The sequence below is a fragment of the Marmota flaviventris genome, chromosome 12, assembly GCF_047511675.1.
Source record: "Marmota flaviventris isolate mMarFla1 chromosome 12, mMarFla1.hap1, whole genome shotgun sequence".
Taxonomy (NCBI): Eukaryota; Metazoa; Chordata; class Mammalia; order Rodentia; family Sciuridae; genus Marmota; species Marmota flaviventris.
The window spans coordinates 91,496,203-91,568,291 of record NC_092509.1 but is presented as its reverse complement, the minus strand read 5'-3'; positions in this window follow the sequence as shown (position 1 = coordinate 91,568,291).

The following is a 72,089-nucleotide window of genomic DNA, read 5'->3' as shown; positions in this document are numbered from 1 at the left end:
CATCTGTACAAAGCCAGATAATATCTGAATACAGACTGTCATAGTTTCCCAACAGTCCTTGTTAATATCTATGTTTCCAAATTAAAAGACTCAGATTCATTCAAAGGAAATTAACCTGTGACAAATATCAGCAAAAGGACATATAGGAGTTAAGATCCTAGTGGAAATTCCAATATCCTTGGTGCCCTCCATGTACATAACAATGGGTGCAATGCAGAGAATCTTTTCAGTTCTGCTTTCTCAAGGTGTGAAACTGGGGCCAGTTTCTTCAAAGAATTTAGATTCTTCAATTTTATTTGTAACGTCTCCTATTAAATTACGACATGATCATATCCTAAAATATCAATTGTTGTGCAGATTTAATTTTTAATTTCTAAAACTAACTAGAGACACCGAGGACTGGTGAAAAGAGAAGGAAAGTATCATAGTGACAGCAGAATGTGATGGAGAAACTGCAATTCCCACGGGTCCCTTGTCAGAGCCATCTGGAGACCAAACTGTGGTACTCAGTGGCCTTTCTCCTGTCATCTAGTGAGGGTGGTGAGGCAAACTGCCCAAACTGTTCAGTCTGATGCTTGATTTGTTCAAGATTTTACTCACCCTTCTGATCTACCTTTTTAAAATGGCTTAGTATATTCCATGCGCGCGCGCACACATACACACACATTTTGTGTTAATTACATTCTAATTGTATATACCTTCAGGGTAAAGTATGGTATTTCCATCCATGTATTTACTATATTATGGTCAGATCAGGGTAATTGGCATATGTATCATTCTTTTATATTAGGAATATTCAAATCCTTGTCTACCTGCAGTTTTGAAATATACGATTAACTGTTGTCAGCCATAGTAATCCTACTGTTACATAGGACATTAAAAGTTATTCCTTATATTGAATTGCACCTCTGTACCCACTAACCACCTCATCTCCATACTTCCCCCACCCTTCCCAGTCTCTGTTAACCACTATTCTACTCTCCTATGAGATGAAATCTTTAAGCTATTTTTTGAAGAGCTCTGAGTGTGTTGGGTTTCTCAGGGACAGGAAAACACTCCATATCTATAAGGTAAAACAGCTGCAATGAATCAATGTGAAACTAATGAAATCAACTCAAATTCTGCCAAGGCAAGATGGAGGAGGAGAGGCAGCCCCTGTGACCCTCATTTTCATGCCAAGCCACATTATATAGATAACTATACTTTAAGCCAAGCCAACTGCTGTCAGCCTCATTTTAAGGATATTTTCACTGTTTGCTACATAGTTACATATTTTCAGTCCTTGTTTTTGGCAATATTGACTTTCACAGGACACTTTTCTTGTCTAAAACTGAATGACAACCTTCTTGAATAATTTGAAAGAACAATGATGCGGATACCATCTTCAGAATGACAACTGCATAGATTACACAATGTATTCTTTGAAATGTATGCTATAATAATTTCTGAATATCAGAAGTGTAACCACATAACAAAAAATGCAAACAACCATAAGGGGTAAAAAGTAAAAATCAGGTTCCATGGAAATACTTTCAAGAAACATGGCAAAGATTATATACTATTAACATTTAATGAACTCATATACATCAATAAGAAAAATAGTAACATCTTAAAACAAAATATAAATACACAAAATATAAATAATACATATTGCTTTAAACTGCATATACATATGCACATAGAAGATAACTACACACTTTCAGGATAATTGGCATATCCATCACCTCAAATACAATAGAGTATGCAAGTACCTATTTGGTGTGATTGGAACCCCCATACTTTCTCTGTGTCTCTATGTGAATGTATACAGGCAGGACCCCATTCCATACACATCTGTGTATAACTACACAACTACCTTTCCTTAATTTCTTTTAAAATTCTCAATATGTCATGAATGTCCCTCTATATCACATAGATTTAAACCATTCTTTTGGTATCTATAACATGGGATAGCACTACAAGCTATCACAGGATGTTCCAAGGATACCTGGTTGTCAAGTTTGCAAGTGGTAAAAAATAGAAACAACATGAACTTCCACCAGTGAGGAGATGATGGTTCAATGAATTATGGTGCATCTGTATGGTAATATAAAAGGATATGCATATTAAATAAAATACCATTGAATCCTCACAGCAATCATGAGAAAGGGAAATTTTTGTCTCCATGTAATATTGAGAAGAGTGAGGTTCAAACAAGTGGCATTATACCCTTAATAAGTGGCATGGCCTGGATTCAAATTTAGTGCTATGGATCTTCCAAAGAAACATGTACTAAGGCTTGGTCACTAGCCTTTTGCATTCCTGGGAAGAGTAGAACTTTTGAGAGGTGGGGCCTGGTGGGAGTAAATTAAATCACTAGAGGTGTGCCTTGAAGGGGTCATTGGGATGCTTCCTATCTCTTTTCTTGCCTGCCCCCTTGAGGTGAAAAGGTCTGTTCTGTCATGCTTTTCCACCATGTCATACAGTGTTAATACAGGCCCAAAGCAACAGGAACCAGCAACCATGCACTGAAACCTCTGTATATGTGTGTGTGTGTGTGTGTATAATTAATATTCTGATAATGTAATATTTACAATACATTTTATCCTATATTTTGCACCATATATATATATATATATATAAAATTTACAAGTATGCTATAATTTTATCTAGAAAATTTGGTGGCAATGAAAAAATACTAGTTTGGTAGAATTGATAGAGTATACTAAAAGAATTAATTCACAAAATTATGATGTGGCATTGCTTTTGAGTTGATTGCAATATTGTGATTTTTTACACTATTATGTTTCTTGTTTTGTCAGTAAATATTATTTTTATAATAAAGATACTATTTAGTCAATAATATGACCAATTCTATTGCAAAAGGTTAATTATGCTTAAGCAAATATTTAAAGTCATTTTTGTGCACTAAAAGAGAATAGATAAGTATAAAAAGGAACAAAATCATTATATTATCATAGTTATATCACATTCACTGATTTAAATAATGAGACACATGTATTATTATGATCACATACATAGTAGTTTTGATTCTTTGCTCTTGTATTAGTAAACATTTTTTACTATTTTAATATTTAACTTCGAGCTTCTTTTCTAGAATATAGGGATTGATTTTGCTTCTGCCTTTGTATAAGATAAATTTCTCTCTCTGGCTTTTAATTTCTATCCTCACACTTATTCAACACCATATGGCGGAAATGTTTTTTTTTTTTTTTTGTATTTGCACTTTATAAACTGCAAGGATGAAATCTGCATAGCTGAATTTAGCAATACAAGTCCAAATTGTGCCATCAAATGATTAGATTTGAAATCTCCAAAATGACTAGGAATAACCTTAGAAATAAAAGTAAACAAAAAGTGAGACCTATCTGTACTGTCTCATTTCATCCACTCTATTATGTTCTCCCTGGGTCACTAAAGGTTGTTACAGCTATTTTTCTTAAACTAATGGTGTTATTGTTTAGATGTGAAGTGTCCCCAGAAAAGCTCATATGTTAATGCAGGAATGCTCAGAGGTGAAATGATTAGATTATGAAAGTTGTAACCTCATCAGTCTATTAATTCCTTTTATGGACTAATCATTTGAATGGACTAGTAGGTGGTAACCAGAGACAAATGGGGCATTGCTGAAGGAGGTGAGTCACCGGAGCATGCCCTTGGGGGTTATAATCTATCCTGGCTCCTCATCCTTCCAATCTTTCTGCTTTCTGGCTGCCATAAGCAAGATCCTTCAGGTTGTATACATGTGTGGGCATTTCCTTGAGTTTTGATTGTTTACTGAATGTCTTTTTTTTCTCTAATTTTCTCCTATATGTATACTATTTTAGCTAAGATTAAAATATTCAAAGTATTGACAAAGTAACTTTTGCTTTAGCTAAATTGAAACTCAGAATATTCTTTATTGTACTTGTACAGCAGTAGTACACTTTTTGACACTTTAACCAAAATTTCTGTTAAGAACAAATTCGAGGAGGAAAAGTTTATTTGGGGCCCACCATTTCAGAAATTCAGTCCATAGTTGGATAACTCTTTTGCTCTGGGTCCAAGATAAGGCAGGACATCAAGATAGAAGGGTAAGGTGGAAAGAAGTTGCTCGGTTTCCGGCAGCTGGGAAGCAGGCAAAGAGAGTGCATGGGAAACCAGGGGGAAGGTATTGCTGAAAGCCATGCCCCAGCTGCCTACAGTTACCATCCAGTGGTCCATTCAAATGATTCGTCCATGGTGAGGCCACAGCCCCTTGTTCTAATCATGTCCTGAAAATTCCAGCTCTGAACCTTGCTGTTTGGGGGAACCATATTTTCAAAACATGAGCTTTTCAGGAATCATTGAAGGTTCAAACAATAACAAATTACTACAAGGATATGTATTTGAATGAATTAATAGATTAGACTTATAAATAATTTCTCTTTATTAAAAGGACTAAAATCTAGCAAAAAAATATGTGCTTCAACCTGTAAGAATTTATTCATGAGTTGAAGTTATAATAATTGCCCTTTAAAGCATCAGGAATTTTAGTTCTTTCATGCATAGTGCTTTATTGGGAGAGAAAATGTTTGGCTTATACTGTTCCTGGAAGTAATTTATAATTTTTGCCCCACAACATGAACACACACTTCCAGAAGTTTCAGCAAGGATTTATGCAATGCTTCCATGCCCTAGACACTGGGTTCTACCACACATAAACTTGGTTTCGACCTAGAGAAGTTTGGGCAGGTAATTTCAGCAGAGATGTTCTAGTATAGAATGTATATATATGTATGTTCAGTGAACTTTGAGAGACCAGCCAGCCAACTGAGAATCACTTTACACAACCCAGCACTATACTTGAGGACAGTAAGGGACTGTCAGCCTAAAGGATAGGCAGTATCAAAATATGCTCCTCTAACTTTGTGTAGACCTAATTCCAGAACTGATTGAAATACCTTTCTTTTGTGCCTACTTCCTGATTAAAGGCTTTATTCTGGGCGATATGATATGGTGCAACCTGGGCTTCTTATCTTCTTTAGAGACTCTTTATCTTTTAGAGAGATTGAGAGTTGTCATGTCACTGTCACTGTAAGCATCTGAAGGGATTTCAAAATTCTTGTTATCTGTGAAAGTGTAACTGATAGTCTGGAGTATGTGCATTGGATTGAAGATTTCTCTTTCTCTCTCTTGCTCATTTTATCAAGGATACAAAGTTTATCTGAGGTGTCTAATTATTGTTGATACAACATGCATATTGTTGTCACTTCATAGGACATATTTTCTAACCTTTCAAATAATGGTAATACCTTATTGTTCCCAATAGAGCTAGATGTTTCTACTTCAATGTTGTTATCCCCATTGCATTTTAAAGTCAATCCTGAAAATAATATTTACCACAATGATCTGTTGTTCCATGCCACTTAGAAATATCATCTTGCTTAGTCCTTTTCTTTTTAATCAATTGAAATTTTACTCTGAGGAAGGGAAGAGATTTTTCAATGCATACAAAGCATGTGCAGCAAAACAAAAATGCTTTTAGACAAGACTCAAAGGGTTATTTCTCATTATTTTTGGCATCCCTCTTTTCAGGGAGACAGGTCACAAGCATATCTACAGTTGATCAGTTGACAGATCAGCAATTCTATTAAGATGAAAACTAACCTTGGAAATGCTTAGAAGGAAAAGGGTGTCCTTTGATTTATTATGCCATTTTATGCCTGCACCATTATTTCCCTTTCAGCTATTCAGACTATGTTAAGTGGAAACATCTAGCATTTTTAATAAAGTGCTTCATTCAAACCAAATATTAACCAGAAGCATTTTAGAAGTCTTCTGATTAAAGTAAATGAAATAAAGATCATCCAGTTCTGTTCAATATAGAGAGTAAGGTGTAATGAAGAGAATACAACAATGTTTTGGGATGACAAACAATGCTGTCATTTCTTTTTAGCACCAGCTGAGGTCTGGGAGTTTTTCTCAGGAATTATGGGGACATGTGCTTTTTAGTAGATGGTAATGCATACTAGTTATCTCACATCTTGGTAAAAGTTATTGAGTGATATGTAGTTCATTTTTATGATTGTGTAAAGTTATTTTGAGTTGTTTTTTCCTAGAGTCAAGATTACCATCTACCTTGTATAATTCAGATTTTTATAGCTTAATCAAATGTTAAATATTCAAATTTCATTTAATGTCAAAAAATATTCTTATCGATTTCTTTATTGTATCTTTAGAATTCTATAAGCTACTTTTCTCACTATATTCTTTTAAAACTTCTAAAATACTATTCTTAAATTATTTCAGAAATTATATTTTTCTAAAGTATGAGATTTAGGTGAAGGGTTTCACAGATAGGAAGGATTAGAAGTTGAAAGGAGAAACTGCTGATAATAAATCCACTTTGGTATAAAATTACAAAATTTTTCCATGAAACTTTAATTTTAGATACTATATTTCTAATTCATCATAATATTTAATTATATTATTGGTTGAAATACACTTAAATTATAAAAACAATAGCTCATTAGAAAATTTTTATTCATAACATTAAAAATTATAATTGTATCTCTGTTAGTATCTACCTCACAACTAATATATGAGATTTTTGTAATAAAGTGACTGTTTCAAAATAGATTAGATTATTAAAGACCTTCTTACTGCATATAAGAACTATTAAGAAAAAACTCTTGGGTCAAATGGACAATCACACAAGTATATTTAGGAAAAAACAACTTTAGAAGAGTAGAGAATTTTAAACTGAGGAAAAGTAGTTGATCTAAAAATAATAACATTGGGAAAAATGTTCAACATCTCTAGCAATTAGAAAAATGCAAATCAAAACTACTCTAAGATTTCATCTCACTCCAGTCAGAATGGTAACTATCAAGAATACAATTAACAATAAGTGTTGGTGAGAATGTGGGGCAAAAGGAACATTCATACATTGCTGGTGCGACTGCAAATTGGTGCAACCAATCTGGAAAGCAATATGGAGATTCCTTAGAAAACTTGGAATGGATATACTATTGAATCAGCTATCCCACTCCTTGGTCTAAGGACTTAAAAATAGCATGTTATAGTGACACAGCCATTTCAATGTTGATAGCAGCACAATTCACAATAGTTAAACTGTGGAACCAACCTAGCTGCCCTTCAATAGATGAATGGATTAAAAAAACTGTGGTACATATACCCAATGGAATATTACTCAGCATTAAAAGAGAATAAATTTATGGCATTTGCAGATAAATATATGGAGTTGGAGAATATCATGCTAAGTGAAATAGGCCAATTCCAAAAAAACAGGGGCCAGATGTTTTCTCTGATAAGTGAATGCTAATCTATAATGGGGAGGGTGTGCATGAGATGAGTAGAGGAACTTTGGATGGGGCAAAGGGGAGCAGGGTGGGTGCAAGGGGATAGGAAAGATGGCGGAATGAGATGGACGTGATTACCCTAGATACATGAGTGCACGAATGGTCTGACTCTACTTCATGTACAACCAGAAAAGTGAAAAATTCTGCTCCATTTGTATATAACGAATCAAGAGCTTTCTACTGTCATGTATAAGTGAGTAGAAATAATAAAAAAAATCGAGAGAATACACATGGAAATATTTTAATGGTAATAAATAAGAAAAAAATTGAAAGTTGTATTTTTATCACTAGTCTCATGACATAATAAACTAGAAATAAAAGTTACAGATTTTTTTTATTTCATTACTGAAATTTTACAGAGCCCCTGCTATGTTTCTGTTAAACATATTTTTTTGTGGTTTGGTTATAAAGTGTCTTTCAGAGTCATGAGTTGAAGTTTTGATCCCCAATGCAGTGGTATTTGGAAATGGTGCTTTTTGGAGGTAATTAGATCTTGAGGGCTCTGCCCATAAATGACTAATAATTTTGTGACATTATTGGGAGGTGGTGGAAACACAGAAGGTGAGGCTTTATTGGAGGAAGTTGGTCCTTGGGGGTATGCTCTTAGGGATTTTATCTTGTGCCTGGTCCCTTCTTTTATCTGTTTCCTAGCTGCCATTAGCTGAGAAGCTTTCCTCTGTCATACTCTTCTGCAAACATATTCTGCCTCATCTTAGGTCTTCAGCAATGGAGCCAACCTTCCATGAATTGAAACCTTGAAACCATAAGCCACAATAAATCTTCCCTTCTTTTAAGTTGTTATGCAGGTATCTTGGTCACAGCAATGAAAAGCTGACTGACACACTATTCTAGGCCCCGGGGGTACACATGAGTAGGCAAAACAGGTCACTGTAGAGCTTTCAACGTGGCTGGAAATACCTGAAGAAAGAAACATCAGCATGAACTCTGACACAAACCATTGCAAGGAACCACCAGGATGCTGAGAAAATGCTTGAATTACACTGGTAAGCCCATGGTTCTGCCAAAGGAGCAAATTGGCTTGTCGAACTATGTAGGTATGCCTACACTTAACCAAACTATTGGAAGTAAATGGACTTTAATTATAATTAAGCTAATATAGAATAAGAATTTTATTAGGTTTCTTAGTTGTTTTTGAACTGTTAATATATTGCATTTCATTTGATATTGTGACTTACATATTTTAAGTGGAATGTTATAAATAATGACTTCACATAAATGTTAATGGCTTCAGGGTGTTAAGCTCCTCAGATTGTAAGATTTTTCTCTAGAAAAATATCATTATTAGTATCAGTGTTACTGAAACTGAATATATTCTTATCCTGGTGGCAGTGCATAAAGAGGTAAGGCCCAAAGTACTGAATGAAAATTTACAATAGAGTATTTAAACTGCACAATGAATCTTGAACTTTTCCTGAAGTTCAGTAGTTAATTATCATCCTAAAAATATTAAAAAGAAAGAAAATATCTAAAACATTCTGATTTCCAATACACGAAAGTATCACCAAGATTCCTAGCATATATTGGTCAAGAAATATACATTAGATTGATTGAATGTGGTTAAAAAATTACAATACCAGTAACTGTAAAATAAAATCAAAGTTTTCATCGCCATAGATGAAAATCTTTGTTTTCTGCAGAACATAAAGCTGGAAATGTAAACAAGCATTCTGTGAGATTTGTGGTTGAAATTAGCTTATGTGAAAATAAAAAAAGAAAAGATAAATGATAAGATAGAATGACCATTCCCTTGCCATCCCTCCACTACATCTATTTAGATTCATATCTATATCTATAATCTAGGTAGTGACCTGTCAATTCTCTGTGTTTGAAATTTATATATACACACAAAATTTTTACATAATTATGTATGTGTGTATACACAGAGGTTTTGATATAACAAATGTTAACAGCATTTTATACTTTTGCTTTATTTACTCTTCATGTAAGAATGGTGTAATTTTCACATAATAGTAATCAGCAATTAGTTTTCCCACTTAAATTTATTTTTATATATTAACTTCTCTCAAAATCAATGTAGCTTAGTTTTGGAAGGTAAAGAAGGCAACACCAGATTGAGCTGATGATTATTCCTAGATCCAAATGAAATATGCTCAAGAAAGAAAATTTATTTTCCTAATGCTACAATAATCAAATGCTAAATATAAAATAATCCCATCTATTTCACATATGCCATCAAACACAAAATTCAGAAATGTAGTTTGCAAATTACCTGCTATCAGACAAATCCTTAAATATATACTTGTGAATGAAATACAGAATAATGCAAACACCAATTTCTTACCTACATAATAGTTGATACTCTCCTAGAATTCTTGGTTAGCTTTGAAAACTTGCTCCCCTTTCTTTTATTAAATACAACACCATAGTGGCATTTGTCTTTTGAAAGAAAAAAATCATTTGACACAAGCAGAATTGTCAAAGAATGTCAGATGTTGAGAAATGCAGTGACAAATTAGAAAGGGCCAAGTCACTTAGGTAGTGATGTGCAGACAGCTCAGGGTAACAAGCACCAAATTGAAGAAGAGAGTGGTTGGTGAAAAGCATCCTAGTGATTATATAGCAAAATGACCAGAAGTTGTGTTGAAGTTATAGTTAGATATCTGTTTATTACTGAAGGCTTGATAATGATGACTTTCAAATTAAGTACCTTAATTTGTCAGATGCTTTTGTTTTATGACACTTACTACTGCTTCATATCAATATGGTATTATTTATAAAGACCTTGATTTTGCTTAACTTAAATTTCTAACAGTGCTCAAAATAGTCATATGAACATAGTTCCAAGTCAAAGATTGTATTGTTGCATATTTAAAAATTTTCTTTTAGTTGTCGTTGGACCCTTATTTATTTATTAATTTATAAGTGGTGCTAAGAATCTAACCCAGTGCCTTACACGTTAGGCAAGCACTTTACCACTGAGCCACAACCTCAGCCCTATTGTTGCATTTTTTACAAAGCATAACTAGTGAAATTTTTATATATCTCTTGTGTATAAAATTTTAACCTCTGACAATAGAACCACAAGAAATTTAATCAATTAAACAGACTTCTAATTCAGACTATAAAAATATTATAATGTGAAATATCATATAGGATATTATGATGTACAGAAGACCCTCCTTATTCATGGCAGACGTATTACAAGACCTCTAGGGGATTTCTGAAATCAGATAATAACAAACCCTATATATACTTAATGTATTTTGCCTATACAGACATATCTATAAAAAGTATAATTAATAAATTAAGCACAGTAGGAGATAGAAACAATAGCAAATAATAAAATAGAACAGTTATAACAGTACACTGAAGTAAAATTGCCTGCATCACTACTCTTTGGGGCCATTATTAAGGAAAATAAGGATTACTTGAACACATGCACTGTGATGACACCACAGTAGTTATTCTGATAAAAAGATAGCTACTAAGTAAAGATAGCTACAGCAGGTAACATATACCATATGAGAACATTGGATAAAGGGATGATTCACATCTCGGGTACAATGGGGAAAGATGGCGTGATATTTCATCAAACTATCATCAAATTCAAATTGAAATCAGCTGAATTGGTCCTATATAAGTAAGGGTAACAAATTGCACCACTATAAGAATATGGTTGTGTCTTCATTGGAATGTAATATGAATTCACCTAAATCTTCTTCATCCTCTCCCCAGAATCCCATTTATTCCTTATACTTGGACTGATATATCTAATAAAATACATATCCTTAGAATTTTCCACAGGCTTAAGAAAGAATGGCCAAAGACTCCCCACACACATAGATGTTCCAGGGAATGAATGAAAGAAAAATTCTCAGTACCATTAGAATATAGAGGTCTCATTTCAGAGCTATCTTTAAATATCTCATTTATTCAACCCTAACATATGTGTATATTTCTGAGCCTCTGGGGGAAGTTTCTATTTCTTAGGGATAAATATATTATTCCCATAGTGGTTCACAAGAGCTGGGTCTAATTTTCAAAAATGTGTTTCAGGTAAATGGGTTTAAGAGATGTTGCAAATGTCTTTCCAACTTTATTCCATATAAAGAGATAATCTCCACCTTTCTTGCTTGGATGTAGTAAAACCCTTAACATATGCATTCTGATAACTTAAGCACATTACAAAATTCCCATTCAAATTACACATTCTTGGGCTGGGGTTGTAGCATGCAGCACTTGCCTAAAATGTGTGAGGCTCTGGGTTCAATTTTCAGCACAACTATAAATAAATTTAAAAGGTTTCATCGACAACTAAACTTTTTTTTTTAAAAAAATTACACATTCTTCTATATATATATCAAAGAAATTTGTGGATTTTCTGTTAAATTGCTCCAGACCCTGCATAAACCCTAAAGAATTTTAGTTGTATGCTAAAATTATACAGTCAAATTTCTCATCCCCCATCCTTAACCCTGTTGTCCCTACCCATATCAATGAAAAGTTTTTAGTTTTTAATTGCTATTAATCACCTTACTTCCTCAGTATTTCCTCCAATTTTGAAAAATTGACTTTTCAACAAATGAAGTAAATTAGGATGCTATAAAAAGTCTGGCAAGTCTACAGGGAGATTGTATGTACACAAAATACACAAAATTGAATTCTACTCAACCATGAAGAAGAATAAAACTATGCCATTTGCTGGTAAATGGATGGAACTGGAAAACATCATGCTAAGTGAAAGTGAAGGGTTGAATATCTTCTCTCATATATAGTAGCTAGAAGGATAAAAGGAATTAAAAAGAGTGAAATCATGGATTAGAAGAGATCAGTAGAGGCAGGGGACCAAGGACAAGGAAGGAGGGGAGGGAAGAGAAGAGAACTGGAGAATAAAGTTGACCAAATTATATTATGTGCAAGTATGAATATATGATAAATTCCACTTTTACATATAACTTTAATGCACCAATTAAAAAGTAATAAATAAATGAAAGCAAAACTAAGAGAGTATTAATATCCTTTAAATTGACAAGTCATAATTGTATTACATTTATGGATTACAGTGTGATGTTGGATACATGTATACAGTGTAGAATGATTAAATCAATCTAATTGTCACAACCATTAAGCCTACTTTAACATTTTTTTGTGAGTGTGGTGATGTATTTGAATGTTTTCTCTTAGTTATCTAGAACTATACAATGTATTCTTGTCCACTATACTGCAACAGATCTCAAAGCTGTTTTGCTGTCTTGACCCTGTATATCTGAAACTTTATACCCTTTGTTCAGCACTTCCTCATTCAAGAGGGGACATTCTGATGACCTTGACATCTTAGAGTTTGACTATCTCTCCTGCTAGGCACTGTCAAGCCACCTGAGCTTGGACTTCTCTAATGGAAAGTATTTTTACTAGGAATTCAAATTATTTAATAGACGTTGGGTTATACTACATGCCTTTTTGTCTTTAAATGTGATTTTGTAGTTTATATCTTTTCAGGAATTTACCCATTTCATGTACATTGTTGAATTTATAAATATAGGTGGTTTATAATAACTCTTTATTAATTTTAAAACAACTCTGTGACCACAGTGATGTTCTATTGTCTTCCTGGTATTGGTAATTCATGGATACTATACTTCTTCCAATTTCTCTCAGATTGCTTGCTCAGTCTGAATAGAGGCTGATTTGTTATGTTGCTTTCTTCAAACAACCAGCTTTATACTTCATTGATTTTTCTTTATTGATTTTAAGTTTTTAATTCATCAATTCTGCTTATATATATATATTTTTTTTTGGTTTTTAAGTTCTTTTCCTTCAATTTGGCAGCATTGATTTTTCAAAACTACTTTATTGAGGTATCATTGATATGAAATAGCAGAACATGTCTAATAAATACAACTTCATCAGTTTGGGGGTAAGTGTACAACTATAAACCCATCAGCAAAATTCATGCTAAGAACATATCCTCCCAAGTCTCTTCCCACCCTCTTTATTACAATTTGTGTAATAAGAACACAAATAAAGACCCACCCTCTTAGGACATTTTTAAATATACATACACTACAATATTGTTAACCATAGGTTATATATTTGTATATCACTGACATACTCATTTTGCTTTACTGAAACTGTACACCTTTGGCTAATTCTTTCTTGTTTCCATTTCCCTTCAGCCACTGCTAACTACTACTTTCTATTTTTATGACGTCACTTGTAAAACTACATATAGATTCTACATATAAATAGTATTGTATAGTATTACTCTGTCAGTGTCTGGCTTATTTCACTTAACATAGTGTCTTCCAGGTTCATATATAAATATAGTCATAAATTGCAGAATTTCTTTCTTTGTGGAGTGCATGACATTCTATGTATGCTTATATCAAATTTTTCTGACCATTAATATGTTGATGGACATTTGGGTTGTTTCCATGTCTTGGCTATTGTAAATAATACTGCAATAAACATGGGAGTCCAGATATCACTCTGAGATGCTGACTTCTTTTTTTTTTTAATAAAAGCCTGGAAATGGGATTGTTGAATCATTTGACAATTCTAATATTTTAGATACCTCCTACTATTAGCATCTGCACCACTTCACACTGCTCCCAACAGTGAACAGTTGTTCCCTTTTCTCATCATCTTCTTCAACACTTATATGACCAGAATTTTTAATAATCATCCTAATAGGTGTGGGGTGACAGCTCATTGTGATTTTGATTTGTATTTACCAGGAAATTCATGAGATTGAGCATTTTTCATACTCTTCTTAGCCATTTTTATTTTTTCCTTTGGAAAAAATGTCTATTCATTTGGGTTACATTTAGATTATACTTTGCTATTGAGGTTTTGAAGTTCTTATATAATTTAGAAAATAATTATCACAGATGGTTTGCAAATATATATTTTTTGTTTCATAGGTTGCATTTTCATTTTATTGATTATTTCCTGTGCTGTCTAAAAGCTTTTTAGTTTGATAAAGTCCCTCCTGTCTATATTTGCTTTAATTGTCTGTGTTTTTGGAGCCATATCCAAGAAATCATTGTACAAACCAATGCCAAGGATCTTTTCCTCTATTTTTTTTCCTGAGTGTTTAATGGCTTCAGATCTTACATTGAAGTCTGTAATCCATTTTGAGTTCATTTTTTGTGTGTGTGGTATAGGATAAGCATCCAAACTGAAATGAATAAATTCCTAGGAACATTCAATATACTAATGGTGAGATAAAGAGAAAGAGCAACCTGGGTGGATCAATAAAATATAAGATGAAATCAGTAAACACAAACCTTCCAAAAATAAAATCCCAGGACCAGATGGCTACACAGTTGAATTCTACAACACATTTAAATAATTAATGCCAACCTTTCTAAAATACTTTCAGGAAGTAGAAGATTAGGAGAGATTTCCAAACTATTTTTATGAGGTCAACTTTCACCCTGAAACCAAAGCCAGATGAAAACACTACAGGAAAAGAAAAATACAGTGAAATAACCCTTATTAACAGGGATGTAAAAATAACAACATAATATTCTCAAAGTGAATTTAATAGTACAATTATAAAGGGATCTTACAACATGACCAAGTGGGATTTATCTCTATGATGCAAGTATTCACCTACATGAATCAATCAAGGTGATGTAACACATTAACTGTATGAAAACTAAAAATCACATGATCTTCTCCATAGATACAGATAAAATTTATAATTTGTTCTTGATAAACAACCCTCAAAAAGATAGGTGCAAAAAATAACTTGTCTAAAACAAAGATCATATTTTAAAATTACCAGAGCTGACATCATACTTGATGATGGAGAAGCTAAAGCTTTCGCATTAAGATCTGGAAAAAGGCAAAGATGTTCACTGTTGCTACTTTTGTTCAAAATGATATTGGAAGTCATGCCCAAGCCAGTTATTCAAGAAAATGGAAGAAAAGGCATTCACATCTGAAGGAAGAAATTTAAATTATCTTTGTTTTCGGATGAAGAAAACCCTAAAGATTCCGTAAGAAAAACTATTAGAATTAAAAATTCAGTAAAATTGCAACATCATCATTAAAAAAAATCATTTGCATTACTAGACATCAACAACTATCCAAAGGAACTGAAGGAAACTCCCATTTACAATAATAACAAAAAGAATGAGCCAGGTGCAGTATCATACACCTGTAATCCCAGCTACTTGGGAGGCTGAGGCAGGAGGATCCCAAGTTCCAAGCCAGCTTTAGCAACTTAGTGAGGTCCTAAACAACTTAGCAAGATCCTGTCTCAAAAAAAAAAAAAAAATTAAAAGGCCTGGGCATGTGGCTCATTGGTAAAGCACTTCTGGGTTGCATTCTAGTACCTAAATAAATAAATAAATAAATACAATATTACTTGAGAATAAATAAAAATCAAAAGAGATGAAAACTTTTATACTGAAAAGTATAAAACACTAATGAAAGAAATTAAACAAATAAATATAAAGATAGTCCATGTTTATGGATTGAAATAGTTAATATTACCAAAAATGTCCATACTACCCAAAGTGATCTACAGTCAATGAATGCATTCGCCATCAAAATCCCAATGGCATTTTTTTTCACAGAAATTAAAAAAAAATCAATCCTAAAATTCATATGGAATCACAAAAGACCCCTGAATATCCAAGCAATTTTAAGCAAGAGTGAATGTGTCTGATTGGTTTTTTTTTTTTTTTTTTTTGTACCAGGGATTGAACTAAAAGACTCTGAACCACTGAGTCACACCCCTAGCCTTTTTTATTTATTTTTGAGACCAAGTTTCACAAGGTTGCTTTATCCCACTTCTTAATTGCCTCTTTAGATTCTACATTCCTTTGGTAGTTCACACTCAGACGTTGCCAAGTTTTAACAATTTTTGATGAATTAACATTCTTTTGGGTGTGTCCAGCAGAATTAGTCTCAGGTGAGAAAGTGCCTGCTTGCTGTCTCTTTTTCCAGGGGCCTGTCTTTCCTTAGATTTGAGATTTGTTTGAGATTTGATGCATTTAAAAAAAGGTTATGTAGTTTCATATTTTCTGGTGTGTTTTTTTTTAATGTATGAGAACAATGTTCTTTCCAGCTTTCTACATATCAATTTTAAGCCTGAAATATACCAGTTTCCTTCTGAAAGTTTACCCACAAAAAGACTTTAATATTCTCCTGTAAGAATAAAGTTAATAACATTTATTTAATAACTTTTCATTGATTGCTTTCTGTGTGAAAGGTATTATTTCTTAGGCAGAAAAATACAACAGAGAAATATCTTGGAGCTTACATTCTTATTATGGTGGGAATACATAAAGAAATAAATTCTAAAAATAATGTACAAAAGTTTTATACCATTTAAAACTTGTTAGAGAGTATGATAAAGAGATAAAGAAGAGTAAAGGTGTAAGTAGTGCCATTACAAAGGAGTTGTTGACTTTGATTTTAATAAAATGTTTATGAAAAAGCTTCATTGAAAAGAGAAAATTTGATCAGAATTGAACATAAGTGAATTCATCATATGGACATCTGAGATGAAGAACCATCATTTCCAGGAGGTGAAATCATCAGTACAAAAGGCCCTTGACATTTTTGGAAGAACACAAAGACCAGTGTGGATATAGTGGAGTGGGCAAGACGAAGAGTAATGATCATGGTGTCAGAGAAGCAAGAGGGAACAGACAGATCTGGTGAGTTCCGATCCCAATAGCTTTGGCCTTTATTCAGGGGAATTGTGCAGGCTTAGTTGGGTGTCGAGTAGAGGCATAACATGATCTGACTTTCATTTTAAAAAAGCATCAGTCCAGCCACCATGTTAGAAATAGTCTGGGGTATTGAGCATGAATGGCATAATCAAATTTTCATGCCATTTAATAAGGGTGACCTTTAAAGAAGATTTCTCCTTTGAGTCCAATTCAGGGTTGTTCTCCCTTCCAGTAAAATTGTATTTAATTGTCAAAAATGAAGCATGACTTTATTCTACAATTAATGGGACTTAAAATGCTAAACTGCAAATCATAATGGCTTAAACTACACACCAGGAAAAATTTGAAAAATATTCTGATGCATTTCATACAACCAACTTTTTCATGGTATCTCTGTCTTTGTCATTAATCACATACATTTGAAATGTCCTGAAAGCATCATGTAGTAAATTTTTAATATTGTCATCGGTCTTAAATTTATTTAACCTGTATTATCTATATTGCTCATTCAACCAGACAATGAAATAGTTAAGATTTATATTCTGTTGTTTAAATTAAAAAAGAGCAGCAGACATGATGTTTTTTTTTTTAATAGTTTTTTTTTTAATATTTATTTTTTAGTTTTTGGCGGACACAACATCTTTGTTTATATGTGGTGCTGAGTGAGGATCGAACCCGGGCCGCACGCATGCCAGGCGAGCGCGCTACCGCTTGAGCCACATCCCCAGCCCAGACATGATGTTTTTAAGCTAAACATTTTGCTACCCATTTCTCCATCCTTTCTATCAAAGTAGAATCATTGTGTATAAAATTTGCTATAACTCCAATTTTCCATTAAACTTATTTACAGTTGGTCTGTATGATAATACAATTATCAGAGCTATACTATTGTGTTTACTGTAGGGACAGACCAAAGTTATAGCTGCCAAAATTTTGAAAATGATACTGATAAGCAGTATGTTTGTTTTTAACAAACAAATCTCATCATAGTAACTAATCAAAAATTTTCATAATTAGCATCAAATTCAAGTTAAATCCATGTGAATGCATTTTTTGACTGCCTATAACTTTTATCCCCAAATAATACCTCCCAAATTAGGTTATGTTAGCCATCAGATTCACTTCTAAATACCAAATGACAAAATAGTATCTAAAATAACATTGATATTTTACAAATACCTCACTGAACACATTTCACCCAACTTTTTTCTTTCTTAAGGGTTATTACTGCAACCATTATCTATTTGGTTCTTTAAATCAGAAATCCTAGGTCATCCTTGACTCATTCTCTTTTAACCCCTACATGCAATCATTCCCTAAATAACAGAATTGCACCTCTTCAATTTTTGAAACCCTTTTTATTCTTTATATTTCAACCACTGCTACCTGAGCTGAAGCCATCATATCTTACCTTAATGACTGCAATGGTCTTTTAAAACACCCAACCCAACTGCTGTCTTGCCCAATCTACTTTCTCCATAGCCCGAGTGATCATTCAGATCTATCTTGTCACTTCCTTATCTAAATCATTTTGGTAGCACCCATCACTCATATATAAAGAGATTTGGTTGTAGATGAACAAATACCATTATTTTATTCATTTATTTTATGTGGTGCTGAGGATTGAACCCGGTGCTTCACAAGTGCTAGGCAAGTGAGCTGCAACCACAGCTCCTACCCATCACGCTTAAGGACAGAATTTCATACTATGGTCTCCAAGTCTTGCCCAGGTGAGCCTTACACAATGGTACATTTTACTTCCAGTTCATTCCCAGCTTGTTCCTCCCTAGAGTACTTAGGATGTAGGCTGAATTTTCCAGTGGGATGCTTTTTCCAGTCTCTAGAGTGGTCTTGGACGTCCCCAGCTCTGTCCTCACTCCCAATTCACTCCCATCCTCCCTCCAACTCCTTTTTATGAGAGGTTCACTTCTCAGATCCTAGCTGAAGCATCTTGGTTTTGCTTGTGTTCATGGTCTCTTTTTAATTTTTGTTTTACTTTATAAACTTGTGTTGTTTCTCCTATACTCACTTCTAAGTTGCTACGCACATTTCTTTACGAATTTTCACTTTTAATTATTATCTTTTTATTATATACCTCATCCCGACATATTAAAGGTATTATGAGTTATCAACACTGTCTGGTTTAATGATTCAACCCCAGTTCTTAGCACAGTGTTTGAAACATCATGTACAACCAATAAATATTGGTTGAATTAATTAATAGGTGAATTTCCAAAGAACTTTTGGAATGCAAGTACATTTCTATCAAGTAAACTGTGACCAATATCTATCCAACTTCTAATGAGACGTTTCAAATAATTTTTGAATATTGTATTTTTGTAATCATACATTTTTATAATAAATTCAAATTATATTTTTGAAGATTTTTTAATATTTTAGTGCTTTATAATTATTTGAAAGTGTATTTTCTCAACATTTAATCTTTGAGGGTTATTGCAATGTAGTTATTGAAAATTCTTGTGCATGAACTGGGATTTCTATTTATGACTTAAGGCATTAAGGCAAAAAAGTACATGGGTAGTGACAGAGAAAAACCAAATATGCAAAACATTGCACAAAATAATGACAAATAAGTATACTTCAAATAATCTAATAATATAGAATAGCTATAACAGAGCAAAACATCATATTTAAATGCTTGTATCATAAACAGGATTTATGGTGTGCATTTACAATAGTTCCTTTTTTTGTTAAGATGCCACTGGTGTTTGTAATATGGAATACATACCTGAATTCTAATATTATTAATATATGCCAAGTATTACTACTTTATCTGACACTATTCATCACATTCCAATTAATCATCAAGGAAGAATCCACTATTCTTTTTAGATATGGACCAATAACTCTTGGGAAAATTAAATCATCTTTCAGAAACATTTCATTCCTTGATGCTAATAATTCAGTGCAAATGAATAACAGCCAGGTCATATTATATAATTTTCTTTAACATTCTGCATCTTATGTATGGAAATTTCATTCTGCTTTTGAAATCTGCTTTTTTTTTTCGCCTCAAAGTCATTTGCAGTATTGTGATAAATAGCAAAAGGTCATTCACAAATTATAATGTGAGCTTCAGCTGAAGCTGGAAATGTTAAAAAGAGCATTGTTTGTAAAGGCAAGACCCAGTGGATGGGTCACTGTGAACAAGAACGGAAATGCAGGGTATTCTCATCCATTTAGTAATATGTAATCTCATTTTAACCTCTATCTCTTCAATGTTGTACTTAATAACATGACAATGACTCAATTTTCTAGGTTAATTTGCAATTCATTCCTGTACTCACCATAGTACATAAACAGAAAAATGGTCCTATGGTCTGAATATTTGTGTCTTCCCTGCCAGATGCATATGTTGAAATCCTAACTCCTAGGGTGAGAGAATTAAGAAGTGGAACCTTTGCAGTGTGATTAGATCACAACGGCTCTGCCTTCATAGCATTAGGGAATTAGTGCTTTTATGAATTAGGGGCCAATAGGCTCAACGGAGTATGTTTGTCCCTCTAACCTGCTATGTAAATACACAGCAAAAAAGGACCATCTATGAATTAGGATACAGGCCCTCACAAGACACTGAAACCATGGACTTTCCAGTCTCCAAAACCCTAAGAAATATATTTCTGTTCTTTTCAGCTTATCTATGATATTTTCTTATAGCAGACCAAATGGGCTAAGACAAATGGAAAGAAAAAAATCCTTTAAGGTCCATTACATATATTATTTCTTGAATGATAATCTCTGTTTTGACAAGTAGTAGTTGGTATGGGTAGTTGAGAATTTCTATGTCCATTTAGTGGCATACTGGGTGATAATAAAGCCTGAGTTATCAAGGCAATTAACTATGGATCATCAGCCTTCAGACCTACCACCCACTGCCTTGATCCAAGAACTACTTTATATTCCTGAATCAGAGAATGACATAGAAAGCGGAAGGGACCTCTTTAAGGATTCTGCCTTTTATCACAGAAATTCAAGGATGACTGCTCCATTTATAGTTTTAAGAAAAACAATGCTCCTTGTTATCATTTTAAAAGTCATTAGTGGCAGTTTGAATGCCAATTCAAATTATAGACAATGGGTTTCTATAAATACCAATTAGGTAGCATTAACATCTTCAACTAACCTGTAATGCTTTCAAATCATCTCCATGGCAAAGATGAACCTCAGATTCCCTGTTTCTATCTTCTTTGGAAATTCTCTTCTGTCTTTCCTAGTAGCATATTTTAGAATAAAATAACTCTTCAGATCCATTTCTCTTCCTACTTTTTGGAGTTGCATGATAATTTTCATACTAGTATGTGCCAAGAAATGTTAGTGGAACATTAATCAGCCACCATAATCACAGTGATGTTATAATATACTATTTCAGGACAGTGTATGAAAACATCATCTCTTACATAAAAATAACAGAAGTATTTAAAAAAATTTACATAGGATGGATGTATAAAGTAAGGGAAAATCAACTTATGAAATGATGCTAACTGAATTATGTGTACTCATGATGTTCTGTGTACCAAAAATTCTTCTTGAATAAAGAATTAGGACATACTTGGTGAAGAATCATCACTGTGTTTTATTTACCAGTATATCCTCAAATAAATTGACTTTTATTATAGAGACTTAGTGTTACAAAAACTTAATGTAATTTATCTAAATAGTCAATTATGAAGATTAGAATAAACTCTTGCCTATTTATTTCTTCAAAGATCAGGATTAAGTCTAATTTAACTACACTAGATGAGGAAATTCCAAGGACATCCTACTAAAGTTATACACTATAAGAAAAGCCCACATTTTTTTTAAAGAGATAAAAATGAATACATAAAATTTAGGCCATGGAATGGATGTTATGCATAAAAACCTACAGTGATGTGTATTTTGGAACATTTTGAGAAGGTATCTCTAAAACCATAGTTTAATGGACCACAAAGTCTCAATGTGAATGAGAACTATGGAAAACACCATAGCTTTTATAGTAACGAACCACAGAATTAAGTATTTCTTAGGAAAATTAATGGAGTCTAATATCCTTGTCACTTAGAGAATAACAAATACTCAAGGGTGTATTTCCACACTGACTTTATTGAATCACATTAGAAAATAGTATCCCAGAATTGGTGCATTTCCCAAAGTAAGGCATTTTATGCTTAAATAACGTTATTGTGACGGTAGCATTGTTAGCTTCTCCATAGATGCTGTGGATGTCCTTCCACTTGATTTTCAGCCATTGGACTTGTTTGGCCAATGACATACAGGAAGAAATGACTATGCCATTTCAATACCTAAAGCTGAGAACTTGATGTGCTACCCTTATGCCTCTTGCACCTCTGCAATTGCCACAGAAAGGCTGCCCCAGCTCACCAGTTTGTCCAAGAATGTGAAACACATGATGAAAACTACCCCAGCCCTGGGGTGAGAAGCAATGCTTTCCAACTTCTGCTTCTTGAAGCAGAGATTTCCAGCAGATCAGCCTCCTTATATTAGAGAAGACATTCAGCAGATCAGATAAACCCAGCTCATCTGCAGATTTGAGAGCCACAATAAATCACTGTTGTTTCAAGCCACTGAGTTTTTGGGTGATTTGAAACTCAGCAACAGGTTATAGATATAATCATCGATAACAAGCTAGTCCAGAATCACCTTTACCTGGCCTCTTTTTTTTTTGTCCCCCCATCTCATCCTCTGCAGTGTCAGATGAAGGTCAGGTCCTTATACTCTTATTCAGGAGTTTCTGTTTCAGCTCTGCACTCCTGTAAGTGATTACTGAAAAGAGAACATAGTTCCATAAAAATAAGTAGAAGTGTGTAGCTCAAAGTCATCAAACTCCTTACTTAGAAGAAGAATCGTAAATTCTAAAAGACACAATTTCTGCAGAGACAAAGCTCTCCCTAAAACATATACCATAATAAAATGCATTACACAGGGAACATTTGATTCCTCTGACTACAAATATTTGCCTTCACATTAATAGTTTCTTCTCAATTTTTCCTTTGAAATAGACAGTATATGTATGCCTTCTATGTAAATAATCAAAGGGCTTGTTAAAGAAATTTTCCCAGGTAGGAAAAAATTAAAGACTAATTCAAGTCCTCATTAGTGAAATGAAAGAAACTTTTGTACTTTAAAATATTCTTTGGAAAATGCTGTACAGACAATATGATTCATAAAAGAAATAGCAAATTTTGAAATAAGAGAAGCCTATTTTGCATGCGTACATACAGTTTTATATATGTTGTACTTTTCTCATTCACTATGCTATGAGAACTTAAACATATTTAAATTTTGTAAAGTACAATATTAATTGCTGCAAATCAAGATACTAGTACTTTATTCTTAACCTGTAGTTTCTTTTTTATTCTAATTTGTTATATATGACAGTAGAATGCATTACAACTCATATTACATATATAGAACACAATTTTTCATATCTCTGGTTGTATACAAAGTATATTCACACCATTTATGTCTTCACACATGTACTGAGGGTAATAATATCCATCTCATTCCACCATCTTTTTTACCCCCATGCCCCCTCTCCTCCCCTCCCATCCCTTTGCCCTATCTAGAATTCTGCTAATCCTCCCATGCTCCCCCTTCCAACCCTACTATGAATCAGCCTCCTTATATCAGAGAAGACATTCAGCATTTGGTTTTGTTGGGATTGACTAACTTCACTTAGCATTATACTCTTAATCCTGTTATAAAATTGCAAGTGAGCATTCTTATGTATACATTTTTTATTATTTCTCTTACTCATTCAAACTAAACATTAGAAATTGAATTATTTGGTCAAAGCATTCAAATGTTCTTAAGGCTTCTGATTTTTTTTAAATGATTCTGGACACTGTATATGATGTTTTCAGCATTATATCAACTGAATCAAAGTATATAGCTGGTATTTCAATAGTTTTCTCCAATGTCATTTATATAACCTACAGTACATATTATATATAATGCATATAGTATGTATAAAGATAAATAGGTATTAATTCAGCATGAATACTTCTGCTAAAATAGAGGCTCACTGGGCTTGGCAGCGCGTGGCTATACTCCCAGCAGCTCAGGAGGCTGAGGCAGGAGGATCTTGAGTTCAAAGCCAGCCTCAGCAAAAGCCAAAAGTGAGGTGTTAAGCAACTCTGTGAGACCCTGACTCTAAATAAAATAGAAAATAGGATATGGCTTAGTGGTCGAGTGCCACTGAGTTCAATCCCTAATACCCCCTTCTTATCTAATAGCTTACTTTGAACTAGACTTTCATGAAGTTTTTTTTTTTTTATTATCCCAAAGTATCTCTCCCTTTTTTGAATCTAAGTAGTCTGTACCTTACATTTTAAACACCATAAATTTCTCTATACATGTTCTTTTTGTTTGTTTTGTTTTTGTGGGACACTTTAAAATCAAGGAATACATTTGAGTTTTCCAGTAGCTACAACTCTACATTTTTCTAGTTCTAGGAAGGCTTGTGGAAAATTACAATTTAGAAGTAATCATTGGAGTTAAAAATTAAAGTTGATCTTTGAAACAAATGCTATATGTATGCTATTTTAAAAATGTTTAGCAAGCTAAATGAAATTTACTTTGGTAAAGGTAAATAGAAAACTAAGAACCAGAACCAAAGGTTTTGCTTAAAATAGACTATGTCAATTATCCTGAACAGATACCTGAGTATCTGATTGCTTATTGTGGGTAGGAAAAAATTGAAGGTGTTACACTTTTTTTCCCCTTCCAAACAAGACTTCCTAAATGAAGAACCACCATACAGCCTAAACAAATGTCAGTGTTCAAAACATGCTGAAGGCATTGGCACACAGAAGATTAACAAAACTGGGCTGCAAGAGAAAATTTGCCAAAGGCATAGTATGTTTGCAATATTCCAGAGACTCTGGGTTTTGAAAAATAATTCCTATAGAAATAAAGCTACAAGCAACCTATAAAAATCTGTTTCATTTTGGTCTGGGGTTAGGAGTTAATATCATATTTAGTTAACAGATGAAAAATAAGGCCTGCTCCCTGAGTACACATGAATGTTTAGTTTACATAAGCACATGCAACTTCCGAGACAAAAAGACCCAGGTATCGTTTATCTATTGCCACAGCAATGCTTGGTGGGATGCAATTTAGCATGTAGTTTTCAGTTACCGCGTAACTGGTCTTGGCAGGACCCAGTGGGTTCCACGTGTTTCATCAACAGAAGTTGTCATCCTCTTCTGGAAGCCTTGGACATGCAGGGCAGCACCTTCTCTTGAGGGCAGCATTCTGAGGAAAAATGCAGAAATGCAAAATGTCTCTTGAAATCTTACACTGGTACTTCTGCTACATTCAACTGATGGAAGAAATTGTATTATGAAATTCAGATTGAAAGAGTGGATAAGCAGACCCTACTTCTTTGTTTACTTTGACAGCACTATCCATTGGTAAAATATAGCTTATAAAGGGAGGAAACATTGGGGGTATTAATGCAATCTACTGCAGCTCATAGTTTTCTTACTCTTCATGTTCACAACCACTGGTCTAGAGTATCAGGTACCTATACACTAGAAATACAGGATAAATCTAAGATTCTCTGTTTTCATATTTTTTTCCCTTAAACTTTGCTCCCTGAGACAAGGCGTTGCATAAGTTCCTCCTTTTTTAATCTTTACTATGATTTAACTTGTCAAGATGCCCTCTGTCTCCCTGTAACAAGGGAAATGATTGTTTCTTCTCCTTGATTCTTCCTAGATCTGCCATCCACAATTATGTTTTCCACAAATTAAAAGTGAATGTCTGGAAAATATCAAACTTGACCTGGTCATTTCTTTTAACTTGAAAGGTGATTTAAATAAGCATTTTAAAAGAAAGTGCAGTCATCACCAGCAAAACAAGAAAGGACATGGCCTGAGGTAAGAATAGGAAAAATTCAAAGCAGCATAAAGATTGCAGGTAATTCCTCTGGATAGTGACTTTGGCCAATGGACAAGTAGCAAGCACTTCATTTCTTTGGTTTCATAGTCATTTTTTTTTCTTGTTAAGTGTCTTGTTAAGTGAAGATTGAAATGGAAATCTGTATTTGACAGCCTTTTTCAGCCCCTGGCATGAATATATTCTCAGATAATGCATAAAATGTTTTGTCTTTTTGTCATTTTTTTTTTGGCTTAGTGTTTAGGGTGATCATTGCCTGTAATTGTAACTGCCACTTTATCTTATTAAAAGGCATGACAATCTCTGCTCTAAAATAGCCTACATCTCAAGAAGGCCATTGAAAATAGTGGAAACACTTTGATGATTGAGGTCATTGCCAGCAGGTCACTAATCAATGTCCCCAGTATTCTACCATTGACCTCTGTTTTTCTAAGTCCTATCTCTTCTCAGTCACACAATCATCTCATCTACATTCTTTCCTTTTGGTCTCTCAAAGTGAGCCAATCATTTGACAACCCTTCTTCAGCTGTATTCCCTGTCATACAATTTTAATTTATGCTTGGAACTGTTGTTTACACATTGCAAATATCCCTAATCATATTATATAGTAATATGTGGCATAAATCATTTATGATTTTCTTCTTGCATCTTTTGACATGTTACTCAGTACATGGTCGATGTTCATATTCTCAAATTAATAATTAAAAAATCTATAAAACAACAGATCCTGAGTGAGTTTTCAATGAGAACCGTGTAAATAAACAAAAAACAGTATAGGGAAATCTTTGTTTTATTGAAGACTATGTATTGTCTAGAGCACATTGTATTGGGTTATATGGTTTGGGTCATGTTTACTTTATATCTTACATAAATCATAATTCAAACTTTAAAATTATTCTTTTGCAGTATTTTGAGTTTTGATAGTGAGTCCATTATTACTTCATGTAAATAAATATTATTGCACTTCAGTTACTGCAGGACCCAACATTAAAAGTATCAACCATAGCATAATTCTTTTAATAAACATCATGATTTTCCCAGAGTCTTTGTGAAGAATTGCTTCTGTGAACATAGAAAATAAATTGTGCTTTATGTGAGTATTTTTTAACTCAAGGGTCGTGTATAAAGTGGCTCTGTGTTCATTTGAAAAAAAAAATATTATTCATGTCTCCTTTTGTCAAATCTGACTTTTTAATTCTTCGTAGGCTTTTGAAATGATCTGAGGCATGATATTTTAAAATTTTTATTACAGAGACAGAAGAAAATAGAAGTCACAAAACACCTGCTGTTTTGATGTTTTCTCTGGTCCAAGTTACCCTACCCAAATGTCAGACACTGAATATTTCCCAATTATTATATTTTGTTTACATTACATAATTTCAATCATTTATTACATAGTTTTTCTGAAATTTTTCCTTGGATGTTTTGAGCAATTCATTCTATATTTATAAAATGATCTCACCATATTCCTATATTTGTGATTCTAAAGATCATATAGAATCTAAACCTTATATGGAAAGTGAAAAGAGCCACCAATATAAGACTAAAAACAAGATGAGTCATTCTACCTTACTCCAAGAATTAATATAAAGCTCTGGTAATCAAAACAGTTTTTATTAAGCAAAAGAATAGACACATCAATCAACCGAATAGACAATGCAGAAAAGGAGCCACACCAGCTATAGTCAACTCAAACTGATGAAGGCACAAAAGCAACTCAATGGAAAAAGTATAATCTCACCAACAAAAAGTGCAGGAATGTATGTTCATAAGCAAAAGCAAACACACAAAACCCCTCAACACAGACTTTAGAAAAATCAATTCAAAATGGATCATAAACCTAAATGTAACATGCAATAGAACAAAATTTGTGAAAGAAAATATATGACAAAAATGTACATGATCTTCAGTTTGGTGATGAGTTTTTAGGCGAAATATCAAAAGCACAATTCACACAAAAAGTTGACAAGTTGAACATAGTAAAATTTGAAAAAAAAGACAAGTCAGAGGATGGGGGAAAATATCTGTTAAATACATATCTGATAAAGAACTTTTTATCAAAATATATGAAGAATCTTTAAATTCAACAATAAAAAATGAATAATTCTATTAAAAATGGACAGAAAGATCTGAAGAGACACTTCACCAAGAAAGACAAACATATGTAAAACAAACATACAAAAAGATATTCAACATCAGGTATTATTAAGAAATTTCAAATTAAAAAAAATATTATTACACACCTTTTAAAAGGAATCAATTCCTCAAAATCATGCAATTCAACAAACACACTCCTAGGTGTTTATCCAACTTATTTGAAAACCTATATACTCTGAAAAATTTGCGTGTGAATGTTTTTTCATAACTGCCCCAACCTGGAAGTAACCGACATGTTCTTCAGTAGGTGAATGAATATTGGAATTGAACAGTCAAGTGAATGGATGGTAGATAGGAGGAGAGAAAGATGTTTTACTGTTGGAGCAAGACTATGTGGATAAGCAAGGGCAGCAGACTAGAATGATTCATGCATTAAGAGTTGGAAATGTCAATATGAACCCATGTTTAGCTTACTATGGATGTAGATCACTACATGTAGAAATTTCTATAGATGTATGTACACATACTGGTGAGTATATATACATTCTATCAGTTGAGAAGTCCTGCAAGCAATGACACCCTAATTGCAAAGAGCGTATCTGGTACCCAGGTCTTGATTTTTATTTCCATTCTAAAATAAACAAGCAACCTAAAGTAGGAATCCTTTGACAGTCTGATTCTCAACAGAAAATATACAAGATTAGTGAAATGTAGTATCTTGGATTTTCAGGAAATAAGGAAGTTCTCAAACTCATATCCACAATGACATGGATATTTTATAATGATGCAAAAGCCAAATAAAAATTTCCCAAGGACTGGAGCTATAATGACTTGAACAACAAAGTATGAAATAAATATCCATGAGTCTAAACTCATATAAATAAATAATTAAATAAGTAATAAATAAATCCATAAATGAGAGATAATAGACAAATATGTCACACAAAATAATCCCTAACAATTTAAATAGATAGGCCACTTTCAAGCAGATGAAGCATATTCTCCAGTACTAAATTGCTGGCTGCACAAAGAGACCTCCTATCAAAGAGTCGACTATGGTAAAAAGGGAAAAGAGGAAAAACTTTAGAGCAAAGAAAACTGACAAACACTACCGGATTAGTTAATCAAGGTTTATCTCAATAGTAATAAGTCATGTTAATTGTGTGTAATTTGACACACCGTGATGAGAAACGCATCTTCCCCTGTGTTCTTCCTCCCCAAACCCAATCTAATCATGAGAAAATTCTCAGAAAAATCCCCAGTGAGGTACAATGTACAAAATGCATCTCAAAACTATCAAGGTCCTCAAATATATGAAAAGTAGTAGCAACTGTTACAGCCAAGAGAAACCTAAGAAGATATCCTGATTAAAGATAATGTGATACTCTAGATGGTATCCTAGAAGAAAGAGGATAGGAAAAATTTTAAATCAGAATAAAGTATAAAATTTAGCTAATAATGTGTCAATACCGGTTCATTAATTATGACAAATATATTATACTAATGTCAGGAGTTAGTAACTTGGGAAACTGGGTATAATGTATGGAAACTCTTATTTTCTTAGTGTTTCTGTAAATAAAAAAAACTGCTCCAAAATTAAATGTTTATTCTTTAAAAGGTATATTTTGACTCATAGTTGGATACTGAAGGAAAAAATATGGATTTTTATAAATTTAAAACTACCCAAGGGTAGTTAAGTATCATAAGAATATACTTTATGTAGATGGATATAACCAAACTCTTTAAGTTTTCCCTACATTTTACTTGTACTGCTTTTTTAAAAAAAATTCTCTCGAGCATTTCTAAGGAATATTTGAGAACACTTTTAAAGTTCATTAATTTTGTATTTCAATAGCTCTGTATTAAATGTTTCTAATTCTTGTAAATATGGCATGATGCATTATAATTTTGGCCTTGGGGAAACAAAAGGCCGAGTTTTTTCAGTTGCGTTGTAGAGTCAGTTTTGACACCGTGTTTACACAGCAAACAAAGGAGCAAAACACTTATGACTTTTCTGAATGGTCCAAGCCAAGATGTAATTTAATCCATATGTTTTCCACAAATGGTTCATCAATTATTGATTAAGCTTAATGAGTATGCTAATAAGAAGAACTCAAGTGGCTTCTTTAGCCCTTCTGTGCTTTCCAGGACCTCATAAATTTTTGAAATGGTGACTGCTGGAAATAGATTATGGATTGGTGCCAAGAAGCCATAATGCAGACCACATATGGTGTTCAAGGGCTGATGTTTGTCCTTTTAGGATAGTATCAAAAACGTACTTCGTGTGACATTTGTTCTTAAACATAAATTATAAAGTTTCCTCTGGTGTACTTGTTATACATCTTGTTCGTTTTCACTGGAGATAGTAAAATACAGATTTTGCTCATTTTGAAGATTAAATTGTGAAGTATTAAATTTGAATCATATTGTCTTTAGAGATAGTTATGGCAACTGAGATTTCAAACTGAAATTTCTGTTGATTGATTTTACTTTAAGAAGTTTTATTATTACCAAAGTCCTGAAAATGACTTCAAAAACCTACTCATTTATCTCCACTCCATAAATGATGTGGGGTTGAGTAATCTCTCTTTTAAATTCTGATTGTCATTTCATCAGAAGAAAAAAATTGAAACAGAATTGCTTTCTTGGTAGACTCTTGGTAGACAAAAAATGTATTTAAAGCATAAAGTATGATTATGATTTTTGCATGAGACAACAAACTACATCCTCTTGTATTTATATATAACCAATTCTCTATAACATTATATTGAAATATGAATGAAAAGACATTAAAATGTTTTGTTAGAAACAATGATTTGAATTTTTCTTTACATGTTTAAAATTTACATCCTAGTTAACTAAATTCTTTCTAAGTGGATATCATATCATAATGATGATTTATTAAATGTTGAAAACTTCTCATTCAACATTGTAGATGTTATTGTTGTATTCTAAAGACACCTTTCTGATGTAACTTCAATATTTTCTCAAGACTTTGTTAAATCAAAAACACCCAGAGAACTAATGAAGAAGTATAATGAGAATAAACTGCATTAGAATATCAAATTCTTTGTTTTAGGTATTCAGAAACGACACCATTATGTAAGTATCACTCTGCATACATCACTTACAACCTTACATAACGAAAGCAACATTTAGGGTGTTACTGAGTACAGAAATAAACATGGCTGGTTTTGTTTTTCCCTTTGGACATTTTTTTATGACAGTGATTATTTAATATTTCTGAGTTCTTATGCATAAAATACTAATTTCTTTTAGATAATTTAAGTGATAAGTTTAATGCTTTTATCTTGGACTTTAGTAAAATAACAAAATGTCCAATTATTTATTTCCTGAAGTCCCTGTCATTCCTGACATAAGCATCACACAATAAGTTTAATAAAATCATAAGCAACAAACTAAAGATTACATAAAATTTAACTGCATTTACTCAAGAGTTTTTTTTTTTTTTTTTTTTTTTAAGTTGTAGTTGGACACAATTCCTTTATTTTACTTTTTTTTTTTTTTTATGTGGTGTGGAGGATTGAACCCAGTGCCTCAGGTGTGTGAGGCAAGTGACCCACAACCCCAGTCCTACTCAAGAGTTTTAAATATATTAAAAAATGGTCAGGGCTGGGGATGTGGCTCAAACGTTAGAGTGCTCGCCTGGCATGCACATGGAGCTGGGTTCGATCCTCAGCACCACATACAAATAAAGATGTTGTGTCCGCCGAAAACTAAAAAATAAATATTGAAAAATTCTCTCTCTCTCTCTTAAAAAAAAGGTCAATTATTCAAGTATTTCTTAAATTAAAGGATAAATAATTTATTCAAACCTAGGAAACAAAGCTCTTATCCAAGTATTTTGTCCATTTTTTTAATGCAGCTAATGCAGCTTAAAGCTAATACTGATGGTATTTGCTAACTTATACTTGATGTTTATTCTTTTTTACTTCTTTCTTTTGTTGAGTAAACTGATAATCAAACAGATTATCCTTGTCAAAAACATACAGCCACTGGAAACTTTATTTCCCTCAAAATTGCTTTGATAGCTGTTTAATATTAGCAGGTAATACTACTAGAGAAAGAGATGTCACAATTAAGTCATGACATAATTAAAATTGTGACTGAGAGCTACTATGCTCTTTAGCTTCAAAAACTATTTGTGATGTTATAGCATTCTTTTTAGGTTGATTTATTTCTCTAAGTTATCAATTTGGGCTTAAAGGTATTTTACTCTGAAACACATTAATTCTTTCACTCTCAGAAAAATCAAACTTTACCAGAAAACCATAAATAATCATAGAAATAAATAGCAGGATACTAATTTACATTTAACCTTTGTTTTAAATGATTAATGGATGCTATTTATGTAAACTATTTCTACAATGTAGCATGAAATGAAATTTAAATTGCAGATTTTACAGTGGTGTATTTTAACTAGTGACCCTATCCCTATGAAGAAAAATAAAAGAAAACCAATTACATTTGTAATAAAGATGCTAATACATTTCTTGTTTTAAAGTTATTTTAAGTTGTGATTGCGTAAGAAACTTTTGTTTCTAATGAACTTGAAAAAGACTCTCTGGTGAAAGTTTGTCTTGGTAAAAGAAAAATGGATTTGTTTCTTTCTTGACTTGTAACTAAACAAATTACCCTCTCTGGGCCCGCTTTTATGGGGTCAGCAAATGGTTTGGTGCTTATCAGGCCTCTGCATCCGTGCTAAAGGAAGAGTATGGGACTTTCATTTTGCACATCTGTGGAGAAGCTGGGCACCTGGTCAGACTGCCCTAGTGTAGCCATCAAAGGTCTGGGAAAAACTGAGTTCACAGACACATGTAGACCTTGCAGTGGGAAAGCTGACACCTGTCCCTTTGAGTGTACCTGATTCTTTTGTTCCCCTAGCATCCTAAAGGAGATTAAAAGGTGGTCTTTTCCCCACTACCTCCAAGGTGTAGAGACTAAAAGAAAATGGGAGCCCTGTACTGGTGCTGTAAAGGCAGACTGAATACTGGCCAGTGCTTCAACCCAGGCACAGAGCAGAAGATGCCTTTTCTAACCATTCACAAGACACAGAAGGGAAAACTGAATATGAAAAAAATTCCACCAAGTAGAGCCAGTGTGGGAGACAGAACAACTTAAACATGTATATTGATATACAATGGTGTTTTTAAAATTTTAAGTACACACATTTTATTTATATTGTGCACATTTAAAAAGCATGTGTATTGTAGAAAAGTGTATCATGAGAAAGATATTTCCCATAGTTTACCATTATCAGGGCTAAAAAAAATCTTCAATTACAATCCAATATCTATTTATATACACTTATGTGTTCTCTACTGAATAAATTTACAATGACACTTTGACATAGGAAGATGGCTTCGAGTTCTTCCTTTATTTTTTAAAATGTTTTTTATTAGTGCATTGAAGTTATACCTAATACTGGGGTTTGTTTTGACATATTCATATGTGTATGGAATATAATTTGCTCCATTTCAGTTCCTAGTACATCCTCTTTCCCTCTTCTCCTCCCACCTTCTCTTCCTCCATTCTACTTGTCTTCCTTCTGTTTACTTCTTGTTTTTTGTTAGTGTTTTATAGATATATTATATATATAAAGGTGAGATTCACTGTGGTATATTTATATATGTATGGAACATAATTTGGTCAATTTCATTATACAGTTCCTCCTTTTCTCCATCCCTCCTCCCTGCCCTTTTTTCCTGTTCCTCTTCTCCACTGATTTCCTTTGTATTTTTATATGGTCTCTCCAACCCATTTTTATCTTTTTTTGCTCTAGCTTCTGCACATGGGAAAAAACATTTGCCTCTTGACTTTCTGAGTCTGGCTTATTTCATGATGTTCTCCAGCTCCATCCATTTACAGCAAAGGCCACAATTTCATTCTTCTTTATGGCTGAGAAAACTCCATTTGGTTAATAAACCACATTTTCCGTATCCATTTATCTGAATTCTTTTGGATAGATACCAAGGAGTGGGATAGTGGGGTCATATGATAGTTCCATTCCTAGATTTCAGAGGACTCTTCATACTGCTTTCCAAAGGGGTTGTACTAATTAACAGCCCCACCATCAATGTATGAGCGAGTGTACCTTTACCCTCATATTCTCACCATGACTTATTATTATTATTATTATTATTATTATTTGTAATCTTGATGATTTCATGCTAACTGGAGTTGAAATCTGTATAGTTTTGATTTGAATTTCCCTGATTGCTAAGCATGTTTAATATATTTCATATATTTATTGGTCATGAATATTTCTTCTTTTGAGAAGTGTCTGTTTAGTTCTTTTTCCAATTTATTGATGGAATTTTTTTAAAAAATACATTTTTTAGTTGTAGATGCACACAATGTCTTTATTTATTTATTTTTATATAGTGCTGAGGATAGAACCCAGTGCCTCACATCTGAGAGGCAGTTGCTCTACCACTGAGCTACAGCCCCAGCCCATGGGATTATTTTTATGTTAAGTTTTTGAGTTATTTATATATTCTGAACATTAATCCCCTGTTGTGGAATAGCCGGCAAAGGCAAAGATTTTCTCTCTTCAAACTATAAGAAACATTTTTTTTTTTTTTAAAAATGAGACAAAATCAAAAGACACTCACTGGATTATCGATGGCTTAGGAAAACAAGAGAAATCTATTTTGAAAACAGAACAAAACTACAAAAGTAAGAAAATCTTAAAAATTTAGGATTGATCTATATAAATAATATCAGGTGTAGAAGAAGAAGAAAATGGCAGAGGAAGCAATGAACCCACCATAGAATATTTATTTGAGTTGAGAAATGACTGAAAAAATATATATCTTTTATAACTACTCAAGATATCATTTACATGTGCTGATAGATGAAAGTATTCATGAACATCACACACAAAGATATATATATATATGATATAGAATATCACCTATATACCTTGCATGAGAAAAATACCAAAGTAAAGACTAAAGTCTAACAATAAATTAGGAAAAGATGATAGAATGAAAGAAAATAAAATTGAGATAAAAAACTACTGAGCAATTTTATATATATATATATATATATATATATATATATATATATATATGAAAATATATATTTCACTGTTTTCATATATATATATGAAAACAGTGAAATACCAAAATGAGTGGGACCAAAAACTCAATTATATATGTAAGAGGTTGCATATGACATCAATGAAAGCCATATTTTTAGTCAGTCCTTTCATTTTAAAAGCAGAAATGTGCAAGTAGAATAAGAAATGAATACAAATGTTTCATGAGACTTCAATGAATTCTCTTTAGATTTGGACATGAATTCAGTTCTGTTTCTATATTATACATGTTTGTGTATATGTGTGTGTGTGTGTATATATATATATATATATATATATATATATATATATATATATGTTGTGAGACACCAAGAACAAACCAGAGGAACAGAGAAACATTTAAAGGTACATATTTCCATTATTAAAATGACAATTTTAGTGTTCATATTAAACAATTTAATCTGATTTCCATTTTAAGAAAAAGAACAACAGAATCTCTTATACAATAAAAAAGAGAGCCAATAATTACACAAGATGAATTGAATGAAATAGAAGTTTGAAAAATAATAGGAAAAATGCATTAATCCAAAACTGCTTTTCTAAAACTACCAGTTTAATAGTTAAATAGTTTAGCTTGACATTAAAAAGAGACCCAAAACATATAAGATTAGAAATAATAAATAATATATAATCTTAGATATCAAAGAGATTAAACTAATACTAGCTATAATTCTATGATTAAAGTTTAAAATCTTAAAGCATTGATGATAATGAGTAAAAGGCTGCTAAGATCCCGCATGGACACTGTTATAATATATATATATAATTCAGATGAAGGATGCATAATTTAATTATACATATATATGTTATATATACACACATATAATTCTATATACTTTTAATTATATATATATATGTAGATACATAATTTATATCATTTAATTGTATATGAAGGTATATGATTAAATTATAGATCTAGTTTTTATATATCCCTCATCTCAATTATAATAGGATTTTACTGAAATAATGACACATCAAAAAATTTGTTGAACAGGTTTAACAGTTTTGAAAAGTTGAAAATTTATACTCAGAATTTTAGGAAGTATTCCATTTATTTTTATTTTTACCTGTTGATAAAGGTGAGAGAATTTTTTTATAATTGTAAAAGAATTAATTGCAAAAGACAAGAGTGATCCAATATAAGTAGTGTCATTAACATGTCTAAATGGGGAAGAATAATTTAAAAAGGAAACAAAAATATTCTAAATTGTAGGGACCAGATGACATAAATATGCAACAATCATCCCCCCTTAAAAATCTAGAATTGCTGGATATATTACAACTACTGTATATATATATATATATATATATATATATATATATATATATATATATATTTACATTAAAAAAATAGAAAGGAAGAACAGGGGTATATAGCTCAGAAGTAGATAGTATTTGCCTAACATGTGCAAGGCCCTAGGTTTAATCCCCAGTACTAAAAAAAAAAAGAAGGGCAGAATTTGTGGGTGCCAAGGAAAGAAAAGAGAAAAAGGAACTTTACAAGGCAAGTAGCAAACGCTGTCCCTGTAATTGAGATTGTAATATGGCAGGTTTTAACTCTATACAGAGAATAGGGAGAAAATGGCTAAGAAGTGCGGCAGGAAAGTATAAGTAGATACTGCACACACACACATATACACCAGAAGAGTCAAGACCCTCAACATACTATAACACCGGTGGAAGCGTGGGTTAGAAAAAGCCTTCCTATACCCAAAGTATTACCTGTGTAAATTGTATGCCAGCTATTTTAGAAACTATAAACAAGGGCCCTCCTCAACAATTTGTAACACAATTTGGGGAACTTCAAATGGAAACACTAAGTAAGAATGACCCAAAGTCAGGTCTGTGGGCATAGTGTCCTAAAGCACATAGGAAAACCATATAGAAATTGTTTTCTGGCACACAATTTCTACCTAGGTAATTCATAATTTCTACTGCTTTAAATTAGCCAAATAGGAGCTCAAAATGTAAAAGAACTTGTAAAAGGAAGAAAATGAACTATTAATTGTGTCAGAAGTACCACTAAAAGAGCAGAATAAGATTCCCAGAGATTTCCATAAAAGTAGATTTTTTTCAAATAGTTAATTTTTGCTTTTAAAGAGGAAAGAGGAAACTGACTTCTATCTATTCAGCCTCCTTGATATCATCACTTTTGAGAATATGATCAGCTTTCTTTATGTGGACCACTTTATAATGGACACAAATCCTCAAAATTGTGAACTTCATAACTTTATGAAATGTAAACATGTACCTCTAAGAGTAGTCTCGGAGGCTATCCTGTGATGTAACCATTGATTTCTTGAGGAGGTAAGAAAAGTATAGTTTCTTCTTGTCTACAGTAAATGAAGTGTGAAACTTCTAGGTCTTAACAAAATCGCATCCATTACAATTGGACAGAAAAAGGTATGGAAAGCTAGAATTAATCAAAGAAAGGTAGAGTAGTCACATTCACCTCAAAGAGAGCATATTTCAAAGTAAGGAAAATTCTCAAGAATACAAAGGACATTATATTATGATAAAGGGCTCAGTTCTTCAAGGGACAATATTATTCCCTAATGGGTGCACTTGTAACATCAGGGGGTAAAAAATACAGGAAGCAAAAACTGATAGAAGTACAAGAAAAAATATTCAGACCCTTTATTAGACATTATATTCAAGTGTGAGGGCACACACCTGTAATCCCAGCTACTTGGGAGGCTGAAGCAGGAAGTCTGAAAGTTCAAGGACACCATGGGAAATTTAGTGAGACCCTGAATGAAATTAAATAAAAAGGGCTGGGGATGTAGCTCAGTGGTATAGCGTTTTCTCAGCATGTTTAAGGCCTTGGCTTCAATCCACAGAACTGCAAAAAGGAAAAAAAAATAAATAAATGAATGAAAGAAATAAAATTCTATAGTTAGAGATTTATTATGAACAACTATATTCCCACATCTTTTGTAACTTAGATTTAATGTACCAACTCCTTAAGAGATATAGGCAAGCAAAAGTCATACAAGGAGAAAAAGATAATTTTAATGAACTTTTATGTATTAATGAAATTTAAGCTATAATTAATAACTTTTCAAAAAACAAATCTCTGACTAAGACAGGCTCATTGGTAAATTCTATCAAACATTTGAGAAAGAATTGACATCAAATTTACTAACTATCTATTATGGTTTGGATCTGAGGTGTCCCCCAAAAGATCTCATGTGAGATAATGCAAGAAGGATCAGAGGAGAATGGATTGTGAGAGTCTTAACCCCACCAGTGAATTAATCCCCTGATAGGAATTAACTAAGTAGTAACTGAAGGTGGGAAGGGTGAGGCTGGAGGAGGTGGGTCACTGGGGGCATGGCTTTGGGGTATATATTTTGTATTTGGCTGGTAGAGTCTTTCTTTGTTTCTGGATCATCATGTGAACTGCTTCCCTCCACCACACTCTTCCACAATGATGCTCTGTCTCACTTGGAGCCAAGGAATGGAAACTGCTGTCTGTGGATTGAAAATGTGAGTGCCCCAAATAAACTTTTCTTCCTCTAAAATTGTGTTGGTTGGCTCTCTTAGTCACAACAGTTAAAAAAACAAAACAAAACAAACAAACAAACCACACACACACACACACACACACAAAAAAAAAAAAAAAAAAAAAAAAAACTCTACTAGAAATTAGAAGCAAAGGTGATGTCCCCAGTTTTATAAGAAAGAAAAACTATAGCCCAATTGTTATTGACTAGGGGTGCTGGATTCATTGTCTCTGTTCAGCAAAGAATTGAAAACAGAACACAGAGATAGCAAACAAGAAATAGGTTTATTGCAAATGCAAGAGACTTCTCTGAAGACAAAGGATTCAGAGCTGGGAATCCAGTTGAGGTAGTTTGATCTTTGTGTGTGTGTGTGTGTGTGTGTGTGTGTGTGGTCTCAGGAATTTCCTCCTTTCCTTATCTCCTACCCTGTTCACATGCACTCACTATCATTGACTGGTGGTCCGTCTGTCCATGCATCTGTTTTAGTTTTTCTATTGGATCCCCCACCTGACACTCCATCTTGAGACACGCACTGTGGTTGCTATCTTTAGTTGTGGTAACTCCCAGCTTGGAACCCTTCAGGGGCACTATAAGCCTAAAGCATTAAAGCAGTAACGCTGTAGATCTTCAGTGCTAGAAGGAAAAACACAGACAGCATGCATAAACAAGAGGAAAAGGTGCCTCAAACAAATCAAGATACTACATTATTAGAATCCATAGCCAGCACAACAGAAGAAATGACAGAGAATGTTCTTGTGAATTAAAGGATGCTACAAGAGAAGAAATACAGGCAGCAAAAATCATTTTGATAAAGAGCTACATAAGCAAATATTGAAGCAAAAGATTACTTCAATAAGGAGATGGAGGTTCTGAAAAAAAAATCCTTGAAATAAAAGAAATAATAAACCAAATTAAAAGCTCAATAGAAAGCATCACCATCAGATTAGACCACTTGGAAGACAGGACCTCAGGCAATGAAGACAAAATATATTATCTCCAAAAGAGTGTAGATCACACAGTGAAAATGGAAAGAAACCATGGGCAAAACTTTCAAGAAATATGGGACACCATAAAAAGACCAAATTTAAGAGTTATTGGAATAGAGGAAGGCATAGAATTCCAAACCAAAGAAATGAATAATCTATTCAATGAAATAATATCATACAAACTTCCAAACATGAAGAATGAATTGGAAAACCAAATACAAGAGGCTGACAGGACACCAAATGTACAAAATCACAACAGATCCACACAAAGCCACATTACAATGAAAATGCCTAGCCTACAGAATGAGAGAATCTTAAACACAAGAGAAAGGAATCATATTACATATAGGGGAAAAACAATTAGAATTTAAAAGTAGCAGGATATAAAATCAACACCCATATGTCAAAGGCATTTCTGTACATCAGTGACAAATACTCTAAAAGAAAAATTAGGGAAACCACCCCATTTACAATAGCCTCCCCCCAAAATAAAATACTTGGGAATCAACAAAAAAGGTGAAAGACCTCTACAATTAAAACTACAGAATGCTAAAGAAAGAAATTAAAGAAGACCTTAGAAGAGGAAAATATCTCCCTTGTCCTTGGATAGGCAGAATTGATCTTGTCAAAATGATCACACTATCAAAGGCACTATACAGATTTAGTGCAATTCGGATCAAAATTCCAATGGCATTCCTCATAGAAATAGAAAAAGCAGTCATGAATTCATCTGGAAAAATAAGATGCCCAGAATAGTTAAAGCAATCTTTAGCAAGAAGAGTGAGTAGGTGGCATCATGATACCAGACCTTAAACTATACTACAGAGTTCTAGTAACAAAAATGGCATGGTATTGGCACCAAAATAGACTTGTAGATCAATGAGGACATAGAGACAGACCCACATAAATACAGCTATCTTATATTAGACAAAGGCACCAAAAACATATATTGGAGAAAAACTAGCCTCTTCAACAAATGGTGCTGGGAAAACTAGAAATCCATATGCAACAAAATGAAATTAAACCCCTATCTCTCACCATGCAAAAAAATGCAACTCAAAGTGGATCATGGACCTAGAAATTAAACCAGAGACCCTGCACCTAATAGAAGAAAAGTTTGGCCCAAATCTGCATCATGTCAGATTAGGCCCTGACTTCCTTAATAAGACTCCTATAGTGCAAGAATTAAAACCAAGAATCAATGGGATGGATCAACTCAAAAAGCTTCTTCTCAGCAAAAGAAACAGCCAGTGATGTGAATAGAGAGCCTACAGAATGAGAACAAACTTTTATCACATGCACATCAGATAGAGCACTAATCTCTAGATTATATAAAGACTAAAAAATATTAACAACCCCCCAAAAATAATACAATCAATAAGTGGGCCAAGGAACTGAACAGCCACTTCTCAGAAGGTGATATACAGTCAATCAAAAATATATGAAAAAATTTTCAACATCTTCAGCAATTACAGAAATGCAAATCAAAACTACTCTAAGATTTCACGTCACTCCAATCAGAATGGCAGCTATTAAGAATACAAAGAACAATAAGTGTTGGTGAGGATGTGGGGAAAAGGGCACACTCTTACATTGCTGGTGGGACTGCAAATTGGTACAACCAATCTGGAAAGCTGTACGGTGATTCCTTGGAAAACCTGGAATGGAAACACCATTTGACCCAGCTATCCCACTCTTCAGTTTATACCCAAAGGACTTAAAAATAGCATACTACAGGGACACAGCCACATCAATATTTACAGCAGCACAATTCACAATAGCTAAATTCTGGATCTAACCTAGATACCTTTCAGTAGATGAATGAATAAATAAAATGTGGTATATATACCCAATGAATATTACTCAGCATTAAAAGAGAATAAAATCATGACAACTGTAGGTAAATGGATGGAGCTGGAGAATATAATGCTAAGTGAAGTAAGCCAATCCCCCCAAAAAACAAATGCTGAGCTTTGAACATACCTTATAGCATATAAAAATGTAAATGTAAATTTAAGTAATAAAACCAAAGTTTTAATATTTCTAAACTACATCATACAAGAAAAATATTGCCACGTTAAGAAATATTTTCTTAAATAATACACAAAACAACTGAAAAGATAAAGAACAAATTATGGTGGAATGTGATGGACATTATTATCCAAAGCACGTGTATGAAGACAAATTGGTGTGAATATATTTTGTATACAATCAGAGATATGAAAAATTGTGCTTTGTATGTGTAATAAGAATTGTAATGCATTCCACTGTCATGTATAAATAAAAAATTAATTCAAAAAGAACAAAAATAGGACTTTGTAAAAATAAAAGTCTTTTGATGTTCAAATAACCCTGTTAAGAAAATAAAAAAAAAAAATAAGATAGAGAATGAGAAAAAATTGCTAAACGTGTATTTGATACAAGTCTACTGAAAGAAAATATATCTCAAAGTCCACAAAATTAAAAATTTTAAAATATGTAAAATAGACCAAAGGATTTGAAAAAAGACTGTTCCTCCAAGAACGAACATATATGGACAATAAATAAAAGGAAAGAGGCTCACTCTCATTATTAAGGTGAATATATAAACTTAAAAAGTGAGATATCATTTTGCACCTATTAATATAATTACACTTTTAAAAACTGACAAGATTAAATGCTGATAGAGATATTGCACAATGAGCACTCTTGGGTATTGATAGCAGGATTAGAAAAAATAGCACTACCCCTTTAGCTTCTTATGAATACTTAATATAATACACAGAAATCTGACTCCTAGGTATTTATTTACCCAAGAAAAATGAAAATAAGTGCATATAAGAATGTGTACATCAGTATTTGTACTGGCTTATGCATTACTGGAAAAAGCTGCAGACTACTGAAATGATTTTCAATAGATGACTAGGTAAATACAGTGAATACAGTGTGCACCCATTAAAATGGAATACTACTCAGCAATAAAAATAAATCAACTATTACTGATATGAACAGACACATGTATAAATCTCAAATCCATTATACTAAATGAAAGAAATCAGATTCAAATGGCTGTATATTAATGAGCTTCTATTTATACGACATTCTGGAAAAGGCAAACTAGATATTGGAGAAAAGGTACGTCTATGTAGATCAATGAAACTCAGGTCAGCCTTTTAAAAGACTCCTTGGGGTATGAGACGATAACCATGTATCTTCAGTCAATTGTTTGTAGTGTTGGAAATATTCTTTATTTTGATTTTGTATGTGCTTATAACTGTGTATCTATCAGATGATTACTGTGTGTATTTTACACCTCAATAAAAACCTAACCTTTAAAAATATCCTTTTCTATACATTTCATTAATTTTGCCTTCTATGGTGTATATCTTGTTCTTTTATTGTAGTTTTTCCTCTCATAGTCTTTGAAGTTTTAGATTTCATAATTTTTTTTCCTAGCATGTCTTTTCTGAAAGTGGAGAATAAAAACCAGGCCCCATGTGAGCTACTGTGGGGAAATGGGGAGTGGGTCAGTGTCTTCCAGCATTCCTGGTTCTCCCCCCTCCTGGTAGCCTTTGTACTTCATATGGTCTCATTCCCAAGGTCATGGGCCCATATTTGGAAGGAAAGCTCAGGGTCCGTTAGCTTGTCCTTATGGCTGGTTTGTTTTCAAACACTAATGTGTATTTAAGGATGTGTTGATATTGTTGGACCCTTTTGGTGTGGCTTCCCTTTTTCATGTACTATGCCCTGCTGGGGCTGGGATACCGTGTTTTAAACAGTGAGTGATTACTAATCACTGGCTTTTATTGAGCTTCCTTTCCTTTTCCACCATCCTCCTCTTGGTGGGTTTGTAGGCACTATAAGCTCTTTATTGTCAATTGGATTTTACAAGTAAAGTGGAGTAGGTACCTCCCTGTTCTGAATTCGTTGCCCAAAAAATAATTGTAGAGCATAAAATGTAAAGGTCCACAATATGTGCATTTCTTCAAATCTTAAAATTGGACATAAAATGCAGAGAACTGCAAAAATACCTTTTCAGGCTAATATAATATTCTAATTTGTTTCTTCTATCTTTTATGTCTGACAGGTTATGTTGTGTATTGTCTTCAGTTTTTTTAAAAAAATCTGTGAAATGGATATGATCCCACTAGAATTGTAATAATTTGGGTATCCAAGCAGTTCTTCTAGTGTGATTAAGTATAGATTTAATCACTGATAAGAAGTGGCATATCGTCTTTTCTTAAGAATAGAAGAATTTAGATTGATTATGTGATTTCAGTGACTTTCTTTTGCTTAAATATGACTATGTCAGAAAGTAATAACTTGCACTAGAATGTATCATAATTATTAAGATGAAGTTTTTTAAAAAGCATTTTTCTTTCAGTTCTCTTAATTGCAATATTCTGTATCACATTAATTTTGTTTATTAGAAACGTACACTATTTTTTGCATTCTATGGTGCATTTAATAATATGTCAGAACCAAAAGGTAAGTTCTTTGGTATTTAATTCAAGAAACCAATTTACTTTTCTTAAAACTTTAATACAATTTGCAAATGTGTATAACAAGAATATTAAAATAAAGAAGAAATATTTTCGAGTAGACTGTTTGGAAAGTAAATAGTAGCTTTGGATCACGTTTATTGAACATAAAACTCTATCCTAATAATATTGCTTAACAAGAGTGCCAAAATGAATTTTGTGCTTCTCATACAACTGATTCAATCTAATATTATCAGCTCCAGTTAGCTTTGTGGGGGGTGGGGGAGGTGGGTACTAGATAATTGCTAATTCAAACACTATTGCTCTATTGGTTTTCTCCCTTTGTAAAAACAGGAAGAAATATTTTGCTCTTGTATGTTCGGATATAAAAGGATGACACAACAAACAATTAGTTCAAAATTTTTCTAATACACTTTAATGTAGAAGACAAATTTGTCTAATTCTAATACTTACCAAAATATCAAGTTTTATCTTCTCATCTCATAAAGTTTTATCTTCTCATGTTTGAAAATCAACAGGAGTGTACAACTAATAAATTCAAATAACCAGCTGTGAAATCAAGGAATATAATATCAACAGCACCTTACAGGTTTCCTTTGTCTCTTCTCAGCTGTTACTCCTTCTCATTTCTCCAAAAATAACCAATAACATTACTATTTCCAGTGGTTTGGAATTTACACAAATTGAATTATAAAGAATGAACAGTTGTGTGTCTGGATTTTTTTCACTCAAGATTGTGCCCAATTTATTTATTCATATTTATGTAGAGAAAAATAGTTCACATACTTCCAACTGTATGGTTACTCTACAATATATTTATTCTAAATACAGCTGATGGGCATTTGGTTTATTTCCGTGTTAGTAATGTTATATATAATGCAGTTGTGTACATTTTTTGTGTATCTTTGTATGTTTTTGTTTTTACATGCATCTAGGAGTAGATTTGCTAGATAATGAAAGTATTTTGCATATTCAAATTTTGCAAATACCATAAAAAGTTTTTCTAAGTAAATATACCAAATTACCTTCCCACCAGAAAAGTTAAAGAGATCTAATTCATTTATATAATTTCCTAAGAATTTTTTGGCCATTTTAATGTTTGTTGTATTTGTGGATTTTCAGTACTATTCCATTGTTATTACAATATTGATATTTTGTCTATAAATAACCAGAAAATTAAAACAAATTGTCTTTGTAGACCATATCATTTCCTTTGTATCTACTCAAGGTAACTAGCGTAGCATAAAAACAGCCATAGAAAATACCTAATGAACCTGCTTATGTTCCAGTATACTTTTATTTATAGAAACCGAAACTTGAATGTCATATAATTTTCAGAATACAAAAATGGTATTGTTCTTTGAGTATTTTTCACCATTAAAAATGTAAAAACCATTTCTCGCTCACAGGCCATACAAAATCAAGTGATGAACTGATTTTACATGCCGGGCATAGTATGATAACCCTTTTATGATGGCTTATACTTTTTTATAAATTTGAAATAGTTTTTACATATTATGTGATACCAAAGGCTCACTTTCTAGTAGTTCCACCTCTTTGTACTATTGCATTGGGGATTTAGTATAAACATCAATTCTGGAAGGGATACAGACATTCAAAGCAGACCAGGTGTTGCATGGGATCAAAACAGAGTGCAGGAATTTGACTACTTACTATCAATCTCATTCAAAGTGTCTGATGGGCCCAGAGTATGAAAACCTAAAAGAATCTGGAAAACCTAGCAATTTAATTGACTATGAATAAAATGTAGAATCTTATCAATGGTATTTCTTTAACAGGAAAGGACTTTCCTCTATTAATACCTTCAAGAGGATGGGTATTAAATAGAAAGTAGAAGAATACTAAGCGCTAGTGTGGTGTACTTTTCTGTAAGACAAAAATAGTTCTTGAGATCTCACCATAATTTGAATGATAATTACAGAAGCAATCAACAGTTCTGATCTCCATTATATCTAAAATGGACTGAAAACCTCTGAAATTACGAGCCCAAATGAACCTTTCCTCTTTTAAATTGTTTTTTTTTCTCAGGTATTTTTTTCACAGAGATGGAAATCTGATAAACACAGCACTTTCATTGGTACTTTACACCTATTAGTTACTTACAAGATTATGATATGGATACTATTAATATGGTTATTTAATAGATGGCAAATATTGAATTGGAATAATTTTCACTGGGTAAGTTGCTGCTCATCTAGTAATTCCTGTACCATATGTGGGTATCTGAATACTGTGAATTTCTTTGACTAAGAGGCTAAAGTCCTACAGAATTTAGGATCTGAGTTCCTTTCACCCTTCTGATCCCTATACTTATAACTGCAAATTCCCTATATATAAGAATAATTAGTTCAGACAGATCCCTCAACCCTTCCTACGGCTTTAAATTTCTAGTCTTATTCACTTGCCCTGGTATCTCCTGTGCTATTGCTTTATACATGGTTTCTTCCTCTCAGCTGCCTTTTCTGTTTACTGTTTTTGTTAGATGGTCTTACTACTCTTTGCTTTTGATTCCACCAGAAGGCCCTGACATTACTGCTTCAGAATTTCATGTTCTGCCTCTCTATTGTTCAACATGGATAGAGAATGAAGATAAGCCAAAAAAGAAAAAAAAGAAAGAAAAAAGAAAAAAAGAACTTTTTCAACTAGATATCTTGATAATGTTAATAAAAATTTAAAAGAAATATGCAATGAATAAACTAAAAGTATAGGAAAAATATAAAGATATTATCATACTTGGATTTAAGATTCTAGAATAATTCTAGGTGGTAATATAATTTAGAACATAGATTTAGGAGGGAGGAGCTGTATTAAGCGCTGTATCGAGGTTAGAAGTTAGAGACAACATTAATATATCCTAAAAATGTACACAAATATAACTTAATATTAGTGTTTGGATTTTGATGAAATCAAGTGGGAATCAAATACTAAGTTCTAAAACAAATGGGAATAATTCACCAAAAGTTTGGTAGTAGCGGTGAGAAGGAAAGATGATCTATCCGGGCTGGTATAGCAGTCAAGGAAGAAATGTTTTCTGTTTTGCTGTATGTATGTATGTTTGCATACATTTGCCAAAAAAAAAAAAATTCACAACTTGGATATGTATGGTCAAAATAGTGTCTGGCTCACAGCCCTCCTTTCAGAATCTGCTAACTAAAATATCAACAAATCTTCCTGCTCTTAAATTTGTGGCACTCAAAGAAGGAGTGCAAATTAAGGAACACATATCATATGTCTGTGTATTTGAACATTATAAATCAAGCTATGAACATTAGCTGCTTCTGTAGCTTGTTTCCTGGGAACATTCTTTTTACCTGGAAGCTAATGGAAAGGTGCTGTCTCAGAGAGCCTTGTGCATGGGAATCTGATTAGAACTCAGATCTGCTGCAGCATCAGAGGGCAAGCCATCAAGCTCACCTGGAACCAGGTCAGTAGACTGCCCTCAGCACGCTTTTTTTTTTTTTTTTTTTTTTTGCCATACATTGCCCAGTGGTCTAAAATACATAGAGCAGAAGGAAGTAGCCTAATCTGAGAATCCACTAAATCAGGGCTTTTAGTTCACGTGATTTGGGGCAGTACAATTTTTTTTTTTTTTTTGTAGTTGTAGATGGACAGAATGCCTTTATTTTATTTTGTTTATTTATTTTTTAATGTGATGCTAAGGATCAAACCCTGTGCTTCACACATGCTAGGCAAGTGCTTTGCCACTGAACTACAGCCCCAGCCCTGGGGGCAGTACATTTTAAGAGGAGAAAAAAATCAGTCTTTCTTTCATGTTTCCTTCTTCACATGCTCAGCTACTCTTACCCCTACTTATTCCAGCCTGGTACTGGGAGCAGGGAAGCCAAGGGACAAGTTCAGATCAATAATTTCTCCTTTAAAATTTCAATATAAACTCCACCTATTCCTAAACTTTCAAGAATTATTTTTTTATTTGACTGTTTTTGGATATACAAGATAGTAGAGTGTATTCTGACATATTAGATATACCCCCAAAAGGAACCTCTAATAGGAAAGCCTACTGCCTGGTTTTGGAGTGTAATTGTTCATGAAAGCTAAAAAACAATAATAAAACACCTCACAGCTGTATCTAAACAACAATAGACAGAGCAACATGAATCACTTCACATTAATCTGCAATATAACTAAATGTGGAAAAATGCTAGGGGAAATCTGAAGAGTTTTACTAGAAAATTATAGACTTAATAATAATCTTATATCCAACCATATTTTCTTATAATATGAATATAAAAAATATCTTATTCATGTATATTTCTCTAAAAAATTAGAAAATATGCTTCTACCAGTCAACAGATGAAGAACCTCACTACTAAAAGACCAATAATGAAGTAAATTTGAGTTGCAATGCAATACCCAAACATTTAGTGCAGAATTATTTTTGAAAATACTAATGTGAAAATTCTCATCTCAAAGCTTATAATTTCCAATAATATATACCAAAGAGGAGACAGTAACGAGAAAGGTAGGTGGTAATATATGAGACCTAAGATTTCAGTTTTGTTTTAGACTTCATCTTTTCAAGAAAGAGGAGTTAGTGTTTTTGTAATACATTCTTTTAATCACCTGCAGAAATGAAATTTCAAAGAAAGCGGCAACTAAAAAATTGGAAAATACTAGTTTTCTCTATTTCTAAAATCTTAAACTTAAGAGTACTGAAAAACCATTCAAAACAAATGTAAAGTCATAATTATTCAAAAAATAATGGAAAGAACAGTTGTTATTCTTGGAAATATTTGGTCACCACAAAGCAATGGATAAATGGTCGCTTTATTAGCAACTGCAAAAGGACAGAAATTGAACCCTCACGACAGTGGGGAGAAACATCTAGATAAACTCCACAGAACTTCAGGTTATTCAGAAATCAGAAGCAACAGTTGCCTGGACATGGGAGTGAAGGAAACAAAGATTAAAATAACCAGATCTGCTTTAATACTCTGAAGAGTAGTTAGTTTTTTGAGTCCCTTCTTAATATGCGAATCTCTGCAAAGACTTAAGTGAGTAACTCCACAGTTATTTTCAATAAACCGACAATCTGCCTAAAACTGCAAATCATCTTTTTTTTTTCAATTGAACATTAGAAGACAACTTACCAGACATGTGAAGAAAATCTATAGTATAGATAGAGGGAATAAAGAGAGTAAATGAATAAGCAAAAGCAACTTTGAGAAAACAGAGGTTCTGTTGGAGAAGAAATTTATGTAATTCTATTAGGGATATAAGTAAAGATATTCCATGATTTTAAAAAGGACAAAATGTACTGGATGAAATATTTAGAGAACAAAACCTCTTGAAAATTGCAATAGGGAAAGAAGAACAGAAAGCTCAGCCAGATTACAAAGGCCAGATCCGTATCTGGCATGATGGGCAAAGGAAAACAGGACAGTCTCATCTTGGAAACCTTGAGTAATCATGTGGGTAGAGGAGAAAACAAGGTTCTAGACAGGAAAGCGCAATCACATGTGAGGGCTTCAGATTTTTTAACCAGTACAATGGAATAGAAAACAAATGAGTAAAATTCTTCAAAAATTGGAAAGCAAAACCTTTCAGCTTCGGAATCCAATCCTACTGTGAAGGTAGGAGAAAGATATTTTCAGATGCACCAAGAATCAAACAGTTTCCTGCCATGTGCCATTTCTTATGTGATGGTGAAAGGTCACGTTGGTGAGTCAGCAACAGGGAGCTTAGCAGTGAGACTCCTGAGTCAGGAGGGGGCTACAGAGCTCATCTCTGAATAATATCTTAGAGAGTAATAGTATAACCACGATCTCACAATCTCTTTATTTGATTAAAATCATAATATAATTACAAAAGAAAGTTAGGGAAGGAAAGCAGAAGGGTGATAGGATAAAAGTTAAGAAATCTTTTTTTTTACCATAATAGGAACTCAATAGATAAAACATACAAGAGTTGAAATGCATAATAACATGGGTGAATTATTTAGCAACAAGGAGTGTGAGAATACCGTAAGAAACAGCTGTGGCAGTTTTTCATGATTGCCTCTGGGAATGAGGCCTGTTGAGGAATGCAGAATGATGATTTAGTGAATGTATTTGAAGATTTCTTTTTCTTTTTTAGTACTGGGAATTGAACTCAGGGGCACGCAGCCACTGAGCCACATCCCCAGCCCTTTTTTGTATTTGTATTTTATTTAGAGACAGGGTCTTACTGAGTTGCTTCATATTTCACTGTTGCTGAGGCTGACTTTGAATTCGGGATCCTCCTGTCTCAGCCTCTGGAGCCACTGGGATTACACCAAGGTGCCCAAAGAGGGAATGTATTTGTTTTTAACCACAGGTCTTTAGTACTAGTATTTGAATTTTAAAATCTGTCTGTACTGTTGTTTTAGAGTAAACTTAATCTTAAAGAGATGAAAGGTTCAAACTCAACATCAAAGGCAAAGTTAAAACAAACATGCTATGAAACATTAACAGAAAATAGAACAGGGCTGGATTTGTAGTCCAGTGGTAGAGCACTTGCCCAGCCTGTGTGAGGATCTGAACTCACCCCCAATACTGCCAAAAAATAATGAAATAAAAGGGACTGGGTGTGTGCTTGCCCTGGATTTCATTCTAAGTACCACAAACAAACAAACAAATAAAAAATAAATAAAACAGAAAGCTAAAAAGAAAGCTTTCAAAAAGAACAAGAATATTAATTATGCTAACCACTGGATAAGGGGTGAAAGTCTTCTTCATTTCCACTCATCAACTTGAAAGACTTGTTAAGCTTTTCATATCTATATTTATTTATTTATTATCATGAGAGAACAAGGATTCTGGGTCAGTCAGAGGACAGGCTGATTTTTCCTCTCTGTTTTTATTTTATTTACTGCAGTAACAGCATGGATTCCCACTGTGTAGCTCTCCCTTGGGTCAAAACCACCACTGGTAGATGTCGCCCTCCACCTACTGAGAGGTGGGACTCCAGGGGAGGAACAAGGAAACTAAGCAATTGGGAGCTTTAGAGGAACATGCTGCACAATTGACCTCTCTCCTTTGAAGAGCATAAGAGAAACCTTACCTTTCTAATGTAAGGGGGCAGGAAGGTTTTCAGTTATTATAGTCCTTTTAAATGTTAAGGATTGATTGCCTCATGGATTTTTAACTTTGAAATGTAAATAAGTAGCAAAATGGCTCCCTTGGAGAAAAATTTGTAACTATCTGGAAAATTCAGTATCTCTAACTTCCCAAATATGTTTGCTATTCAATTACCCTTCAGTCCAGGTTGCCAAAAATCTTTACTCAGTAAGCCCCAAGGATGCAGAAACATGAAAATGTTAGTTGTTTGCCTGCATTTCTTTCCCAAAGTTTCTTGTTTCAATCAGTGGAGCCACTATTCCAATTGCCCAGCCTCCATCTTTGTTTTTCACACGTATTCAATTGATTTTCAAATCCCTGTTGTTAGGTGGTAGGTAGCAATGAGCAGCAAAATGCATGGTAAGGTCACAAGTGTTCTTTAAATTACTTTAGGGTCTTCTTTAAACTACTTTTTAAAGTATATGAGAAAGCAAAATATAGTAGTTAATTTGTAGAAAATAAATAGGAGCTAAAGAGCTAATGGGAAAATTTGTCAAAAACAACAACAACAACAAAACAAAAACACAATAAATAGGACTACAGATTCTGGGCTTGGAAATCAGAAATGAGTCTTCCTTCCCCTGGTGTTGAAGATTAAACAACAGAGAAACACCATCACAAGAATAGAAAGCAAGTTTTGTTTAAGGGATAGAACAGAAACAGACTTCTCTGGGGAGAAAGGGACCCAGAGCTGGTGGCTGAGGGAATGGAGGTGTCTTGCCCCTTTATAGATTTTAGTTTTTCTTTCATCTCATGCTCTCTCCTCCTCTTTTCTTGCCTACATGAGGAAAAGGCAGGAAAAGAGCCATCCAGGGGGTGATAGTGTTAGAAAGTGTGATCCTCCCCCCTCCAAGTGTTAGCAACCAATTGATGGGAAATTGCTATTCAACTTATTTCCTTTTATTTGATAATCATCTATCAGCTATTTGCCCCTGTCTCAGTTGGTTGGCAGGCTAGACAGAGATGGATGGGAAGGTATCTAGAGAAGTGCCTGATAAATATAATAAATTGTAACTGTATATTTCTATTGTCTGACAGCATATAAATACCTTATTTTCATATACTGAAACATTTGTGTTTAAAAACTTCCACTCATTTAGCCTATTTTAATACTGCACATGGAATACTGTTTTTCTCATGATAGAAAAAATATACACATTGTTTCACATGTGTTTTGTTTGTGCAGAGAAGCAAACTGCAAATATATTCTGCATAAAACCTGCCACCTTATGTTATACTATAAAGCATTCATTAGTTCTTTAAAAATAACAAACAATTATCTGGCATAAACTGGAATAAACAGATGTGCTTCTTCTTCAAGGACATTAGCTTTTCCACTATGGGAGTGCAAGGTGTTTTCACTATCATCAAAATATGTTTTGGATACTATTACTGAATAACAAACTGCCTCAGAACTTAGTAGTGAAAAATATTGACTGAATTACATTTATGGGTTCTATTGGGTCAGAAATTAGGACAGAGCATGGGGGGGATGGCTTGCCTCTGCTTTATGTTCTCTGGTATCTCATCTAAGAAGATTCAAAGACATGAGGGGAACTTGATGGCTGGGGACTAGAATTATTGGAAATTTCATTCACATGTCTGGCACCTGGGCTGAGATGTCTTGCGCACTGAGCTCAGCAGGACTGTCAATCAGAGGGCACATATGAGTCCTCTCCATGCAGCTGTGCTTCCTCCAAACATGGCAGCCTCAGGATAGTTGAACATATAACTTGATAGTTTGTGGCTCCAGTGCAAGGGTTCTAGTGGCAAGGCAGAATCCTCATTGTATTATGAACCAGTCTTGGTGGTCACATAGTATCACCTCCATTATATTTTATTGTTTGAAGTAGTTACCAGTCTATCCAGGTTTCCAGGCAGGAGACACAAACCTCATACCTTGATGGGAGGCATGTAAAAGAGTTTTACAGTCATGTTTTAAACCCCTCACTGCTAAGTGTTAGAAACTAAAGCCTGGAATCCTATGGAAGGCAATCTTATCTCAATTCCTTTTATCACCCTTTGGGCCTCATTTTCTTTGATGTATACCATTCATTTTTCTGTGTGTGTGAGAAATCAGATCTCATCATCTCAATCCATACTTGGATTGTTCTGGCAACGTGGTGGCAAGAAAACTCTACCTCCTTTCCTGAATCCAGGATAAGCTTATCATGGATTAAGCTGATTTTGAGAGAGGAAACCTTAGCAGGGCACCTTCCTAATGTTTTGAACATCAACCAAATGCATGCTCTGTTCAGGAAAAGCAGTTGGGCACAGAATAACAGGCCGCAACCGAGCAAGCTTGCTGACAGCAGTGACTGGCACCAAACTTCCATCTACCCCACAGCACTCCTTTCCCTTAGGATCTTATTCACTGGCCTTCATGCTTCTTCCAGAGTACAACAGTTTTCTGGAAAGATTCAGAGCCAGGAGGAAAGCAGAAATTTCCTGTGGATTCAAATTCTTGGAGACACATTGTTTTGGGCTAAAGGAATCCTGTGAGAGAGACTCTTCCTTAGCCTCATCAGGGGTCTTTTGAAAATAAGGTGGGTAGGTGCCTGAATCTTGGATCAGGGCACAGAGATCTTGGGACTTGAGACTCACTGGCATCGGGAGTTGAAGAGGTCCCAATGTGGAATACCAGGATTCAGAAGACAGCCTGCATCCTGTCCAGCAGGACATCAAACCAACTCAGAGTGACCCACAAGAAGAGAGGTGTATCCTGGTTATCTGGTGTATACACCTGGGACTGAGTGTGAGAGGTGGTGCATCCTGTCTGCCCTGTCAGAAACTGATGTTTCCTGTAGGCTGTCAGCTGTGGCCAGTAACCCTGTGCTTAGCTGGATTCACATCACCTCATCCACTGGCCCCAAATATCTTACCATGTAACAGGAAAAGGATATAACAACCATCTCCACTCCCATAGCATCACCCAGCCCCAACTGGCAGATCCAGCTGTAGTCTTATTTTGTGTGCAATGCTCAGAATAGAGCAGGACCTTCAGGTAAGCTTGATAATAACCATTCTACCTTTATTGTGCTATTATTATTATTATTATTATTATTACGACAATGACTGGGAATTGAACCCAAATGTGCTTAACCACTGAGCAACATACTCAGCCCTTTTTACTATTTTATTTAGATATAGGGTCCCACTGAGTTGCAAATGCCTTGCTAAGTTGCTGAAGCTGGCTTTGAAATTGTGATCCTTCTACCTCAGCCTCCTGAGTCCCTAGGATTCTTATTGTGCCCTTATTATGTTTAATGCATCACAAAAAAATGTGCATTCTCTGTTTTAATCAACATAACAATCCTGAACTTAAGTATCAAGTATCCCAAACATTAGTACTGCTAAATATTCATTGGTTTTACATAGTGATAGATGAGTTTGGAAAATGCTGATAGTCTAAACAGTAATATAAGTGCTAATTCTCTAAGAAAAGAGTCTACTAAAATTTCCCAACCTTACTTAGTCATAGAGCAACTTGGAGAAACTGGGTGTTTTAAGGAACAAAAAATTGAAGCTTGAACAGATGATATAGAAGTGAATCAACAGAAAATATGGTGTCCTATGAGAAGTGGTTTAAGAAGCATTTGGGGTCTGAGGTTGTGGCTCAGTGGTAGAGTGCTTGCCTAGCATGTGTGAGGCACTGGGTTAGGTTCTCAGCTCCACATAAAAATAAATAAAATAAAGGTATTGTGTCCATCTACAACTAAAAAAAAAGCATTTGGAAATAGGTAGAGTGTAAGACATCATGGTGGAACTCGTGCCACCATCTTTGAAAGTGGGCATTCATGATATACATGGATGGCCATTGACTCCTGAAGGTAGTTATGGTTTATTCTTAGAAGGGTGGCATCTATTTTAATGTTACAGGAGCAAGGAGCTTCATCTGCTTCTCACTCCAAGTCACATGTGCAAGGCAGAAAGATGCTGAGCTACTAAGATGTCCCAGGCTGCCCCTCTGCTATGTTCACCTTCTCCAAGAATGAGAAAGGCTCTTTCCTGAGTGCAGTATTACATGGAGCCCAGGACCTAAGCCACTAAGTATATTGACACCCCAGGACTCCATATAAGTTGCAGTCTAATCCTTGTTCTGTTTGTTTTTCTAAATTTGCATCCTGAACCCAGCAGCTTTCCTCCACTGGACTCTTCCCCATGGCAAAGCCATGGAGTCAGCCATCTAAGAACTGAGACCTCTTGAACTGTTAGCCCTGGAGAAGCTTTTCCTCCTCTGAATTGTTCTTGTTGGGTGTTTTGGTCACAGAGACAACAAAGCTAATTAAAACACAGCCATACATCATTGCATCCAGCTTGACAAATGTATGTGGGTGTGGGTGTGTGCACTCATGCATGGTACTGGGAACTGAATCAGGTCCTTGCACAGCTGGAGAATTTCTCTTAATGTGCATATCCCATCCCTGAGGTTGGAGTTTTCTAGCCGAGCCAGCTCTCAATACTGTTACATTAAGGCTGAACTATCAGCAGGAACTTTGGAGGGATATACACATCCAAACCACACCATGAGATAAACAAGAGCCCAGGGAGCTGGTCTCCTAGATTTGCCCTGTGTGCATTAGATAGGAAGTCAGATCTTGATAAAGACAGAAAGATCCCTGGTAAAGCAAATTCATGACAATTATAAAAGCTAGGGCTACTTTTGTTTGCTACAGATGTAAGAGAATAATGGAGTAAAATATCCCAATTTTATTCTATGGTATTGAATAAATACCATATATAACACAGTAATTTCAATAACTGAGGGGGAGGGGTTGGAGAAGTACAGCACCATCTGTACACTACTAAAGATCATAGTGGCATCTCTTTCTCATGTTAAAAGGGACCCCCATGGGAACCACAAAGAAATGCTTGTAGAACACACCAAAATGAGAGAAGGTATGGGAATTAAAATGTCTCATTACAATCACCAACTAAATAGGAGGGAGGATGATCATGTAACAAAGCAAGTCACATTGAATCAAAACTTTTGCTGCTCTCCTTCTAAGGACACAAGCCTGGCTGAACCCATTCCCCCTGTTGTTCTACTCTGATCTCTACTCTGATCTCCAGGAAGCAGGAGACTCCTAAAGTTAGAAGAGGGGACCCAGAACTGGTTGTGTTTCACCTCCAGTTGTTTTTCATCCAGAGGAAGATCTCCAGTTCTTTCCCCATATCCTTCAGGATTCTACAGGCCTTGAACCCCACTGCTTGTCTGATCTGTCCTACTAGTTTGCCGCAGCCCGGCTGGCTGGGCAAAATAACCGGGGGGTGACAAGCAACTTGTGTAGATTGATACAGTAGGAGTGGGGACCGTTTATTGTAGGACAGGAGGGGTATATATACATTCCACACAGCTTATCTTAATTAACATAAACTAGATACAGCAGTCAACCAATAAGGAATCTCCACACTTAATGGCTCACTGGCATTACTTCACAAACCACTCCCTCTGGCAAAATGCCAGGCACCATCTTGACTTGTTTACAGACCCTAACACTACTTTTACTCTTGCTTCCTCTGTTCTCCCTATTCTGACCTATTTCCGGGCCAGTTGTGCAAAATCAGCTTGCTACTGCCTTCAGATTCTCTGTAACCTTTGCTTGGGATGCTCTTTCTGAAGATGTTTGCTCCCTTCTTCTATTAACACTGCTCCAAAGCCCTGCTATTTCAGGTGCACAATTTTACCTCCCCTGCTCCATGTTTCTTCATAACCCTTATCAATACCTGAGATATTAACAGATGTGTTGTTTGTTGTCTGCTTCCTTCCCCTGAACATATACACGGTGAGGGCAGGAACTTTGTTTAATTCTTGGCTGCGTCATTGGTTTCTGTAACTGTGAATGGCACAGACATATTTTTTTTCTGAACAGTGAACAAATATTAAGAATCAAAATTTGCATTCTAGACTAATAATAAATCCCAAATATAAACAGGGTATAATGTCAAATGGCAGAGGAAATGTAGAAGTAATGTGAGGGATACCATAAAGTGAAATGTGTACTGAATGAAAGCAGAGAATACAGAATCGATATTATAAAAAGATGCAATTTCAAATAATAATGATAATGTATACAGTGACAGGAAGCACAATTCTCAATTATGAAATGTTCTCAGCATCCTGAACTAAATATCTTGGTTCATATATATATATAAATCATAACTATAAAAAATCCAATGAAAACTAAATTTTCACAAGAAAATCTTGGAGAGGGGTATCATGTTTTTTCTGTTATCATTTTCCCTATTCTGTTTCTTAGCAACTGATCTTCTCATAAATATATACCATTAAGTGGAAATTTTCTCAGGCAGAATGATTTAGAGGTAATTCTTCTTGGAATTTTAGAAAATTTACACCTATTGTGTCATGTAGTCTAATAGTATCCCCATTGCCTTTAGTGATAAATGTTATGTTAGAGGTTAGGGAAAGTTTATGTACCTGAGAAATACAAATTCTGTCTCTTCCCTTGTAACCTCTGGTCAGTGACTTTCTATGTCTTCTACATCTTATGTCTTATTTCATATATATATATATATATATATATATATATATATATATATATATATATACATACACACACACACACACACACATTACAAAGACTCAATTTAAATCCAATAATAAATTCAGTCATTTTTCTTTTACCTTCTAACATGACACAGGAGTAAGCTGGTACATTGAAGTATTCTCCTTGTGTTTACAATGAGTAAAACTCTGGCCCTTTTCTCCTTATTTGATTTTTGAAACTGATTTCAAACATAAATTGCATATTTTTCTTATCAAGGCATTATTTCATCATTCCCCCTAGTTCTCATATAGAAGTGATAAACCATTATTGGGTACCCTGTGGTTGGGACATTGTCCTTTCTTTTCTCAGGGCTAATTTATAATCGTGTTTTCTTTCTACAAAGCATCTTTCTTTTTAATCATTGGCAACTACTTACATTTTTTTGTTATGCAATTTGATAGTAGTTGATATATTGCTATAATTATTTTAATAATAAAACCAAATTATTGTATGACTACTGTTTCATGAAAATTCTTGTGAGATAAAATTGAACTAAAACCTGTATTAAAATTGAGGACTTCAGGGGGAAAAGGCTTAGGTATGCAATTAACAACCTTAAATGTGTAAAGAAAGCTTCTCTATATTGAAAGGAGAAATTTTGGAGTCTTAATTTGTATTTTCTTTGTGATCATATTATACATGACCTTTTTCATAACAGTTTTCGGTTTTATATTCTTTTTGCAAATCTTGTTACATCTTTGAGTTAGAAGTTTCTTGAAATTTCCAAGTGTCCTTAAAATACGATTCCTGCTATTATATTTAGAGCAAAAAAGCAAACATACACCCAAGTAATTACTTAGCTAATGATCTGTGATCTGTCACATTACAAAGGGAACAGACCATTAAGGAGACCAAGAACATGATACTTTGAAAAATTTAGCAATTCTTAATTTCCTAGCTAAGAGAAGCAAGAATATGCTTTACATCATTACATATGTTGCTTATCTTATATTTATAAATATTTTCCTATATTATTTCAGCATCTCAGTTTGAATCTCTTTGCCTCTGTCCCTCTGAATCTCTCATAATACAGAGATCTATGTTAACAGTCTGCCAGGACTCCTCTTATTTATTGTTTTATACTTCTGACAGTCAAACTATCAGTCATACAGAGATTTATTTTGTGGGAAAATTGTCTTTAGTACACAAACTGCCTCAATCACTGAGCAGAGACATTCCAGGGTTTATTTCAGGTCAGTATGCAAAGAAACCATGATTAGTTAGGGGTGTTTGCTTCAGATGAGAAAATGGAGCAAAGCAACCTGGGCGGTGGGTAATCTCCTGTCTTCCTCCACACATTAAGATAACTAAACTCTGTGTCATGATCTAAATAATTCCTGGTTCTAACGTTTCATTCTTAAATCACCTCAGTAGCTCATTTCCCCAGCTGCCCATATCTTTGGATTACTCCCCCAACCCACAACACAACCCCTGTTCTAATACTCACTTCTACTTGCCCATTCGGTTAGCTCCAGAACTTTCCCCAGCTGCTTCTCCTCAGACAGTTTCACTCAGCTTCCTACAACATTCTGGCACCATACCAGCTCTGCCCAGCCTTCACGGCTCCCCATTGTTGACGCTATCAAATTCACTGGACACTCTGATTATAGGAGTTAGTTCATGCTGGACTTGTCCTCCACCCTTTGGACTGATAGCTAGTTTGGTCATTGTCATGTATGCCTTTTGTTTGTTTTCTGAAAGATGTTCTATTGAGGCCTCTGCTGGTCTCAAACTTCTTTCTTGCCTTTTTTTTTTAATTAAATTTGGGAGTTGAAACTAGGAGCCCTTTATGTCCACAGACTTTTATTTTTTTATTTAAAAAAAAATGGTAAGGATTCTTGCCAAGTTATTGGGGGGTCTCCCTAAATTGCCCAAGCAGGCTTCAAACTTGCAATGCTCCTGCCTCAGCCTCTGAAGTTACTGGAATTAGGGGCGTGCACCACCCAGCTCCTGCCTTTGTGTCTTGATATTTACCCACTCTTCTGCCTTTGATAATCACCTTGATAGATTTTGCTATCAATTCTGCAGGACTTGTCTGTCATAATAGAAAGAATATTCTAGCATATGACTTGCATTTCTCATGATCAGGCCTTACTCCACGTGGGTCACCTTCTCTCTCCACATTTTATAACCATACATCTCCTCAACCATTAAACTACCCCCAGGAACTACCCCCAGGAACTCTCATATTCACATTCTAAACTACAGCCATAATTATTCCCTTAGTGTCTTGCCTTAATCCTTTTACTCTGATCACAGATTTCCCCAAATCTACTTCTATTTTTAATCTAACATAACCTCTGGAACATTCCTCCTAAAATTCTTCTGCTTTGGGCTTTCCCACACGTCTCCTGTTTTGCTGGCTGCTCCTTAGCAGATCTCTAGGTCTCAGGCATCAGCTCCAGTTCTTCTTAGCCCCTTTCCCCAACCACATGGTCAGAACCAAAGGGCAGCATAAGAGAACATAAGTCTGGAGGCTGGGTGGGGGGAGGAGATGGAACATCCTGGTACCTACCTGCCGTCAGTCCTGCCCATTGTCTAGCCTACTGGAAATTTCTATGATCTTCCTGCTTCTTTTTAATTAATTGATTTTCTTCTTTACTCACCTAAAACATTTTCTGCAGTTTGCTACTGATATAAATGTTTAATCACAATCCCCTTTTGTAGGGTAAGAAACTGAATTTAAGAGAGGCTGAGGAAGTGAGGAACTGGAATTCAACTCAGGCAACTTAATTCTATAGTTTGGACTCACAAATAATACTCTACTTCCCTCTTTTATTTTCAGAGAAAAATAAAGACGACTAATTAGACAGCCTCTCAACATAACTCCTTATTATTTTATACTATCAATTTTCTATATGTAAGTACACACATCTTATAGTTTTCTTTAGTCCTCATTTCCATTGTGGAGGAGGTGAAATCCTCTCTGCCTCCAATAGTAGACCCTTTGAGATCGGATTTCTGTTTCTTTATTCTTCTGCAATGACTTTGGTCTAGCAATTAGCTTCTTCTCCTATGAATTATTTTCTTTATGAATATAATTATCTTTATGAATATAATTATTAGTTAAAAATAATTTCTTCCCTTGCTACAAGACTTCTCTACTGCTTCAATGCCAAAATGCTGTAAATGCAACCTGGTTTAGTTGTTATGTTAAATTCCTCCCTCTCTAATCACTCACTAAACCACAGAAATATTCCTTCTTCCTAGTGATGCTTTATGTAAATACTTTCAGAAAGATCAATGAAACTGCATATTGGTCACGTTTTCGGACCTGCAGATTTATTTCCCTGAACTTCTCTGAAGCACTGGACATTATTGTCTTCCTTTGACAGCGTGCTTTCCTTCCTTTCATTAAGTTGCCCTGTGCCTCCCTGATTTCCTGCCACTCCCTGAAATTGATATTTGTAGTTTCTTCCGTCCCTTTCTTTAGAATTCAGGATCATTTATTATTATTTACTCAGTCCTCATCTCTCATGTCATTCCCCAGATGATGGTCCTTGAATCTTAGTGTGCATGGGAGTCACTGATGATCTTCTTAAAATGGATTTCTGATCCAGGAGGTCAGAGTGGGGCCCAGATTCTGTCTTCTGCACAGCTCCTGGTTTCCTGAACACCACAGGTCAAAGGACAATACCTTCCGTGGAGGACAAGGGGTGCTTTATCCATGTGCTCAGGCTCATCTTTGCTGTGAGAACACCCAGGCCTATGTGTATTTTGGGCCTGTTTCCTGAGTGGTATACCTCTGTCTATCTGACTTCTTCAATGAGATGTCTTTCAGCATCTAATCCAACATGGAGTTCACTATCCATACAACAAATCAAGCTCTTCACTGTAGTCCATATGTGATATTAACTGCATTCCCCACAAACACTGACAGGTATTTTCACATTGGGTCTTTCCTATTATATTTTCCTGCATATTTAGTAACTATATTTGTGTACCTATCAATGCTGTTGTTACATATTTCCAACATTTTTCTTCATCTTAAAGTTTTCTTATCTCAATGAAATCCTGACTCCTATATTAGATATTTGATATTTTATTAATTTTTTTACATCGTATTTTTCATTTGGGTTTCAAGCAATCACATTTCTCTAATTTGATGCTTTAGATGTTTTTCTCATATTTTTATTGATTAACATAAAAGTTCATTCTTAAATCATGTAATTTTTTCTTTTTCTTTTTTTTTTTTTTTTTTTTTTGTGGTGCTGGGGATTGAACCCAGGGCCTTGTGCATGTGAGGCAAGCACTCTACCAACTGAGCTATATCCCCAGCCCAAATAATTTATTCTTGAGCTATTAATAGTCTCATTTAGCTAATTAAAATATTTTAATAAAAATTTATTTCAGTGTTTACATATATAAAATATTTACATTGTAGCTATCATCATAAGCATAATTTCTATCTATATTTTGCCTATTATTTCACAAAAATATTGTTATATTTTCAATAATTTCACAAATAGAATATTATTTGATGTCATTAAATTTGTACAAGTATATCCTTGTTCAAAATAAAGAAAGCAAACAGTTAAGTATCTTTCTGAGGAAGCTGTATAATAACACAAACAGTATAATTCCAATCAATATTAATTTAAATTTCTATCAGATAATTTTGGATGTGATAGAATATTAATCTAAAGTAGATCTTATTCAGTTTACAAAGTTCAGGTTAAATTATTTTTTTATCACTTGTATATTGAATTGTACTAAATTTAGAAAATAAATGTTTGAGTTGGCAATCTAAAAATATATTCCTGAGAAAATTGCTAAGAGATGCATAACAGAAATAAATATACTTAAGGCAAAGAATGGTGAGTAGGTGTTTCAAATTTTAAAAATGAGATCTGTGAAGAGGTTTATTAGAATGACATGTTTACATTTCTCCAGGCATCTAATATTTATTTTTAGACTCTTGACTTAGGATAAAATCAGGATAAATGAAGCAAGAAGGCCACAGTTATTGATGGGCTGTTGAGTACACATGTTTACAAAGAATTTCCCTTTCAAAGCATCTTCATAAATCAATATCAAAGTTTATTTTATCATCCCTAAGTAAACTTTATTTTAGCAAACTGATAATCATTCATTGCCGAACTCTTAACTGGTCATGTTGACATAAAACATACCCTTTAATTTTGTTCCACAACATTAATAGATGCACAATATTCTCCTTTGTATAAAAAAGCCCCTATAAATATCTGCATGTGTTAGCTTGGTTCAAATGAACCATTATTTGATGTGTCTTCACAAATAGAGCTAAGTTTAGCTGATTCTCAGCTGCTTACCAGAACAACTTCCGAATGACTTCTTTCAGATACTTTTTTATAATTACTGGTTTCTCTTATTTCTTCAAGCTTTATTTATATGAGGAGAATAATAGACTTGAGTCAATTTCCAAGTTCAACTCTCAAAAATGCCAGCATTTATTAAAAAATTTAGTAGCCCTTTTCTTAGACAAAAGTCTGAATAGCAATATTATATATAACAAGAAAATAATGAGAATAGAGGGAAGAAATTATTGAATAATAAGCCAAGTTGGAAAACTCTGATCAACATTTGCTTTCTATAATCTTTTGGATAAACCCTATAATTAGTCTCTCAATTTCTTTTCCTTTTTAAAATAAAGACTCAAATGAAAAAATTATGCATGATAAAAATTCATAAGATGTTGATCATTCATGCTGGATGATAAGTTAGTGTAAAGAAGAACTAGTATTGTGGTCTTTATCATGTGTATTTGTTCTCTTATTTCAAAAAATATTTTTTGTGTGCCTGTTATGTGAAAGTCACTGTTTAGTCACAATAAGAGACAGTCTCTGATCATATGAATCCTACATTCTATCCAATGAAGGTAGGTACTAAACAGGAAATAAAATTAATCACAATTTATTTTGATTAATGAGAATTGCTCTAAAAGAGTATGCAACATAAGATGGGAACAGGGTGTGGGTGTGTCAACTTTGGTGATCAAAAATCTCTGGAAGTGCTGAGCATATATCCAGAGGAAATAAAATCATTTTATCAAGGAGATATCTGTATTCCCATGCTTACTGCAGTATCTTAGACAAAAGCTGAGATAAATTAATTAAACGTTAATGGATTGATGAATAAAGAAAATGTAGTGTATATATATAAACAGAGGAATATGATTCACCCACAAAAAGAATGAAATTTTGCCACTTGCAGAATATGAATAGAACTGTTAGATATTACATAATTGCAATAACTCAGGAACAGAAGGCCAAATGCCACATGTTCTCACTCAGGTGAAGGCTGGAAAAAGTTGACTTCATAGAAGTAGAGAGTAGACTATTGATCACTAGAGGGTAAGAAGAGAAAGGAGAGAGGGATGTTGGATAGTGAGTAATAAATTATGGTTAAATGGAAGTACATTTTAATGTTCTACAACATAGTAAGGTCACTATATGTTATAACAATTTATTACCTATCTTATAAAGAACAAGAAGAGAGTTCAAACTTTCACAACACAAAGAAATTTTCAATGTGTAAGGATAAGAAAATGGTAAATATCCAAATTTACCTCATAACTATGTACCATTAACAATAAGTGATTGAATAAAATCTCTAAATATCACATCTGTGCTATCAGTTGAAGATCATGGGAACTATTTCATGCAGAAGGAACACAAAGGCAAAGGCTCTGAAGTGAATCTAAACCTGGCTGTTGATGGGTGACTTGAGCTGGTTAAGCAAGTGGAGAGTAGTGAGCTGTGTGTTAAGATAATTAGGAGAAGGGACAATGGATTTGGTAAGGCATAGGAAGGTGTGTTGGTCAACTCTCCACTACTGTTACAAAATGCTTGTGGTGATTAGCTTATAAAAAGGGAAGGCTGATTTTGGCTTACATGTTTTCAGTCCATGATTGGTTACCTCCACTATTTGGGGGGATTGTGTTGAGGCAGTAATTCACGGTCAGGAGCATGTGGTGGAGCAAAACTGCTCAATTCCTGGTGGAGAAGTGGATAAAAAGGAAGAGAGGAGCCTAAGCTCTTAATAGTCCTTAAAGAGCATGCCTCCAAGACTTAAACTCCTCCCACTTCTCAAAGTTCCACCATGTTCCTGTAGCACCGTGGGCTGGGGGCCAATCCTTTGGCACATGGACCTTGGGGGGGACATTTAAGATTAAAATCTAGCATAAGGAGTTAGAATTTATTCTGATAACAACAAAACTATTAGAAGGTTTTGACTGGGGAAGGTGATACCTGATTTATACCTGGAAGACATCTCTTTGGCTATCACTTGAAAGTCATTGTCATGGTCCAGTTAGGAGTAAGCATGCTCTGTGCCAGCATGCTCACATGATGACATTTAGAAATTAATAAGTGAAGGATGATGCTGATAGGATTGCTAATTTATCACACACAGATTTTGAGGGAGAAAGAGATATTAAACCTGCCTTTTGCGTTTGGTAGCTTGGGTCAGACTGTTGTCATTAGCTGTGGTGAAGAAGACAAGGGAGAAAAAAAAATGGTGAAAGAGGACTTGGACTTCCATAGATCAGTTTAGGGCCCATTATTTTGCATAGTTTATAAAATATGAATACTGTTATGTGTATGTATGATCTGATTCATAAGTATCATTTCTAAATAAAATAACAATAATTTATTTAAATTATGATAGTTTCTACCCTTGAAAGCGCCCATTTCGCACTTAGTCCAGGGTGTGTACAACGGGTATGAGGATTTGCCTTAGGGAGAGTCACAGTTTTGAAGAATGTGGCTTAATGAATTTGATTAATTTGGCACAATATAAGACTAGCACAGCATGACCATCAGCTAAATCCAGGTAGTCCAACATAGAAGATAAAGAAGTCGTCCTGCCATGAGAAGCCAGAGAGGAGCGAAAGAGGAAGAGAAGGGCTGGGTTAGGTGAATGATACACCGGAAAACCACTTACTCCCATTCTTTTGAATCCCAGGTAAAACAACAAAATAAAACCTGGGCTTATTTGGTGTGTGCTTTTATGAAAATGGCTAAGAGGCTGGTAGGAAAGTAGGAGCAGGAAGACACAGCTGATTTAGAAACTAAAGAATAAAGACTTTCAAATGAGAGGTGGGCTTTGAGTTATCAGAGTTCATCAAGTTAGAATTTCAGTCAAATATAATAATATAATGAGTACTCTTCAGAACCAGAGATTTCCTGCTAACAATAGATAGGCAGATAAACCATCTCTTTATATAATTCCCTCATATATATATATATATATATATATATATATATATATATATATATATATTACATATAGTATGCATATGTATTCTCATCATATGTTTTCTCTCTATGTATATATACAGCTGTATATAGTTATATACATATATAGTCTTTAAAATATCATGATCCTCTTGCTTAAAAAGAAAGATGTATATGAATGAATAAACATACTAGAGTACTTGTACTTGTTCTATGCACCTATTTTTGGTGTATGCTTTACATGCATTGTGAAAACACTTTCTTCTTTGCCTAAACACATAGGGCTTTTTTAAAAAAATAATTCTTGGCATATAAAAGGTGCTAAAGTATTTGACTTTATTTTTTATGATCAGTATTGCTAGGGATTTGTCAATTTTATTAATCATTGCTTAATAAATATTCCCCTTATCTCCAAAAATGAGTTAGAAACACAATGTCTTAGATCCTTTGTAGCATCTTTTACTGCTGTACACATTTTGCAAGCTCATTTTTAAAATATAGGTACTTGTTTAAGGTTTGTTTTTTCCCTCTCCTGAATAAAAGCTTCCTGGGTTCAAGGAGATTATCTGCTTTTGTCCATTCCTCTAATTATGTGTTTACTGTCTAAAAACTGTTGTAAGCAGAAAAATGAAGCTCCATACAAGATGTAATAAAACCCTGGGGAGTGGCCTCTGCCTCAGTGCTCTATGTACACTGGAGCATGAGTTCCTGCAAAGACTTCCAGAAGTATCTTCTGTTTGCACTTAGGTAGGGAATAGACATATCTTCCTAAATATCTCGTCCTATGTGAGCTAAATATATCACTCTAAAGGTAACAATAAGCATGGAGAAAAACCTCATATCAGCATACTGAAATAAGGATTTCACATAGCACTTATTGGGAAATGAGTAACTCCTATGCTGGGGAAAGATGTCACTTCAGTGATGGCCAGTACACTGGGACAACTTGTATACTCATTCCATGTCAGTGAGAAAGAGGAGGAGTTGGAGGGAGAGCAGTTGCGACATCAAACGATTATGGCTTTTTATTGCTTTGGTGCTCCTTGTGACTATTGTGAGTGACTACTGTGAACTGGACTTGTTTCTTCTTACTTCCCTAGAATATCCCTTAGACTATCTCAGATTGCATTGGAGGAGAAAAGTAAGACTGGAAGGCAGGCAGTCCTCTGTGGAATTGTTCAGAGACTCATTTTCCTGGTTCATGACTGATAATGACCCCAACATCAGATTGTGATTGTTGCTGCACTGAATCCCAAAGTATAAACCACAACAACAAAAATTTCCAGTAGCTTAAAACCATGAGGATTTATTTCTTGTTCTTATTATCTATTGTTCCTGGGTCAGGTGAGCAGTGTGATTGGTACTGTCAGTACTTTCAGACCAGACCAGACCTAGGATATCACAGACACTGTATAACTGTGTCAATTATGACAGACCTAGGATATCACAGACACTGTATAACTGTGTCAATTATGACAGTAATACATAGAGGCTGCATGTTATAATCTGGATATAAGGTGTGCCTTGAAAGCTCAGGTGGCAATGCAAAAGTTGTCAGAGGTGAAATGATTATGAGAGTAGTACTCATCAGCAGATTGATCCATTTGCTGGATTATAAAGTTGATTGCGTTACTGGGTGGTAATTATAGGCAGGTGGCTGAAGAAAGTAGGTCACTGAGGACATGTCCTTGGTGATTTTATTCTGTTCCTGGATCCTCACATTCTCTCTGCCAAGAACTGTGCAGCTTTCCACCACCATGCCCATCCAGCAGGATGTCCTGCCTCATCTCAGGTGCAGAGCTATGGAGTCAACCAACCATGGACTGAACTTCTAAAACTGTGAGCCAAAATAAAGTTCACCTCATCTTTAAGTTGTTGTTGTTAGGTAATTTTTTTTTTTTTTACATTGCTGGGTTTGTACCTAGGGTCACTGTACTGTTGAGCTAAAACCCCAGTTCTTTTTCTTTTGCTACAGGGTATTACTAAGTTACCAAGGCTGGCCTAGAACTCACAATCCTCCTGCCTCAGTATCCCCAGTCACTGGGATTATAGGGGTTCAACACCATATTCAGGTTCTTGCCAGGTGATAAAGAGCTGACTAATGCATGGTGTAATATGTTTTATTGCTTTTTAAAAACTGAATATATTGATTACTATTCAGAATAAAAATTATTCTCTGTTGACTGGCTACCTCTGTCTCTTCCTCTGGGAGTTGTCTACTCACATTTCTTGCTCATTATTTTTTTTCCCTAACATTTGTTAATGTTTCTCTTTTTGAACAAAAAGCAATTTGTATCATTTATTAACTTTATGTTAATTTTTTAAATTGAGCATAATTTTATTATTCACATTTTACATTTCTGTATTATTATTATTCCTTATTACTATTATTCCTTAACAATTGCCAGTTGACTTTTGAATACACATAAAGATATGCATAACATGTAGATAGATTTGAAAGCTAAACTAAGACACCTAGAAAAGTACCATATTTAAGAGGAAGCTTGTGAGAGGAAAATATGACATGAAATGCTAGCTCTCATGTGAACATGGGGAAAACACTCACTTATTGAAATGGGTTAATTGGAAATCACTCAGCATGAAGTCATGGCCTCAAAGGAGTCTCTCTATCACAGCCAAGATAGCTGTCTGTTGTCAAGTGCAACTGCCCCTGAGGTACACCTGCTTACAATCCACAGCTCAGCTAAATACAGTTTTCTTATGTGGCTTGTACATTGTTAAACAACAAACTATAGATATTTATGATTTTTTAATGGGATAACCTTCTTCTGTCCCCTGCTACTCCTAGGTTTTGAGGGAAGAAAGATAATGGGTTGAGTACTTCTGTTGCAAGCTGTCAAATTTTATCTATAAAAAGAGAAAAGGGAAGTGAAACACATTCATTGAGTCAGCATGTGTGCTAAATCAATATTGACTTGTCAGTGGAAAGTGAATAAAAAATAATAAATGAAAATATAAATAAAACCATATTACAATTACACGCAAGGCAGCTTCTGGTGAAATAGTTTCAGGTTGGTAGTACTGAGTTCACAAAGACCTTTTCTCCATATTTTAGATTTTGGTTTTGTTTACTTGTTTTCGTTTTCACAAAGTCGTTAATAAATTTCTGCATACATTTTCTTATATTTGACAACAACTTAAAATATGTAGGCATCTTCAGACAGTATTACTCATCACTGTTCCGGAGTACATTATTTTTAGTTGGTATTAAGCCAAGATGGTGACATCATCAAGAACATCATCTTCTCTGTGGCTGTCATACAGTCCATCAATATAAATGCCCATTGGTAACAAGCTGACACCTACTATAGGGTATGCAAGGCTGAGTGAAGTACTAGCACTAAAGTACTGAATAGACATTGCAATTAAGTCCAAGATTTCCCTACCTCTTTAACAGCAGGGCTGCAGGATGTCTTGGTGTGTGCGTGCCTGCTACCATTGTCTCCACAGAATAGCTTCTTGCACATGGAAGTTCTTTAATAACTAGAAATGAGTGAAGGGTGATAACTTTGTTTCATTGACTTTGTTTCCACTGTTATATTTCTTCAGTATAAAGATTAGTGACCATAAAGTAAACTATGTAGGGGAAAGATATTCTTTAGTAAAAATTCTCAAGACTAAATTTTACACATGGGATGGTTTCTTACTCATTTACTAAATATGTATTACCCCCCTGTGTTGTGTGTTTTCACCCTTTTGGGCTAATCTGGGTTGGTGCTTTTCACTTTCAATAACATGGTGTATGTGAAGGAACCCTGTATATTAAAGACAAAATTGTAAAATTGGGAGCAAAAAAAAAAAAAAAAAAAAGAGCAAGGGCTAAATGATCAATGCTGTCAGCCCTTTTGTTCAACTACTCTTTCATACTTCCTTTTATCTTATTTTTTCTTTCCTTTTCCTGCTAGTCATTATGAATTTTGATCATTTCTTGTCACCTCCTTTCCCATCTCTCCTATTTTATGAGAAAGAGAAAAAAAGAAAATAACCGAAAATCTCTTCCCAAAACATGCACATGCTCTGTTTTGTGGGATCCGACATCCACAACTTAAAAAATATCACAATGACATTGGAGGCATGAAATGGAATGCAGACAAATAAATTTTAAAATAATTTTAAGTTTTTCATCTGTCTGTTGCTAACTAGTCCACTGTCTTATCTATTGCCTACAAAACTTCTTGAAGTGGAAAAACATAAATCCTTTTTCAAGATATGTAAACACTTACATAATTCAATGGGAGGTCCCCAAGGATTTCTCAGTGTTCCTTTAAATCATTGGAAATTCTTTTGTTCTCCATTTGCACATAATAGATTTAAAACCAAATCCTTTATCCCTCAAGATGTGACAAGGAGTTAACTTGAACGTCTTCTTTCATGTGATTCAATCAATGAAAGGAACGCCTTCCCTGACATTCTAAAACTTGCAGTTTTACCTCACATCTCTTCACTGGAATATTGACTTTAGCTTTCTTCTGTTGTTGGCTAACAGCTGACAACAGTTCTTCAACAATCAGAGCTTCTTGTTATGTTGACTTAAATATGTATTTTTTCAGTTTAGTCTCAATTAAAAAAAAGAAAGAAAACAATTAAAAGAAAAAGAATGAAAGAAGGAGAAAGGAGAGGAGAAATAAAAGGGGGGAAGGGAGAAGAAGGAGAAGAAAAGTTTTGATATATGTGCCACTCGAAATTTGAGTCACTTTTAGCCAGTGTAGTGGTGTACTCCTGTGGTCCCAGCCACTCTGAAGGCTGAGGCAAGGAGGATCATTTGAGTCCACAAGTTCAAGACCTAGAGAGACCCTGTCTCAAACAAAATGAAACAAAACAAAAAACAAAATAAATAAACAAAGAAAATAAACTTTTATTAACTTTTAAACTGAGCTCTGGAACAGGTATTCTAAGATATTTATATTGAATGGAATTGTCTAAACACATTTTGTTATAAAACATTTAAGACATTTAAACATTTGTAACATTAAATGTTACAAAACATTTAAGAACACTTAATTACTTTTTTTGAATTGGCCAAATTTTATTGGAAATGAACTAAATTTTGGGAATTCTTAAATTAGGAAAAAATAGCAAGTATATGATACAGCTAAGATTTGATTTTACTCCTCTATTTTTAGAAAGAAAACTATGGCAGATATGATTGATATGATTCCTTCAATCTTACTTTTCCAATAAATATATTTCCAAAATATCTGTTAACTTGATTGATATATGTAACCTCAGCTAGTTAAGTAGCCAATTAGAGAACTTCAAACATTGCTGTTAGAAGTATATATAATCTGTGCTAAAATGGCATTTGAGTTACCTATTAAAAATACTTTAAAAGTAAAAAATGTGTGCAGTAAATCTCTCATAAGCTCTTCCACAGTAGCTTTGTAAGCTGGATCTTTTGATCTAGAGTAGGGATGAAATTCTTTAGGTCTAAGTTTTCTAACTTGCTAGTCAATTAGGATGTAATGTTTCTAAGTTTACAATAAAAAAAATCCACATTTGGGTTTGAGAAAGAGTGTTTAATCATATTTCAAAGAACACAAGACAAATTAGTGGAGGAAAAAACATATTCAAATCACCTGTACAACTATGGTCTCCAAATAGCAAAATAATAGTTGTTATTTCAAGCATCTTTATTTGGCCTCGGACAAATGGAAAAAAAAATGTGTACACTCATATTGGTTCACAAAATATCCTCCCATAAAATGAATGAAGTGTTAAAAAAGTGAAGAGATATATATATATATATATATATATATATATATATATATATATACACCAATATATTCACAGTTCATTGTCAACTTTCTTTTTTTTAAAAAAAATTTAATTGATTTTTAAAAAATAAATGACAGCAAAATGCATGACAATTCTTATTAAACATATACAGCACAATTTTTCATATCTCTGATTGTTCACACCAATTTGTGTCTTCATACATGTACTTTGGATAATAATATCTATCACATTCCACCATCCTTGCTAACTCCCTGCCCCCTCCCTTCTCCTCCCACCCCTCTGCCCTATATAGAGTTCATT